We start from the raw sequence: 60,234 nt of genomic DNA on the forward strand, positions 1-60,234 counted from the left end.
GTGTGACCTGGAGGCGGCCGCAGAGGCGGCCCCGCGGCCTGCAGGACATTCAGCTCCACCGCTGCGCCCAAAACGTGCCCAAAACGCAACCAAACCGGCTCTGGTAACCTGAGGAGGGGGTTACACCCGGCAGCCCAGGGAAAGGCCATTCCACAGCAGTGGGAAGGACAGCTACCACCCTGCAGAGCCCTCCTAAGCTCAGCATCAAGAGTTAGACAACAAGCCTAGGAGCAGAGGGGAGAGCAGCCAGGTCTGCAAGAGCTACATCAGACACCTGCTAAACTGCTAGCATCTTCAAAAGTCACATGTGTCATTTAAGACATTTCAGAAGAAGCCTAAAATATGAGAGAGGGGCTTGAGTGCTGGTGAGAGCTACAGGAGCTTCATGGGCATTTAGTTGTGTCTTTGGAAAAGCCTTAATGTTGGGCTTTAGCCACAGTATAAAGCAGGTCCCTAAGAAGGCATCGGGTGGTGACTCATAGTGACAGAATGCAAGTTACAAGCACTAAAGGCAGAGCTTTCTTTCCAGCCTACACACTGCGGAAAAGTGCCTTGAAAATAAGAAGCTGAAGTTAAGGCAAGGAGAGTAAATTGCAAGAAAGTGAATTACCTAGGCAGAGGAGGAGATAGAGGAGGAAATCAGCTTGGATTACCTGATGAAGCATCTATAGGTTTGGTCAATGGGTTCCCTGCACCATCTTCCTCAAATACCAATTTAGGACTAGAAGGAATTGTAGCAGCATCATTCAAGTTTTGATTACAGTTATCAGCAGGGATGCTGTCCGAACTCAGCCTGGTTGACTTGGAATGCATTCCAACGTCAATAAACTCCTCAAAAGTCCATGAACTGGATTTTCCATTAAGATTCTGAATAAGTCCAACCGTATGAACAGCTTCATTAACATCCGACATTACTGAGTCATCAACAATCATTTCTTTTGCAGGATGGCTAGAAAGAGAATGGATAATTTTATTAAAATACCAGGATATTTAATCTTTAGACTCTTTAGAGCAGTTACATGAGATTTCCTCCCCAGGAGCCAGAGGGGAAGAACGACTCAACAACGCACTTTTTACTACATTAATAGCTCTCAAGCAAGAGCTCACTCCAGAAATTTGACACAAAAAAAACAACAAGTTTAAAGGTTATTAAATTCCTATTTTAATAGTGAACAACTGTTTTTCTGGTTAGACTTTTTTGAACCAAAATTGAGTCTCAGAATACAAGTTATACTTAAACATTCGCAATCCATATCCAAATCAATGGTCGGTTTTCATTCATTCTTAAGAAAATAATGGAAATGTCTTTGTATTCCATCACTAGAGGAATGACATTAATTTATCATCATTTTAAAAAAGAGTCCACACTGCCTCTTCTAAATCATTGGCATTTAGACGAGCAAACGGAATAAGCATGAGAAGACAATTTCTTCCAGTATTAGATGGAAAGGCTTTATGTCTAAAGAGATAAAATTTGAAATATTTTTTAAAAAAAGCCCATTAAGGGAAGCTTTTGTGTTGTATCTGGTGTTTCAGCACAACTGAAACTGTTCAAGAGCTTTCTGTAGATTATTCTTACTTTTCAGTTCTGTCCACCTCTCCTTTGTTTAACGTTCTCTTAGGAAATGAACTGCCAGGAGTTTCCAGGGAAAAGATTTCAAGTCACTGCCTGTTCTTTTTACAAGCAGTAACACTGGTGTGTTGCTGGATCTGCCTCATTTTTTAGCAAAGCCGCTATTATTAACAAGGTGCCATCTAAAGTTGGCACTAAGTATCCTGAACTAACTGCCTCTACATGAAGCAGTAAATGGACAGCATGCCTGGAGCAAGCCAGAGAAATACCCCTAGCTAGTAGGGTGCAAAACTTAATGCAATGCACAGTACTAAATTTTATAGAAGCACAGAGAGGGATTTCTTGCATGACAGATAATTGCTCCGAGAGCAAAACAACCATGTACACGGACTCACCTGGAATCCTTTAATTCAGTAACAAGCAGAGATCCCTCATCACTTTTCAAGTCACTTCCATTCATAAATACTTCACTGGGCTTCAATTCGAATCCATCTGGGACCTCAGATTCTGTAGAGGTCAAGCTGTATGCAATCTCTGAACAACTTTCTGACTCCTGCTTGACTTCCTGGGGCAAGCCAACACCATTTAGCTTTCCTGAAGGAAAAAGGAGGGATGATTTATACCACATTTGAACAGAGAGCCTCAGGGGAACTTCTGGACCTGTGTGCTCAGACTATTACAATACTCAGAGACACTTTCAACAATGATTAAACATCATTGAAACACCGACTACCACTCAGATCTGACTCAGCAAGGTTCCTTACCTGGTTCATCACTCTTCTCAAGACCCAACTCTTCCTCCTCTTCAATATCCTCTCCCTCGATGACTTCGGAGGCAGACTTCTCTTCATTCTGCAACTGAATTCCCCAAGTGTTATTCACAAAGTTCACTGCAGTTTAGCAGTTCAGAAATGGCTCAACTGCAGCTCCTGCAAAGGCTGTTTCATGACCAGCAGGAAGGCCACACTAGGCTACGGGCCACAACACTAGCTGGGACAGAACATCAACTAACAGGGCTGGCAAAGTCAATACTCCGTTCTCGGGTTGCCCCACAGCAAGTCCAGCTAAACCAGACCCGACATAACAGCTACTCCAGAGTTCTTTCTTTTTGCATCTCTCCAAGGTTGTTCTACATATTTACTGACTTTAAGCTATATGAAGACTTGGGTCTGCATTTTGAACAGACCTACAAGCCCAAGGAACATCTAGGATTTGCTTTAAGAAAATATATGACGCCAGGAATCTTTTAAGTTCTCAGAGGAAACAAATAACCAAAAGGAGAAGCAGAAAGGATACCACTTAAAAAAAAAAAAAAAAAAAAAAAAAAAAAAGGTTGTGGTGGGAAGATTCATGGCTAATGGAAAGCTACTGAAAATTACTGTACCAGACCCTTGCACTTCACATGGAAGTCATTTCATTTCATGGCAGAATGACAGAGGACAGCAAGACACACGGTATGGCCTTCTCTGGAAGGAAAGTGCATCACAGCTGTGGACCTCTACGAGCCCACTCTGTGTCACTAAATATAGCCAAACAAGCAAGTACCTTTGATTCATTTTGATCCGATTTTCGTGTTCTTTTCATTATTTCTTCAATTCGCTGTTAAAATGGAAAAAAATATTTGTGATATAGAACTTTGTATTTCAGCTTTCTGATTTAAATTTTCACCAAGTATCAAAAATATTTCATATTTCATAAATTTACTATTTTAGCAATTTTAAAGCTCATAGACCAGAATTGGCTTCCTTTTTCCTCCCCCAAAACATGTTGTTTCTACTCAGATACATCTGAGACAGCTTACCCATTCAGTTTATTTAGACCAGCTTGCTTTAATACTAACATCCCAACCATTATTTTAGGTCAAGAATATTTTTTTGCTTGCAATTCAGCACACCTTTTTTCTTTCAAGCCTTTCCTGCATGTTTTGCTGCATAATTCTCTCTCTTTCCAGCCGCTGTCTCTCAGCCTCTTCCTGGGCTTTTGCTTCGGCTTCTTCTCTCTGAAATAACACAGAGAACTGCATCAAGTGCACAACTCATTCTCAGGAATCAAAAGCAGAGCTGTTGCAAAGATCCTTGCTCAACACAGACAGGACTCTCAGACAATCTCTCCTTTAGTTTTACCAAACACTGCAGGTAAATGGCAGCTATCCTGTTACTGACATTAATTACCTATTACTAAAAGAAAATGTTTTGAAAGGAAACAGTGGAACTACTAAGCTTATGCAAATACTCTGGTTGTTGTTGAGCTATTCATGGTTCAAAGATCAAGATGAAGATTTGCCGAAGAAGGATATTTTATGAAGCAACAGGACAGCAATTATATGCTAAATGTGGCAAGGTTCATTTAAAAAGTCTTGGCAGTCAGATATTACTATCAACATACTTGGCAGTGAATATCTTACTCTTCTTTTCCAGGATGACTGGAAAGAAGAGAAGGAGATAGGGAATACTGTCTGAGTAATTTTTATAAGCATAAGCAAGCTTGTAAACAGAAGTTCAGACACACATGTGGATGCAATCCACAAGATACAGCTCTAAGTGGAAGTAATTTCACTGTAAAACTCCTTTGATTTTCAAAATTAATCTAATTCAAAAAAATCCACTTTAGAAAGCATAACTTCCTTCACTTTGCAGGGAATGGCTTTGCAAAGGTAAACAGATCTTAGTTGTGGAAGACTTTACATAGCAACTGGAACAGCAGACGTGGAAACACTACAGATCTTTAATTTAACAAAATCAGAGCAAGCTAGATTGCCTTTTCCAGAAAGACCCCTCTCTTATAAGTCAAAGCAGTAAGCTGGGAAAGCGAGAGCAGTGCAAAAGTGTTACAGGTCTCTGTGTCTCTTGTACGTAAAATAGGGTCACAGATGGATTTAAAAAAATCTGCTTCTGTCCAGTCCTGTATTTATCAAATATTGGGAAAAAAAATCACACAAAATAAGGCAAAGAAAGGGACTTCAAGACATTCTGTAATCAATCTCCCATCACTCACAGGATGAACTCTGCTCATATTGCTCCTGACAGAGGTTTGACAAAACTGTTCTATAGAACAAAAAGAAGATGAGCCCCTTGGAACCACGTCAGCAGTGTGCACAAGAAACACAGGGATGTCTACGATAGCAGACCTGCTGCTGAAGCTCTGCAAGCTTTTCCTGCTCCTCCTGCTCCCGGCGAACCCTCTCCTCCTCAGCCTGTCTCTGCTGCTCTTCATGAGCCAGTCTTCTTTCCTCCTCCAGTCTGCGAAGCTCCTCTTCCCGTCGTGCTTTTTCTTCAATTGCTCTCTTGGCCATTTCTTCTTCTCTGATTCTAGCGTTTCCAAAATACAGATTACTGACTGTTACTTACTTTCAAGTGTACATGCACATGTAACAGACGAGGAAGCAAGAAAGTCAAAGTTTAAAAGCATCAACATACGTTCTGGTGTGTATTTACAAATCTCACTATCTAGATCAGTCAAAGGGAGAAAAACAAGCAACTTGGAAGAAACTATCTCCAAGTGTTTAAATGCTCTTTGCTGTCAAGTCAAGTCCAATGCCAGCTGTTCCAAAAATGGAACATTTGACAGAGAACTGGATTACGAGACAACTATTTAAGAAATACTATCAGCATTCCTGAGATGAACAAACTTTTTAATCACTGTCAAACACAAAATTAGTCAGATTTTCTAAAAGACAGATTTTCTGTTTTTTTTCCATGGCCTTTGTTCCACAGATATCATACTGGAGGTTGCACTGTCAGATCAGACCTCATCCAGTATGGGCATGACAGCACATTTCTGACAAAACATCCATAGAAGATTATCTACAAGTTTATGATAGCTTTATACCAATGTCTGGAAAACAGACAGTATCTGATATTCCCTGATATTCAGAGCAGCACAGAAAAGTGATGCCTGAACTACAACAGAACACACAGTTAGGAAGTTAACTTATTTTTAATGACTTCTTATGTGGCAAACCAAAAGTTCTCTCGTTTATTGCTTTGAATTACTTGGCTGCTACATTTTCTGATCCAGATTTAGGATCCCTAAAGTCAGATATATTTTAACATAAAACCACTACCCGAGTTTGTCAAAGGATGATTTAAAATAGAATGTTTGAATACCTTAGGGCAACAAACCAAATACAAACGATGAAAAAAATGCACATTCTAGATTTGAAATGAAGCATCACTGTTTACCAGAAGGAAAAGGGAGCAGCTACTGGCACGGTGACCATGCATTATATACGCACTTAGATATATTATTAATTTTATACACAACAGCCTTTCCCATCTCAAATGACGCTGGTACCAGTCCGCCGTCTCAGGAACTGCAGTAACATCTACAGGATCTCGAGCTAATGCTTAGGGAATATATATGTATCTAAAGCCATGCCCCACCAGAAAAGGCACCATTTCTTTCTCCCAATTGTTACCTTTCCTCCTCCTGTCTCTGAATTCTTTCCTGGTCTTCACGCTCTCGTTGCTCCCGTGCTAGACGTCGTTTCTCTGCCAAGATTTTTGCAGCTTCTTCAGCTGTGGTGGTCCCTGCTATAGTTTTGCTACCTGATTCTGCAAAGTTTAAAAGAAACTGCTGTTAAAAAAAGCTCCAGCAATTTAAAATTTAAATGTGACACGACATCTTTCTTTTGGTCAAATGCCCCATCATCTTCCAGATCAGTACTGATCCCTCAGCAAGTGCACCCTGTATGCAAAGGCCCACAGGAGCAAAGGTGCAGCCCGGCAGAGATGAACACAAAGCCACCGCATCCCACTTTTCAGGCAATACAATTAAAGATGTTCTAAAATCACCATAACACATATTTCTAAGAAGACACTTTTACTCTAGAACACTTAAAAGGAATTAACATTGGAAAAAAAAGCTTCAGAAAATACTTTTTTTTTTTTTCCTTCTAATAAAAGTGAGCAAACACCCAGGAGCACAAAGAGAAAATAGGCTGGTTAAAATTTCTCCTCTAGTTTCACAACATTAACACCATGGCTTTTATATTTACAGGAAATCTTAGGGTGCCAATAATCACCATTTTGTCTGGCTGTGAAAGAACATTCTAATAAATTCAGCAATATCACATTTCCACATCAAACCCTTGATTTTTACAAGCTATTCCCACTCCCTGGAAGTGTAACTTGCTTAATGTGACTGGAGAACTGAGCACCTGAATATTCGGAGAATATATTAGAGAACTAGCTCTTGATACCAGCAGAGCAATAACACAAGAATGCTGGTGGGGACCTGCTTTCTTCTTTGTAATATTTCACAAATTGGCACATACCTCTTTGCATAGCATCTGTAAAGCCTTCAGGCAAGGTAATTTCACTGAACAATGACACCAGGGTTTGATCCACTGTTTAGCTTCTGACCTAAGGACGGTCACTCAGCACCCAGCGTTGTCCTTAGGTACGTTGATGTTGAACAGCAGACCCAGAACGGCTCCGTGCAGCCCAGGCTGCGGCGCCGCTGCCTGCAGCCCGTCCTGCAGCCCTGCACTAAGGGCTACGCTCACCCCGCGCTGGAACAGCGGCACTGCTCCACCACGAACGCTCCCACCGGGCCAAAAACACAGTCACGTTGCTACAAACAAAAATCCAGCCACTTCAAATTGAACTCGGTCACAACTAATCCTCCTTCTCCTCCCTGTGCAGGAAAATCCAGCCCTTTGCAGCTATGAGAACCCTAGCAGACCCTGCACAAGACTTGAGACTTGTGAAGAGGCAAAAACGTCCTCCTTTTCTTTCAAAAAGCTGTAATTTTTCCCAAGGCTTTAAAAAAATATTCCATGTTATCTGCTGTGCAAGAAGACAGTGCCAGTTCCTTCCTGGACTGTTATTTTTCACTCTGACCATAAAAACACAAGCAGGCTTGCATACAGTCGTCTCTCTGACAGTGAGAAGGTTCTAACTCATTTTAATGCAAGTCATATATGCACATTTACCTATTCCAAAGCCTTCTCTAGCTAGATACAAAAAAAAATGAGGCTCCAAGATAGATCTATGTTTATTACCTATCATCATGCATAAGGTGAGAGCTCATGAAGGAGCATTTCCTATGTTTTAAGTCAAAACAAGCCTTTTAACTCTCAGAGAAGCCACGAAAGGCTGCTGCCACAAATGACAACTGCTCCGAGCCACTGAAAAATACAAAATGTTTTACTGCAGAATGGCATATTTTTGTACAAAGACACACAAAAAACAAGACAAAGAGACTTGATTGCTGTCTGGCAGCAACTGGCAATCAAGTTGTTTGAGGAAAAAGAGATGATATGAAGATCTAAGTACACAAAGCTCCATACACTGAGCCTGCAAGACCTAACACCAATTCGCCATTTGCTGCCGTGCTTTGCTTTCAAGATATGGTACTGCACCAGCTCACAAGGTGAAATGCCTACAGATGTCCATCATTATTTCCTGCTCGTCGTGTGCCTTGAAAAATATATTAAACTTTTTAAGAACAGAAGTTTTGCTCTACATTCACATGTGAAACACTCAGCAATATTCCATTGTATTAAAATGCTCAGAGAGTTAAACCAAATCATCTCCAGGTTCAACAACAAGGCCACTATTTCTTTACCCTGTATATGCCAAAAGAAAAAGAGCTTCACCCAGCACCATTACAAACCACAAACAACTCAGACACCAGCAACAGAATAAAAAGGAAACAGATAAATTGGATTAATACAGTCCAGAAGTCAGTGTGGAGAAGAGCCAGGCAAGGCACCCAAGGAACACGGACATCTGTTCTAAAACAAGTGGAAGATACAGGAATAGGATAGATTGTTATGGCAGCTTTCACCAAGTGATGACACTGACTGTGACTGTGCCCTCCGAGGCATGCAAGACATTTATTGCAGTAATGTACACAGGGAGAGAAGGACGCTGGACTGCAGAGAAGAATGAGGACTGAAGATGGGTATGTGAGCTCACAGAAACACTGGCACGTGACTACACAGGTAGGCTGCCTTCCAGAGGAACACACGCTCCAGGAGCCGCACCACAAAGGGGCTCTTCAACAGACCAAAAGTGCTTCACAACAGACCAAAAGTGCTTCACAACAGACCAAAAGTGCTTCACAACAGACCAAAAGTGCTTCACAACAGACCAAAAGTGCTTCACAACAGACCAAAAGTGCTTCACAACAGACCAAAAGTGCTTCACAACAGACCAAAAGTGCTTCACAACAGACCAAAAGTGCTTCACAACAGACCAAAAGTGCTTCACAACAGACCAAAAGTGCTTCAATCCAACAGTGAGCAGTGTCTCGGGAGAGCCACAGCAGCCACACACGGCTGCACCAGCTGGGGAATGCACAAAAGGAACTGCACGTGCAGCAACACGCAGCGAGCACATGTTCGACCTACCTGCCCTCAGGACTGCCTGCAGTTTAAACTCCAGAGATCTCTCTTTCCTGCTAAGTTTCCCCTATATCTTCTCCACAGAGAAGTGCCTGCAAGGCCTCCCCAGAGGCCTCTCCCAGATGCTGTTCTGGAGGAGGCAGAGCGTGTTCCTCCAGCATGAGGGATGGGCACTGTGTTTACCTGGCTCCATGGAAAGGACCAGGAAACCAAGTGCTTCTCTGCTGCAGGGCTCCCCACACCCCACCACGGCCAGGCCTCGGCACGACCCGCGCACCGACCACCTCCTGAGGCACCAAACATCACACACTACCTGCAATGGAGACCCACGCAGACTGCTGGCTTCCTGAAAACTGGCTTTTAAGCTGTGTTGTATTATAGCTGACCTTTTCCTCCAAGCAAGTCTGTATAAAATTTTAAGAACTACCAACTGGAACAAAACTCTGTATATTTATTGGCTTTGCAAACCTGAGCTAGGACTCTCAGCTAGGATATCTAAAAGTCCAAAAGGAAAACAGGAAACTTCAGCAGTCCAAAAGGCAAAGAGGACTTCTACTTTCTTAAGCTACAGTGTAACTGCGCTAAAAAGCTAACTAACTAAAAGCTACTGACATAAATCTTGGATCTCCAAATGGAATAAACTCACTACTAACCTTCTCTCACTCATTTCAGTAAGAAATCAGCAACAAACAGCTTCTACCTTCAGACACCCTAAACTCTACTGGTCTGACTTCACCAGTCCTAGCATACACTGGAGAAGTCTTGGGTAGATCAGTCACTGAGAAACACTCACCTTCTTTGGTCTTTGCGGCAGGAGCTACTGCATCCTTGTCTGAGGCTGGTGAAGCACCTTGCTCTTGCCCTGCTCCTTCTGCGCTCTTATCCTTTGGTTTGTTCTCTGCTTCAGTTTTCTTTTTGGTAAAGTTTATTACACCTGGCGTGAGAGGTGGGCGCTGGATGGGCGCTGGCTTGGAGACTGGAGTGGGAGATGGTGGCCTCTGCTTTGATATGCTAGGTGAAAGCGGGCGAGTCTTCTGATTTTGTCTGCTGAAATAAAGAATATTCTTCAGGGATAACACTGCAAATCTCAAACAACAACCTTCAGACAGTGGTCAACTTTGGTCAGTTTGTATTATGTATCTTACTTAAAAATAAGGCCACAAATGTGCAAATTCCTTCCTCACAGCACAGGACTTCAAAATACTCTGGGCACCTGGACTAAGTCCTTGGGGGGGGCTAACTTTAAAACCGGTCTGCTAGCACAGACCTCCCTTTATTCCACATCAAGAACAAACAGTTTGGTTCCAACCCAAGTAGCTTCCTAAACTGATGCATTTTGATTGACTTAAGTGAAATCTTGCACAATCCTACTTCAATGTACAGACCATATGAAAATAACAGGATATATTTTGTCTGCACCGAAGAGATGAAGGCCCAAGAGCTGTGTCCCTAGTATGGAAGAGAAATTGGACAAAGTGTAGTCCTTACGTACATGAATGCAGCCTTGGGTACATTGTCTGAGTTCTAACAGCACAGTTGTCCGAGACAGAAAGTAACCTTCATTTTAGCTAGATAAGCTAAAAAATACGTAACCACGACGCATACCTAGCTGTGGAAGGCGATGGAGGACGCTTCACCAAATTAGCAGGAGAAGGGGATCTTCTACGGGCAGACACAGATGGTGATGGAGGACGTCTCACCCTAGAACCTGGGGACAGCTTTTCTGCCTCTGACTTCTAAGAAAATCCATTAAAAAAAGACAATAATACTCACTTTCTTGGATACATTAAATACAGAAAACAGGTGAGGTATTAGCACAACAAACACACAACTTCTCTATATGACACATACATTTTCTTTGTGTTCTAAAACACAGACCCAGTAAATATGTTTGAATAATTGAAAATTCAAGAGTTGTAACTGGGAAGCAACACGTCTTTAAGATATTAGAGATCAAGGATCACATTATTCAAACCCAATTTTAGTACTATTTTTTTTTCAAACAACTGCTCTAGGATATCTCAGTAAGAAAACAGAGCAGGACCACACCCTGAGCTGTTCCAAACGCCCAGGTTAATACAAAACTAAATCTCGTGGATTTTCAACAAACCTGTGTTGAATCAGGTGAGCTTGCATCAGATGAGGATACAGTGGACTTCAATCTGTCGATGCTACGGCTGCGCACGGGCACCTTGGGAGTTGGGACTGGGGAATTGATGGAACTGGCTGAAGCTGAACGAGGACAGAGGTAAGATTCTATAAAAGTTAGGAATTTGACAAGACAAAACGAGAACCAAGTGCACAGCATAAGAATAGGAAAAAAGGAAAGGGGAAAAAGAGAGAAAGATTGTGTGTGTTAGAAATCGTACAGAGAAACACCACAGGAAGTGCACATTGCAATGGGTCATGGACACAGACACCACCACCACCACACAATTAGTTCTCTGGAAGCAACAGCACCAAGAATAAAACCACTCTGAAAGCAGCAGTTTGGAGTATATAAAAATAAAATGCTTTTCCAAACAATCTCCAAGTTTGCTTGTCACTTTAGTCAAGCTGCATCTAGTCACCAATACTTCAGAACAGCTTTAATGGCCTAGCAACCTTCATTACAAGTTCTTCATGTTAAAGGGATTCGTTTAACAATGTTCCCCCCACGTTCAGGGGGGAAAATTCCTTCCTTTCGAGGGCTGGTTACAAGGCAGCACTACAACAGGAATCTGAGAATTACTTTACACGCTCTTCCTGTGGAATGAGCCTTTATGCAACAATATTTTATTCTATTTTTCCTCCCTGATCCCTTTATTACTAGGTATTTGTGGCTTTTATTCACATTAACAAATCAAAATAGAAGCTGTGTGAGAAAGTGATCATCAGAAAAGAATTAACTGTCAAACTAAAATACCTCTGCTATCTTAAGCATCAGTCTCTCACATATAGTAAGATACTGTAAGAGATTATATTTTCTTAAGATAATCATAGATGGATATATATATTTGTAAAAACCTACTTCTCTAACCAGGTGCTTGGTTTTTGATAGTCTGACAGATGAACTGTGACAGATGCTAGCACTCAATTTCTGCACTCTTATGGAAAATACATTTTATTTTTATACTTACAGCATTTGCTTAAGGAGAACTGCATTGTTTGTGCTAAAGCACAGGTTGCTGTCTACTGAAATGAAGAAAGTACCTCTAAATAAACTGGTACAAATGTAAAAGTTATCTTTAACTCAGCAATAGTGAATAAATCACATGCTGTCAGTAACAGTGAAAAAGATGGTATTTCCCCCACATGACATTAATTAAAATATTTATGGTAAAATAAAAGCAGCACAGAGATAGATGTTGAAAAAGACACAACTACTGACTACAAACCAAAAATGTAAAGGATTGGCTACACAAGGGTAGCAGTGTAGAAATGTTACTGCTACCAAGAAGGACCAAGGTAAGTGGCATAACATAAAAAATAAAGATGAAGGAATATACTTAAGAGCAAATAAGAAAAACTGGGAATGCAGGTTGAAAGGCAAAAGAGGAGGAGAAAGGACTCCACAGTGGTGCCAGACACATATTTACTGGAGCACTGCTGCAGTCACCCATTACCTCTGCTGGGGTTTGCAATGGGATACGCAGTGGAGATCCCTGTGCTGGTACCAACACGAGCTGCTGCAGGCACCTACCAGCTCAGCGTGGAGCACTACAACAACGCAGGGGCAGCTCTGCTTCCTCTACAGGGGGTTGTCTCCCCTCTGCGTCCACACGCAGCCTGGAGGAAGCTGCCTCAGAGCTCCGTGCACTTCTTTAAAGCAGCCCCTTTGCCACGTGCCTGCAGGAGCTTCTCCCCATAAAGAAATCTGGGCCTGGCACTTATTTCTTTTGGCCTCCTTTGAAGTCATATGTTTGGCTTTTTTTTCCCTCCCCATTTCCTACAACTGCTCTCTGATAAATAAACCTCAGATTCATTTGAGGCTATGCTCAAATGCAGATCTCTAAGTCAGTTGAGGAAACAAAACAAAACACCAGCATTCAGCCATCTGCAAAGCAGGCAAACTGACACTGGAGTTTAAAAGTCAGTATTATTCTACAGACTTGGAAAGTAAACATGCAACACAGCATACGAATTGGTTACTGCTGACCAAAGAAAATATTACATAAATAATACACAAGCATATATTAACTGTCCAATCCCCACCGAAGAGCAGCACAGTTAGTGACTAGCACGTGAGCTCCCTGCTTGAAGAGCGACTGAACAGAACTGCAGGCTCTGCTGTGCTCCTGTTACCTGAGGGGTCTTGTCCATCAGCCGACAACGTGGCCGCGCTTTTGCTCCTAGCTAGGGAGGCCTGTGTGGGGGCGAGGAGGCGACTGATTACGCTACTGTCCAGAGGACTGACCGGGGCGCGACGAGCTAAACCATGGGAACAAAGCAAAAAGGAGCCAACGTGAAATCATGTCATGGCAGAGACGAGCAGCAAAAAGCAAAGGAGGTTTGTGAGCGTTGTTGCAAATCATAACATTTTAGGAGAAAAATACTGAGGTCATGGAAAGGGGAAATCCAAGCTACTAACACAGAAGAATTAATCTCTGCAATCTCTAATGTTGTGCTGGTTGTCTGTTGGTTGCTGATCGCTTCAGTGAGGAAGGACTGACACACACACAACAGATTTATGCTGAAGTTGGTCAAAATACCAAACATTTTTGACCCAGCTCTGCAGAGCTTTCTTCTCTAGATAGCATGAAAGGCTCTGTAATAAAGAGGCCTCATATCAAAACAGATGGTTATGATCAGGTGTCATCTGAACATACAAATTCACATGGACAGCACCATCATTGTCCCACACAGCAAAGGTTCAGAAGCAGAATGCTGTAGTTTCGAGTGTTCAGAAGAGCTGCTGAAAAGGAAAGTTTCAGAATGGTTAACTCAAAGGGAAAAACGTATTAGAAAGGTTGCTAGACTCCAACTTTAAGAAGCGTTACTAGAAAAGAGATACTTGTGATCCAGAGGGGAATACAAAGAATGGAGAATAGACTGAAGTGGGAACAGGTTTCCTCCTTCATTTGCATGCACAAAGTTAAGGCCAGCAGCAGGAACAGAGAAGTGGCTTTTAAACTGAATGATAAAACAGCTTAAAAAGCAAAAGTGTAAGGTTTACCTAAGTGAATAAAACAGTGACATTTTTACTACAGCTATATACAGGTCTATCAACTTTTAAATATACTTCTCTTTAGTTTGAGCAGAGAGACATTTTGCTATCTACTTACAGCACAATTCAATTCAAGGTTCTTCTTTAAGGAATTTTTGTTCAAACAAGGAATTTAATCTTTACCATTTACAATTCTGTCTTTACCACTAGATAACTAATAGTCCTTACAAAGTTTTAGAAACTGGAGAACCAAAGAAAACTAGTGCAAGTTAGCCTACCCAAACTTTACCGTGAATGGCTTTTAAGAGAAATATTTAGCTTTATAGAACAACACCTGTTTTTTCGTCCTTTTTCACTTTTTCTAGTTCAGGAGTGGAAGGGGGTTTACTACTCATTCTATTCAAAGATGTGCTCCTCTTCTTTTCTGTTCCTCCTAGAGACCAAGCGTAAGGGAGATTATTTTTAACAAGATATTTATATATATGATTTTCTGAATTGTTATCCTCATGCTTTTCTTTTGTCAAAAAAATCATCTACAACTCCTGATCTTTTATTATGAAGTACTAATTTCTCACCAGCTAAACAGTTTAGTTTTCCTCTCTCCTCCCACCCTTCCACTTTACAGAGGAAAAAGCTTGTTTATAGAAACTGAGTTATTGAGTATCTGATACTGGAATGTGCATAACAATATTTATGTCAAAGTGCCTGGACCACAAGCACAGCAGTAAAATCTGCATGAAAACATTTATATCAAAACTGGGACATGGTTTAAAGTCAGCTTCAAATATCCCCTTTACGGCCTCCCAATTCTCAAAACAAGCTGGTTTCTAGCACCTTTCTGTTCCACCTGCGACCCTTTGGGTGCTGACTGCTGAGACTGTAGAGGAACCTTGTTATTCAGTCTGTTTAATGAGGCACTTCTCTTTGTGGTACCTGGAAACGAAAGTGCAGGGATTAATTTTATGCAAAATCCTAGAGAGTCCCTTCTCACACCAGCCCCACTTGTCCAAGATACATCTAAGCCAGCACATGGATTTATGAAGCCGTCCAAAGCAGGATACCTGTATCAGGGAAGAATCACTCCCTATATGCACTGTTTCTTATATTCCTTCCTCACATACGTTACTGATCACTGAGACAGGATGCTGCTGCTCTTGACAGACTGTGTTTGACCTCCTGAGGCCATCTTTTAATGTCCTTTTAAATACATGTAGTAATTAAAAAGGTCATTGCTCACATTCTGTACAAGAAAAAGCAATAAGCAAAGTAGTCATCTGAGAACTGCCACAGATCACAGCTGAAGAAATACTCTACTGACCTGAGGACAAGCATATCTCTCATTTCCAAATTCTGTGCCTCTGCTTCCCCAGACATACATGCAGCAAAAGGAATTTGATTAATCCTGCAGTAGTGTTTTCCCTATAGTTTGAATTTAGCCATCATTTACCAACCAGCCAGTTTCTTCTTGAGCACCAGGTCAAGAGCACAGAATCGCTCTAACTGGTGTTGATGATCTACATCAGGCAGCCAGACAACCTCTAAATTCCGACCACTTGATCAGCTGCAGTCCTGTCCAAACATCTTCTCCTTCTGGCCATTCGACATTTTTTTCTCCAATGTGACTAAAGATTCACAAAGGAATTTGAAGGTAGACAGTAAGTTTGGAAGCAATCCCAATTAGTTGATAATCAAAGACTTATTTCTCTGTTAGTGGCTTAATTTGTTCTTTATAGCCCTATCTCTGGCCCATACCCTGCAGCTCAGCCCTGCAGACACATTATATATAAAAATCATGCAAGATCACAGGAAGTCTCCAGGGAGTCAGAGAGCCTGGCCCCGCAGCTACGGCAGTATGGACACACGCTCCCTGAACACCCTACCAGACACACCGGGCACGAGTCCGCGATATTTACAGGGCAGCAAATGTGATCAGAGGTTGCAGACTGACACGACACTGCAGCAGAGCCCTGGCTGAACTCGTTTCAAATAAAACAGCTCTTAGTTTATCAGTGCTTTTCATCCTTGGGGTAAAAACAAAACCCAAACCCTTCTGGGATATGGGCAAGCTCCTAAAACACTGGAGAAATTTTAACACAGGGAAATCCCAGGATAAAATTAAAGTGATCTATGATAATTCAAATCATTTCAAGTTTCTTAACAAGTAGATTAGTGCAATTCCTTGTTTCTGTAATTTTTTGGATTTAGAAACGGCATATCGCCAGGATTTACAGAATAACTTGGATGTAGCATCCTACAAGCTTTGTTTCACATTTCCTCTCTTTAGGAAGAGAAGCTGTGTACAAATGGGGGGCAGGGAGAGCAGAGGAGGAAGAGTGGACAAGCACATGGATAGATTTACCAGGGAGAGGGAAGGGCAGAGATTCTCCCCATCTCTCTAGATCTTTGTTGGAACTATTTGGGTGGTGCACACTTTATATGACACAATGCAGTCAGGAGCATCCTGAGTTCATCCACCCTGAAGCTGTAATTCAAAACAAGACTAGAAGCCACAAAATATTGACAGAGAAATTTTGGCTTGAAAACACTATCAGAAGCCCATTAAAAAAAAGGTCAAAAGGAATAGCTGGATTCAAGGCTATTTCTATTCCTTGACATCCACTGGCAGAGTAAAATACACCTCAGAATGTCTGGAAGCAGCAGCATGTACTAACAGCTTAAGAAATGCTGATTTGTCCATCAGTGTCAAGTTCTTACAATACACAACCCTAGGAAATTACCCCAGAGCAGCACTCTATGGCTATAATCACGCTGTGATTCCAGCTCAAGGCAAAACAATCTCCACACACCCAATGTTAGAGATTTTCATGCATTCTTTTGTGGCTGAATTCTAATATTAGAGAGGAGGTGTGTGTCTACAGAGTACAGGACCTGCCTAATGGAAAGATGTCGCAACTAAGCTGATTTCCCTCCACCAAGACAATCAAAGATTTGAAATTCTACAACAGAATAAGTCAATTTTGAATATTTTGGACTATTTTTAGCTTGCTGGAATTTTAGGGTGTGATTTAAGGCATGCAACCCCCTGAGGTTTATGTGAAATGATTTTGAATCAATCAGTCAGTAAGATTTGGCTTTAGCAAAACAACTACAGAAATAAAAAGAAGAAAAAAAAGAACGACAATCATTACCGTTACTCTTCTCCTCTAACAGAGATCACATCAACTGGGTCAAAGCCCTGAACAGTCAAGCTGGATTAACAAATTGCATGAAATGCATTTGAGATCAACATATGAAGTGAAAGATACAGCTAGGGAGGAAGAGGAGCATCCTTCCTCCTCCCCAAACAACAGGTTGAGCAGTTCACCTGCTACCAGCAAACACACAAGCACTTACTTCGATCAGAAGTGTTCAGAAGTGCTGCAGACGATGACAAACGTTTGCTCACAACAGCTTCTGCCTGTTTGAGGTTTGCTGTGGACGTGGACCGCTTGCTGGCTGCGTGAAGAAGCGCCTGCTTTAGAACTCACCTTCGTACCCGAGGAAGCATCTTCCACACATCCCGCTGAGACAGCTTGGAAAGGATTTACATCCTGAAAGCTACTTCCAGTTTGGCTTAATGAGAATACAGATTTGTTTTTCAACTCACTTGACCCAATCAGAACAAGTTATAAACTGCACAGAAATGGTATGCTAATTTTACTGGACTTAAGTCCAGTTTACCTCAAGCCAGATGAAGATTTGCTTTTTAATTTCAGAAACGGTCTTTCAGGATGTATGCTATTCCAAAGTGGGAAAGCCTTGGAAAAGCATGTATCTGTTACTATGGAAACTCAACAAGCAGAGAAGGGCAGTGCACACAAAGCAGTGGAGACTAGCACAATAAACAAAAGAAACTATATATCAAACACAAGTAATTGATTTTGTTGGCATACTGGACAGCAAAGGTGATTAATGTGAACTCGTTAGTGCATAAGTCATGCCAAAGGAAAAGGCAGCATTACTCACCACGGAGGCAGCTGCTTTTCCTTTGGCTGGCATGCCGGAGCGGCTCTTTGTGGAAGCAGCCAGGACACACGGATCCATAGGGACAGGCCTGCCCTCGCACCCTGCTTTTGATGCACATTCCCAGCCCAGCCCCCTGCACCACCAGGGGACACGGGCTCCCTCAAAACAGCAAAGCCATGGGACGTGGGGACCGGATTGTGGGGCTGAGGCCAAGGAAGCGGGAGGCTCTTGGTGTGGTGAAGGAGGAGAACGGCCCCCACGGGGGAAGAACGGGGCCCCTGTTGGAGCTGCCTAAGACATGGAGAGCTGAATTTGCAGGTATTTTTCAAAGGTAAGGGAAAAAAAAAAAAAAAAAAAAGGATGTTTTGTGAATGAAGACAACGAGCCGAAACATCAAGAAACTGGTAAGTCTTGGATCTGGTGTTTTCAAAGGGCAATTCTACCCTCTAGTGGCTGCTCTTAGCAGAAAGCTTCCCTGCTGCAGCAACACCAACTGCGCAGGAATCCAACATCACGAGGTATCTTAAAACAAAATTCTCTTTTTTCAAACTAGGATTTTGACATTTCCATGAAATCTGAAACTTGGTCTACCACTTGCTGAGATCCAAAGGACAAAAACTTAAATCTTGCCTTGAGAAAGATTACAGTAAGCAAAGCATTTTTTAGTAAACTTAAAAGTTCTTGAGGTGGGCTGTGTTATTTAGTCAAAAGACTACAAGTTACAAAACTTCCATTGGAAGACTCAGAAGATGTTAGTAGACTCAAGAAAAAAAAACTGAAAAGACCGATCAGAGAGAAAAAGGAATACCAGTGTCTATTTTTAATGGGGGAACAGGGCAAGGTGGCAAGAGCACAGGCTAAAATTGATGCCTTTGACTGAAAAATATAATTTATACTATGTGTTACCATTCCAGAAGAAAGTATATTCATGCAGCTATTTGAACTTTTTCCAGAAAATTTTAGTTTGAATTAATTGCCTAGAGAACTTACAAAGTCAAAGCCTTCTGATCAAAGTATCTGTAAATGTAAGACGGCCTCAACTTTTTCCCTATTCCAGTCATGAAAAAGCTTCTGCAAACTTGAAAGTTTTGGACAATTCATGAGGAAAAATGCTTCAGAAAACAGGCTATTCCTGAAGAAGTTAGTTTGGTTACAAAGGTAACAGACTCTTCTGGATTGTGGGGGGAAGTTAAATTTAGATTACTTCTATGCAAAGAAACTGCACTGGAGGAAGCACATAGCATAAGCCCATATGGTAGCAAATATTGTTTGTTTGTTTTTAATAAAGAGAACACAAAATGCCGCTCACCCTCGCTCTCACGGAGGAGGCTTTATTGGACACCGGCCATTTCACCTGAGTTCCCTGGCAGACCCAGACCCTTCACGTTTCACCTTAGTGCTGGCAGCAGCAGCGTTAATGTAACGTTCGACTCTGGGACTTTCACCAATCTTTACGTTTCAGACCATGATTCAGGTGCTTGGGGCAGTCTGAATCCCATGCTGTAAATCATGCAGAATGTCTGATGGTTGTTGAAATGTTTACATACACAGGGGTTTACTGTACAGAACATTTTACTTCCATCACTGATAAATCCTGTTCTACCAGTCAACATCCCTAGATGTGACTGTCGACGTGGTCAGTCCACAGTTCTTGTTGTCTTATTTGGGGTTTTTTTGCACAACAATACAATAGACAAGAAAGGCTCTTCAGTAGTATGTGGAAGAGCTTTGAAATAACATACAGAAACCCAAAACTCTCTCTCCCTCACTCCAAGTGTTCTACCTTTTAAGAAACGAAGCCTCTAAATCAAGATCTGCCATAGAGACGGATGGCGGAGAAAAAAATATTACACTGAAATTTGCTCTAAACATGCTGTTAGAGAAGGTGCAGTACTCAGCAACAACGACATAATGCACCATAATTCATAAGCTGCCATTTTTCAAAAAAAATCCCAATAATTGTTTTCATTTCAACAATTAGACAAATATAAGGAGGAAGGATATAAAATATCCTTCCAAATAAGGATCTTTTCTAAAAAAATATGGATAGATTTATGCATATTGTAGAGTATGGATAGATTATTAATGGCCTCTCAGAAAATTAAAGCTAATGATAATCCTGATGTGGGAAGAAATATGAAAAGCATGAATCCAACCACATTTCCTACTGCCCTGCCCAGGTAAGGTGACTACACATTTAGAATGGTTCAGCTCTCCCTCCATGGTCAAAAGACAAGAAAAGACACATCTCCTAGCATAAAGTAGGAGACAGCAAAGGGTATATTTTGCATTTGTAATTAAGTTTAACATTAGGGAATATGGAAAAGAACAGAGGAGGAAAAAATGGTGTTTTCCTTTATAAAATAAGAAAAATTTGATATACTAGTTTCCAAGCAAAATGACACTTGGTAATGTGGAAAACAGCAGGGTTATATACATACCTAAGGAACACATGTTTAACAGGTAAACCAATCCAGTCAAACCGGCTGATTTGGGAGAAGAATGGGGGTTCATGCAGAGCAGAGAAGGGGAAGAGGGATGCTAAATAAAACACACATGCTTCGCTGTGCTGCCACAATGAGCCAGAGCAGTTAAATCATACCCAGTCAGACTCTCATTGCATTTTCGAGTCTCACATCGTCAGCATTATGGGGCAGCTGTACTGAATTAGTAATGCTGAGAGCACACAAAGATTTGGAGAATTTAGGCTATCATCTTAAACTAGTTCCAAAAAAATAATTTCCCATACTAAACGTACAGACTTGATGAATTTATCAGTAATCCAGAGAATTTCTACAACTATCCATCTTTGCACTGGAAAGTGCTAGAAATCCAGTGAAAGGTATTTAATAAACAGAATTATGTTGAAATAAATGGCCTGGTATGGTTTTGCAGAGCCCTTCATGGAAAAAGTATCAAACTGCACATGGAAGCCATTCCCTTTAAGAAAGATTTACCAAAGTATCATCTGATTTTATAAATGCTACTTCATTTGCTGGTAAAACAAAACAAAACCACCCCTGCCAAGTATCTTCAGCAGCCTAGGAAACAACAAAAGGGTTCAAAGATGGAATTCTTTTTTAAACTTGATCACAAGGACAAAATATATACAGCTAGGAATATCTCTTCTCCTCTCTTATGCTGAGTCCAGTCATATTTAAAAACTCAAATGTATACATCCCTTCTCTCTAAATTCCCTCAGGATGCCATGACTTAATCTGTAGCCTAATTAGCTAGGAGGGATAGTTAAAGACATAGGGGACTGCTTTCCACTTAGGAATCACATTTGCTGCACAGCTGGCCTAAATCCAGGAAGAGATGTATGTGAGGATAGTTTTCCTTAGTTTCAGAGAAACAGGAACGGGAGTTTAAAGGGTTAGTAGTGAGTGTAAAACAACAGAAAAAGAACATTTTGGAAATCAATACCGGCAGCTTCACCTTCATCTGCAGTCTGCGGTTCTGTGGAAGAGGAAGGTTGGTAAGCTAAGGCAGCAGGTCACAGAGCAATCAGCACCACGTTACCAAACCACAGGGAGGCTACATATCGCATTTATATCACGAGCAAATGTTACACGTGCTGCATCTGAAGGAATCAGAACTATCTTGATATTCTAAACTCCATCTGCCCTTCTGTGCTGGTCTGGGGCAGGCAGTGCAATGCTGCCACATGTCCTATCTGCCTAGCACGTCCCAAAGCCAAAGCAGCCGGGTCTGCGCAGCACCTCGGAGCGCGCACAGGTACGGGCCTTGCCCAGCACCTCCCTGCAGCCCCTGGGACAGGAGCAGAGCGGTGAGGGACGCTGGGGTCCCCGTACCGGCGTTCACCCCGCGCTGTGCTCAGCCCTGCGCTCACCTGCTCTGCCCTCCGAGTCCGGGGTCACGGAGCCTCCCCACGACCACCTCTTCTGCCGCGTCTCCAGGCGCTGGCTCCGCTCCAGGCTCCGGTGCAGGACGGCTTCATAGCGCTCCTGTCACACACAACACCCCTGCTGGGACCCGACACTCACTGCCCAGCACAGCCATGCAGAACACAAGCTATGCATTTCATTTCAGGAAGATATAACACGCTTTACCTGCATTGCTTGTGTTGTAAAAGCACCATGTTGACAACAAGTAATGGTTTCAAAACACTGCAAATGTGATTAGGCTGATCTAAAGCACAGATAATCTGTTCAATTCTTTACTTTAAATAGCTACATTTGGTATGTTAACAGATTCCCTACACATTTTCTAAATAGGGATGAACCCCAAACTGAGTAAAAATAACTGTTTACAATTGGGATTGTTTATATTCTGAAGTTATTTCTACAAGCTGCTTAAAAATCTCCACTGTAAAACACTGAGTATAAGGTTATTTGTATTTGCAGAGGACCATGAGCCCTGACCCAACTCCTGAGAGATTCATTAACAGAAACGCAATGAGTCCAGAAACAGCAAGACGTGAAGACAGAAGTGCAGAAGGAGCTCTGAGCTCCACATTCAGCTACCACTGCTGCAGGATACAATAGGAAGGTGGCTTTCTCTTCTGCTTCCAGACATCAGACTATTTCTTCTCCATCATCAGCCAGGTTTCAATACATGTATCAACAACAGATTTGTTTTCTGGAATAGTCACATCCCAAATGATCTTTTGAAGCAGTACTTGCTGCTGATGTGCTACAGTAAGATGCCTAGGGGACTCATTATCCAAACAGTTCTCCCTCTTGAGGACAGAAGGATTTACCTTCTTTCAACAGCATTTCAAAATGTGGACTGAAAACGTCCCTGTGTAAAACAGACAAAGCAAACTTGGGAAGAAAGAAGCAATCCATATCCTGTGAAAAGCTGAAATTAAAATGCTTTGTTTGAAATATAAAGCTTAGCTCTTTTACTTTTTTTCCCTTAAACGAAGTCCAGCTAGATTTTACCTAAGATATCAAACCATCCAGACATTATGTAATCTGCAGGTGACATTTCTGTGAAGATATGTGCAGTGTGGTAACTCCTGGACGTTGTAATTAAAGACACAGATCTCCCTCCAGGAACAACATAAAACACAATCAGCTGCAGAGATGTACAGAATAGCAGGATAATTGCAAGTGGACAGACACCTCAACCTTGGCCATAGCTAGCTGCCTTCCAGGCTTAGACAGAGAACTGCTTATATTTTCCCACATTTTTCACAACTGTAATTCTTACCCTACATTATTTAAGGAAGGTGATTAACTGAAAGTGAATTAGCTAATGCACCATACAAGACTCTGGGAGACCGTGATTTTTTTCATGCACTTAAACCTGCTAAATTTACAAGCATAGATGGTATCTTGTTGGCAAAGACAGCTTCTTTAAAAGCAACCGTTCTCTAATGGCACAGCCTGAAAACCAAGACCTGCTTTCTCTCCCGGTTAAAAGCCAGGTTTACAGGTCAAGTGCACACTGCGTGTCCTACCTGAGAGGTTCTTTGTGCACAACACTGTGTACAAGCATGAGCTTCCCCTAGGAACCGGGGACAGGCAAAGCTAACACCACCAAAGGCTCCCTGGCTAGTCCTTGTTTATCTTGATGGTGTGAGATGGTGGCTAAAAAAGCCCCCAGATGGTGACTATAAAGCATATCTACCATCTTCAAAATTGCACAAACAATGTACTGTAGCCTTAAAGTTACTACATCTCTTGAAGCACAAGGGCTGGTTTTGCTCAAAGCAGTTATTTAAGGAGACGATAACGCGCCAGACAACACTCGAGGCCCACCCAAGCATTTCTGCTTTTTCTTCAGCAATGTGAGCTATTCTGTGAAGTTCAGACTTCACACTGGGCACACCCTGACTTGCAGATGACTGAACTGGTGCATATGCAGAATACAGCCAAACAGGGCATAAAAAACCCCGTGCTTTTCCAGAAAAGCGTAACAATAGCTGGGCTCCAAGGGAAGATCCAACCAGGCCCACATCTCTTCAGCAATAACCCACAGCAAGTGCTTATACCAAGCTCATGAAAGCAAGTGTGCACGGGTGCCTTTACTGCTGGCACACTGCTTCCAGGAATCAACTCTTGCAGAATCTGCATCCAGCTTAACACCCACTAGCAGACTTATTCACCAAAGGGGATGACAAGTTCACGTATTTATTTCAACTTACAGCTTCTGTGAACCTTGGAACAACAAGTTCTGTAACTCGAATAATGCTTTGTTGGTCAATGTGCAGTCAGAAGAAAGGTGAAGCGACAGCCAGGTAAAAACAGTCAATACACCAGGAGCAGTGAATCAGCAAAACTGAAACATGAGGCTCTTTGGCCACCACTGGGTTCTTAGGAAGCAAGACACAGGGAATATTTAAGCCCACTCACCCATGCTAATTTACAGACTCTATAGAGCAGCATCACTGAAAGGAAAACAGAAATCTAGGAATGAGGGGTTTCCCCCCCCACTACTCATGTTAAAAGTTATCAAAGGCCAAACAGTAGCTAAAGCTCCTAAAATCCAGAGTGCTTCTAGTACAGGTAAAACTAGGACTGTGATGGGGAAAGAGGACACAGATCTATAAAGCCCACTATAGAGTTGTGTAAAACATCTTTATGCTCTGACATACAGAATTCCTGCAACTTTCCAAGCAAACTAAAACAGGATGGATGAATGCAATCATCCTATTTTTCCTCACTTCAGAATATGGTAAGACACAGTGCAGAACAGCTATAAAACTACATGTCTTTGACACACATTACCTTTTCCTCCTCTATTTTTTGTTTTCTCTTTTCTTCTACTGCAGCTCTCCGTTGTTCCTCCTTCTGCTTCTGCTCTTTTAGCTTTCTCTGCCTTTCTTCCAGCTGTTTTTCATATTGAAGTTTTGCCTTTCTTTCCTTTTCAAGGATCTGTGTCTCTTTGGCAGCTGCAAATTTTTAAGAGAAATTAAAAATCAAACTTAACTTTTCATCAGTATTACAAAGTAGCATATAAGAGACTTCCAAGCTTAACTATCACTACTTAAAGGTAGCACATATAGCAAAAATTGTTTGCAGTCTTGAATGACATTGCATTTGACTACAGAGTTGCCTTTATTTCTGTTCCTCGGATAGGCACGAATTTGAAACTCCTCTACTGTTAAACTTTACTGACTAGACAGGAATGTCAAGATAGGCAGACGTGCTTTATTACACACACACTTTTCCTGCCATCATAATAGTAAAATCTTAATAGTAAATTGAGTATCAAAGGGCAGAATTTTCCGTATTCTCATTTTTTAAAAATAAGATATAATAAAAAGATGTAAAGTACTGAGTAAGAAGATGGAATAACATAGCAGTTATCACATCTGAGTTCAGGTGGCAGAGACCTGTTCTGTGGCTAGACAGAATAAATGCGATGAGGACTAGATTATTACATTCGCATGCATAGGCACTATCTCTACAGAAGACCTAAAAGTGCTTCTAAATCCAGGTATGCCCACGTTGTGTCCTCTGTCCACCTTCACCCCACGTCGTGTCCTCTCTCCACCCTCACCCCTTCCTGCGTGGCCCTGCACACCCCTTAGCAGACCCAGCCGTGCTGGGCAGACGGAGACCCTGGTCCCCCTCGCAGGTGGGACACCAGCCCCAGGGCTGCAGGGCACACGATGGCCCTTGCTGCACACGTGCACAAACGGCACAGGCCACGCAGGACTGCCACGCTCCTGTCGGGGTCGTTGATTCTCAGCTCAGAAGTATTATTACTTCAGAAGTGTTTTTGTAAGTGCAGTCAGTGAGAGATTGGACAAATTTACTTGGCAGCCTCTAAGAGATGGAAGATAGCAACGTTTAGATTCAAGAAAGCAAGCAGCTCTGGAATATCTTCCTCTCAAACCTAATACTTCCCCATCCAGGTTCACGGATAGTCACTAAAGACAGACAAATAGCAGATCTTATTGTTTGCCCAATCAGGTTGAAAAAAATGACAGAGCAGGGATTAAGAGAATAAAGCCAATAAAGTATTTTAGGAAATTATAATACAAAATGAAACTACCATTTTGCTTTTCCCGTTCTTCTCTGCGCTCCCTCGCTAGTCTTTGTCTTTCTTCTGTTCTTAGAATGGAACCATCTATCACTGTAAAAAAAAAAAAGACAGGTAATTGTCAGTTATTTTAAACATTCAAACTTAAATAAATTAAGTAGTTGTAAATCTAAACTATTGAAAGGATTGTGGAACATCCTGAGAGAGATACATACCATGGAAGTGCTGCATACTTTATACAGCATTTTATACATCCATAACATCTGGAAGGGGCTGACTGCTCTTTCTTCCCCTCTCCATTCCCTCACAACAAACAATCTAGTATCTTTAATAAGAGCAATAGAAATTAGACACAAGATTAAAAGGCTCAATGTATGCACCAAAAAAAAAAAAAAAAAAGATCAGAAGTCAGTCATGTTGGACTCGATCCTGAAGGTCTTTTCCAACCATGATGATTCTATGATTCTTTGTTGCAGTTATTCCAACTTCAGTTCTGGTCCTTATTCTTGTGTACATTAACTGCTACGATCAAGAAAGATAGGAATCCAGGAAAACGAAATCTGGAACAGATAGTTTACCTGTCAGGACAAATTTAGGTGCTTTAGGATAGGCTACTCTGCTAACTAAGGAGAACCAAAAATTCTTGAGCCTCCGTAGTTACAAAAACTTGAATTTCGAGCAGAAACAAACCGGTAACTAGCACAGAACACACACAGGAATTACCTTCATTGCTCTGCCCCACTGAAAAGACAGGCAACTTCAGCAAATGAATCTGAGCGAGTCAAGGCCACAACCTGGATCACAACTAGACCTCTAATGAATCTATGAAGCACCCCAAGTGCCCTACACCCTGATCCTGCCTGAAGAAAGAGCACGAAACTTCTTTTAAAAGATGTTTTATTCATCCCCACCAACTCTCCCTAGTGAACCCAGTACTTCATTACAAACAATGACCAATAATTATACCTGGTTTCGTTGCTGTCTTTATGTTTATTGAGGTCTGGACGGCAACAGGGCTGACACCACTTTGGCTTCTTCTTTCTTCTGCAATGGCTTGGGCTGCAGCAACTGTGAGAAAGAGGTATTCCACATTGAGAAAAATGATCTGCAACTAAATCTCATGAAAGGAAGATGGGAAATCTACTTAGGACTGAAGAACCTTTTATTATGTGACTAAATTTAGTGCTACTTGTCTTACGAACAAGGAAACAAAACTTTAGGAACTGCAGTTTGTTTGCACTGCATTTCAAACACTGATCTTCCTTCCTAACAGAGAGGCAAAACTTGTCCAACATGATTTCAGATCTGGCACAGCTTTTTTTTCATGAGAATGACAAAAAGAAAAAAAACGTTTTGAAACATGGAGGCAAGGACTATATAGATTAAAAAAAAAAAACCCTAACTTGTTTAATAATAAACTTTTGCAAGAAGAGAAGCAACATTTAGTACTTAGAGTCTGACTTATACCGAATACTAAAGACTCCCTGCTACCACATTGATATCTGCACACTTAACACATATATAATAGAGTCCTGGTAGAATAAAATTCTCAGGAGACCGAAGCAGGAAAAGTTTTCTGAAGATCTTCCATCACCTCATGACATGGAACACAAAGTGGAGTAGCTGTACAAAGCAAACCATTAGGGAATGCTTAGAAAGTATTTCTAAAGTTGGACCGGTAGGAATGAATCATAACTATAAATTAGGCTCCAAAATGGTAATTTACACATTTCCACCTGACTGAGGGGAGGGCAGGAGCTCAGTGCAGACACCCCATCCTGGCAGCGCCCATCCCATAATGAACAAACCCATTAAACAGTCAGGAAGACAGTTTAAAAAACTCTTAAGAAAGCTGAACTTTGGGGAGAAAAAAAAACAAACAGGAAAACGGAACAGACCGGACGGCGCGACACCAAGCAGCACGGCCACATTTGCAACAAACTACAGTATTGTAATTAAAAAAACTGTTAACAACCATTTTACACAGAAAAGGCAATCCTCAAAAGTAACATATAGTGTTCTGTGATTTTAAGCGTAACACAGGGGATGAATAGTAGAATTTGGTGTTACATTTAAGCAAAAGATGAGAGCTTTGTCGGGGTCTCAGGATTTCCTTCACTGGAGCAGCACCGAATGCAAAGGAGGAAGGAAGAGTCTCCCTCCTCTTCATGTATTTCCATGACAACTAGTTCTGTCACGGCAATAATCCTCCCCCAGGCTGTGCCCAGCACAGTCCCCTCCAAGTGTTTAATCCCACGTGATGGCAGTGATAAATGCTGATTACAATACTTATTCAGCAACTCTGAATTGCAGCTGCTGCCATGTCTTGAATTCATTTTTTACTGCAGCCCCAAACAGAAGTTTTCCTCAGTGCTCTCCATTGCATCTCCAGGCTCTTTGCAAACAAGGAAGAGAGCAGATACGCTGCGACGGGGTGAGATTACCAAGAGAAAGGAGGGCGCGTGACAACCTCACTGCACACACAAAACGTCAACCAAAGAGCTGATGTTGTAGGTGCCACATGGCCAAAACACGACCCGGGCTCAGGGAACCAACAGAGAGCAGTTTGCACAGTCAGGTACCCCGAAGCCACCCGGCTTGAAGGCCCTGCAGTAATAAACACTGCCCATGGGGGCGTTTCTGAGAACACATCACCAGGGCATTTAGGTCCAAGGGCGCCTTTGCAGAGCAAAAGCACTAAAAGAATATAAGCAACTTCAAATACAGTTTAAAATCAGGGCAAATGCAGAAATGCAATTGCATTTTTTCAGTCCCCGTGAGAGTGTGGGCGAGAAAGGGCTGGAAAGGGCAGGGAGATGGAGCCAGCTCAGAGCCCATACTATTCGATACTATACTATTCGATAAAACACTGCATTTTATAGAAATAATACGATAGAAATCTTGAGGAATAAGCCAGTTGCCATGGATTTATGGTACTAGGTATTTATTCCTTTAAAAAGAAAAAAGAAACCAAGGCTTGGATAATGTTCATGATGAGAAAGTGTCAATTTAATAAATGTGTCACACCTGCAAGGCAATTAGCTCATCTTAAAAATATAACTTAGGTTGAGAAAAATTACTTGAGATACTATAGAAAATCAGCAATGTAGGTCAGAGAAACACGACAACTTGCAAAGGACATAGAGGGGAAAAAAGTCTTCAGATAGTTAGCAAAAGAATTCTGCCTGTCAGTTCCAATATTTCTGTTCACTGCTTTGGTGAACCCGGACAGACGCAACGTGCGTCTCCGCGCTGCATGGAAGCGATCCATCTAATCCCACCACGTGGGAGAGCGGCAGTAAAGGTGAACCAGGGGTTCCAGCCAAGGGCTGCTAGCAGGGGAACACCATCCCGTTGATGCGTTCCCGGGATGTGTGACTGGGCTTCACGAGGTCCCAGGTCAACAGGGAAGTTCAACAACCTTCCTGGAGCCTCGGCGGAATTTAAAACAGCAATTTGTGACCGTTCAAAACCAACAATCTGCTGCTTCAAGAGAAAGTGAATCACATGGTATTGTACTGTGCAACCTTTACAAAATACCCCGGCTTTATTTTGCTGTAATATAAGAAATTTTTAACTTTCACTATTTTTAAATACTCTTTGACATAGGATATTTACAGTTTTTGGTAACAAACGCTATCACCTGCTATGGAATGAAGCTTCACTGAAAAGAATTTTACATAAGAGTGATCTACCTCTAAAATGAGCCTAATACTTCTCTAATTAATAACAATATTAACAATAAAACCGATAACAGCCATTTCAGTGCAACCCATTACGTTCGCCCCATGTCTGGGAAGGCACCACAGAGATACCCAGGCATCTTCCCAGGGAAGTTAAAGGCTTCTCGGGGATAAATTAATTTTCCTTTGTGCTCTGAGCTTCCCCCCTGCAGCACTCCGAGGCTGCAAAGCTGTCATTGTGATCAGCCCAATGCACGTGCCTGTTGTGCAGTTAGTCTACGTTTAAACACCTCGGCCAAAGTCACCAACAGCACAGGCCAACAGCAACGTTTGCACTACAAAATAGGGCTGTTTGGACCACGAAACGACCAGACGATCTCAGCAGCAGTTTTCCTACTGAACATTCATGGCCATTTAACACCAGGTATCTGCTCAGGTAGATCATGAACAAACCAAACCAACCAAAGCACCAGCTACTGCAGGCAAGATGCCAGATCAAACGAACCATCCCATCTCTCAAATGGGATGTTAGCCTGTAATGCAGCCAGCAACACCAACATGATGCTTCCTTTGCACCATGACGGCACTTCCCTCCACTGAGCAGGTTTCCAATATGCCCCGACGAGACCGGAGCTAAAAATAAAAGCTAATTTCTATTTCTGTCCTTGCCCTGAGGTAATACCCTTGGCCCTGCCAGGAAAGGCTGCCCAAGGACCCGCACAGTTCTCAGCAAAGCTGGACTGGCTCTGTCTCCAGCGAGATTTAGGAGGCTCCCGCTGCACCGTTTGCAGGGCACCTTTGGGCTGGCTAGACATTCTTCTACTCCTCCTTTCCCATATTGAGCCAGGAAGCAAACAGAACACACCAATTCTAGCAGCAACCCACCGGTTCTTATGATTTAATGACTCGTTATGAAAACAAACAAACAAAAATCCCAGCCCAAGTCCTTGACACTAGGGTTAGGAGAGGTGAATGACAAGGATTGTTATCTAAACATTATCTGAACCTAAATGTTTCCAAAAAGACTTAGAGCAGGTATTCAGAAGTCCATAAGCTCTGCAGAAAACAATCATGAATTCTATCCTCCTTAACAGGCCTATCTGCTTCTAAAGTGAACAGTGTCAAATCTGCAATATGCTGCTTGTATCTTGCTTCACTACAGCACTTACTATCTGCCTAGCTGCTAGCAAGCTCCGTCTGTAACACATTGCAGAGCCTATTTCTTCTAATAATTTTTTGCACATGCAAGCAGAAGGCAGGATTCTAGCTGGAGATGTCTGTGTATTGTCTTTTATGCTCATTTTCAGGTCAGACAAGCGGATGCAGGATGCCGTGGTTCAGCCAAGTGCTGCTTCTACCCGGGGACCCCGAGCAGGCTGCGCCCCGACGTTACCGCGTCCCCGGCGCCGCACGAAGGAGCCTCCTCGTCCTCCTCTCCGTCCGTCCCCTCCGCTCCCGTGGGGCTGCCAGGCTCCCCCAGCGCCGGCCGGAGCTCCGCGCGGAGCAGCTGGAAGGCAGATGGTTCTCCCGTTGTGTCTGCTCACCACCAGATGGGAGGCCCAGGACCTCCCTGGAGCAGCGCGCGCCGGCTCCCGGCTTCGGCAGCCTGGAAGAGCCTCGTGTTGTCTCATCCTTACACTTTATCTGCACGTTTTCATTTTGTAGCTATTCCCTACATGTGCAACTTACTTTATTGCATGACTGTACGTTTCCCTCCCACAGCATTTGCCATGGTAATATTCAAGTCCACCTCTGCAGCTTCTGAAACAACGTGGTTTCCTTCTCAGGGTTCAACGCAGCTTAGGATGGTTTTGTCAACTCACCACAAACAGATTCCGCTGCAAAACTGCTCAGCACAAACATTTCTTGGTAGTGCATGAACTAGCATGTCCACAAATAAGAACTTGGGACATTTTTCCCCAAATTTAAGTTATTACTTACCCTTATACATCCATACTCAGATTAGGAGCTGGCAACAACAAAAAACCCCACATAATTAACAAAACACCACTTATTTTTTAATAAGGCAATCTACAAAGATACGGCAGAAGCAACCTCCAAGACACGTTACCATACTCATTCAGCCCAAGGCAGCTCAGAGAGGCACCAGAAAGGTTTCTGGTTAGGATAATTTGTGGGTTGATCTTTTCCCAAGGGGAAGAACACAGGCTAAGCCAAACCTGAAGGTACCAAGAGCACAGACCAAGGCATCCACATTTGTCCTTCAACAGAAAACGTCTCCAGGAGTTTCCAAGGCCGGCGGCAGCAGCGCAGCGTGTCCCATGGCAGGAGCCGTTCCCGTGCCCGCCGGGTGTCCCTGCTCACGCTGCTCTGCCCGGAGCCGGGCTCCTCCGAGCTCCGCGCCGGGAGGAGGAGGAGGCGCCCGCGGCTCCCGCAGGAGCCCTGCAGGGCTGGGGAAGCTGCACGGACCCGCAGTGTGTGCTGGGCCCCACAGCCGGGGCCGCGGCACGAGGAGCGTTCGACGCCACCCGCAACACGAGCACCACAAAACCCGCCTGCGGCCGGCGCTGCTGCAGGGACCCGCTGCCTCCTTCCTCTGCTTCCCCTCGGCCACTGCTTCCCCCCACGGTTCTTCCCCACCTTTGCAAAGTCAGGTGAAAAACCTCTGCATGTAGCATGAGACAGTTTTCTCCAGGCCTTTTTTTAGAAAGGGCTCCTTCGCCAGTCACTTTTGATATGATAAGACAATTTGTACAGAAAGACATTTCCAAAGGGACCATTCTCCAGTATTCCCCACTCTCTGCGAGGTTTAATGTAACTCCGATTTCCCTGCTCTCCCTGGCATTAGTTATTAATCTGTTTATTGCACTGTGCTTACAAGCTTATCTGCACAGTGACCTCTCTTTACACTGGTGCTTCCTATAGAAAGGATATAGGAGCCCAACACACCCAGCCGTGCTCCTCAGCAAACGGCCCCGCGTTGCTGTTGTTCCTTTGCTGTTTGGAAGCACAGCACTATTAAGACACAGCTCCAGGGAAGCCAGAGATTTGGAAAGATTGGAAAGCTCATTGTGTTGCTCAGTGAAAGAGCAAGTCACCAAGACATTTGTACTTCATGTAAAGTTCACCACCAGAATACATTAAGGTTGCATTTTTGATCTAAAGAGAATATTTCTGCACAAAGTTTCTGTGGGCTGGCAACCACAACTGTTCTTGCCAACTGCAAAACAAACAGAAATTGCTTTCATCCACCTTGAATGATTTCTTTTAAAGAAATATTAGACACTGACTTTCATGCTGATGCAATAAACTACAACTAAAAGTACTGTAAGTATTTACCTATTCCTGCATAGTGGAATATTCCTAATACATTGGCCTGACATGAAAAAAAGGTAATAAATATCCTCCTACATTACCTCATGCGGATTCACAGTGAAACCTAAGAATCCTGCCCCATAAGCTATTCACTTACGTATAGATGGATACAGATCAAACACTCCAAAGAGAATTAGACACAGCTTTAATGGCTACACAGGGAACAAAGAAGGTAAATAGCAGAGGTTTAAATGCAGAGTAGAGGACTATTTGTACCTTCTCTGCTGTACACATCATTTTCTTTCACTGCTAATGCTTCCCAGTGCATTAAACTACTGCAGGAAACTTGGAAAAAAATGTAGCATATTCCATAACCCAATCCACATCGCACTGGATTGGGTTAATTCGTGTGAGAGCAACCCCAGGCCTGACCTGCAGAGCAGTTTAGTTCCCACCGGGATGCGGAGCTCAAGCGTCAGGAACAGCTACACGGAGGCACAAATCAGGGGCTGCAATTTAGTGCTGTGGCTGTGGAGGAGGTCCTAAACTCACTTGTGTTCACACACCTGCACCTTAGACAAAAAACAAAACAAAACAAAACAAAAACAAAACAAACAAAAAAAGTAACTTCTGGTTCTCTCTCACATCTGTCTTCGCTGCTGTATTACTTCTTTTACATTGCATTATTTGTGGCACTGGAAACTCGCCCAGGCTCTCCCACCCCTTAGCTCCCCCTCTCCCGAGCAGCCCTGCTTATTCCAGCGTTTTTCCGTGATCTTTTGTCCTCTGCTCGCAGGGTGGCCATTGTGCAGCACCCCCAGCACAAACAAGGCACCCAGTGACACGGCCCCGCGCTGCAAGTCACAGCCAGCTGAGACAAACCCGGTGACAGCACCAGCACCACGGGAGCTGTTGTTACGAGGAGGGATAACAGCCCCTTTGCGTTATGGCAGTGAAACCTATTGCTCGTGGCAGCTGCGGAACTCACCGCACGCCGTTCCTGCTCCTGAGCAAGGGGCTGCGCCGGCGTCACCTGCGCGGGAGCAGCTCCCAGGCTGACGGCGCTCGGACACATCACCACGCTGCTGGACCACGGCTAACGGAGCGCTTTAATGCTGCAAAAAGAGAGGCTACAACAAAAACGGCCAACTGTACAACACGGAAATGGAACTAAACTGTAAATTTTCTTAAAACTGAATGCTTAATCTAAACAATTAAAAACTGAAGTTCTGGTAAGATGCATTGTCTAATCATCTTGACAAAACTGAGAAGATAAACTTCAAATTTAACAGAACACATTTATTCATTTCTGTTCTTTAAATACAATATCAATTCCTATTCTCGTAACCAACCTCTCTCTAGCTTTGGAGCGGGATATTAACACCTAGAAGCCTCAAAGCACTCGCTCAGAAGAGGTGGTTCAAAGGCCAATATCTCTGCTGACAACAAATGAAAATTATTTAGAGGGAAACAAATGCCAACCACGGAGGCCAGGCTTCCTTAAAGAGCAATAGGTAGCGTTCACTGCTGTGCGCTGCGAACACACATGCATACTGCAGATTACTGAGACATTACACACGACAGCTAACGGCGCTCCCCTTCAAATTAAAACACATGGAACAACATTTGATTTGCCTCCACTAATCCCACACTCCTAACAAGCTCATCACTAACATCTAGAACAGATTTAATTATTGGACAGGCATGTGCAAACATATCAAAAGCATATCATCAATTAAGAACTACCTGGTTGTAGGCTGTATAATTAGAAGTTAAATGGTTCTAATTCATTTGCGGTAGACCAGGAATTTGAAGTCTCTAGTTTGTTTTTAAAACATCACAAGTCATCTGATAAGTCATATTCAGATAAGTCACTTAACTTGCATGCTCAGAATTACAATCATCAGGGTATCCTCTCGCAATATGACTCTAAGAGAAATGAATTTAATTAAAGATGTAAGTATTTGGAGGTACTTCTGTAATTATGACTATCTCGGTATTTTTGCCACTCTCTCACAGTATCCCAGCACGTTTCCTGCAAAATCTCTCCGTACTTTCAACAACTGAGAATTACTAACAGCATCTGTAGTTTTCAGTGAGAGCAGAGGGGCACGTTTCCAGGAAAGCACATGAGGACCAGGCAGTCTCCAATGCAAGTCACATTTGAAGGCTTTGTACAGTGAGGACAGAACCAGCTTCAACACATCGGGGCTTCTGCCGCTGCACTAGCGATCCTTGCAAGACTTGATTCACCTCAACTGAGGCACGAAAGCCAAACGTAGGTGCCACAATTCTAACACATAAAGGAATATGTACAGAACGCAGTATTCTATATGAGAAGTTTCCAAAAATACGTAGCCTGTGCATGTGGTATTACTTGAGATTTTATTTATGCTTGACAGCAAGGAGGAGATTTTTCTTGAATGCATTTGGAGGAATTCGAAGAACTTAAAAAGCTTTAAATTAGAATAAAACCCTTTTTTATAAACCACTTGCAACTGGAAGCCATTTTCAAAATGCACCTAATGTGTAGCACACATCTTTGTGAATCACCGTGAAATTATTTCTACTTTGTACTACTGTAATTTCATTCTCTTCTCGTTGGTGGAAATAAGACTAACAGCCGTTACTATTGCGTTCTCAGCCCTACCTGGGAACGTTCTCTCATCACTGGGGCCTGTGCATCAGCCAGTTTCTGCACAGTTTATGCATTTGCCACCTCAGCGCTCTGTGAAGGAGGATTACTACTACTTCCTTGCGGGGAAAAGAAAAGCTGAAGCACAGAGAGATCTTAAAGAACTTCTCAGAACTTCTCAGAAGTGTGACAAAACAAGAAACAGAACTCGAACCCATGAATGACAGTGCCAGCCCAGCCACGAGGGCTCTGTCCTGCGCAGAGCGAAGCAGATGAGTCACTCGTGCAATAGCGAGGCAGAACCAGCGCGCGCTGAAGGGGTTTTCACTGCGGCGGAACCACCAGGAACCTGCCGAAGGAAGGACCTCCTCGTCTTGCAGCTCCGGGGCAAATTCTGAACCCCCTCAGGCCACAATCACTCTGGAAAGGCCAGAGGCTTCTGAGAATCCAAATTAAAAAGCGGGTTCTTTGTTCTAGGAAGGAATTCTGATGCAGAGGGTAACAGATCAGTTAATTCCTCAGCTGGATCCCAACGCACGCTCCTTCCACACCACTCACCCTCCAGTTCACCAGGTCCTGCTGCCGACGGTCACCAAGCTCCTGCCAAGGAGCTCTCCGGTACCTCCATTTTTGCTATTATCTTGTGCTTTTAAGTCAGACTTAGATTATCAGACGATTCCTACCTAGAGACCACACAAACCAGCACACCCTCCTCACTACTTGCTTGGGCAATAAAGTTTCCCTGTTGGTTATTCAGCCTTCTCTTACTGCTAATTCTGTACAAATGAAACAGTAAAGAAGTGGCAGGAACTGTGCCCTGGGCAAAATGGACAAACCCAGACAGTGTCACTTATACAGGGAAGAACAATTAGACTGCCTGAAGCTGTTGCTTTTAGTAAACACGGTCCAACCAAACCAGGCCTGGCTATGGAAGCAGTGGTGATTATGCCTGCAGCTAGACCTGCTGAAACGGGCCACAGAAAGAAGGCACTTTATTTTACCTCCATGTCCCAAGATTGCACAGATTTCCTAAAGGATTGTGTAGGTCTCAGGAAGGAAAAAATATATATACTCTTTCAATATTTTTTCAACAAATTTCCCAACAGTGATTCAATATACCTGTGGAAAATCTAGCAATGGAATAAGAAACTGCCACTTATGTGCTGCTGTTTCACAGCACCCTATCACCCCCACATCTAGTTGAAGCTTCCTGTTCACGCCCCACGGATCCAGGTGCCTGACTGCACCAACCTTCTGCTTTCTGCTGCTACCCAGGATCGGACACACGCGCAAGGACAGAAAACTAATGCCAAGGAAATGGAGAACTTACACTGCAAGTATGCGGAATCCTAACTAGAGCTGATATCCAAAGAAAGAATCCCCTCAAAATTAGCTTGAATTGGCAGGAAAAGGTGGCATTATGGGGTTCTATGTTTTCAAGGCCTAAAACAACTAACAAGTTCAATCAGATGGAGACTCAACTAGTATCAAACGGTTGCTGACAGCGGGTGGAAGCAGGGAGCGAGAATGCAGCAGTTTTGTACTGAGGACCTAGAAAAGGAACACGTATCTCCAAGCCTGACTAGCAGAAGGGTTCATGGCTTCTCAGCAAGATGCTGCCCGTCCTTCCTCCTTGTCCTGACACAGGAAATTCCCAGCAGGAGGTCAGGGCCACGGGACTGATGCTGCTTGTGGCACTACATTCTGCTCTCCGTAGACGCTTGTTCTCCAGATTGGTGAGGACTGCAAAGCACACAGCTGCCCGCAGAACAACAGAAATGGAGGATAAGCATTCTAGCTAGCAGAAATTTTACACATTAGAAGTTGCCCCTCAGTCAACAGAGCTCAGAAAAAGCTATGTCCTTCTGCCCACGCTTCCAAACCCCTCAGAAAGCAGCAGCGTGGGACAGAGCGAGGTTCCTTGTGTCATCTTTTCACAGAACTTCTCCAAACAGCTGCAGTATCAGCCTTGGTTGCTGTTCACAACTTTGCCAAACAGCAGCAAATACAGTGGCAATTATCTTGCAAATTCTACTGCCAACCACCGGATTGCACGGGATTTCTAAACAGCGCTCGCTTTCTCCAGATACGGGGGAACGCTGCTGACGAGAGGGCAGAGCGGCAGCGCGGCGGCCCGGCAGCCGAGAGCTCATCTCCTAACACGTACCCGCTGGAAACGCACCAGGTAAACCGAGGCTTGGCTTCCGGATCAGCCACCTCTATCCCCTCGGGGGGAAAAAATCCCGGTCTGTCACTGCTAGGATCTAGACAGGGTTTCTGTAGCATATTGGAGCGTGTGTGTTCCCGAGCGTTTCCAAGGATGGTGCCGCCTGGGCCGGGGCACCGCTCACCCCGGCTGCTGGGCTGGGCGTTGAGCGTGGCCCGCGCGCGGGCACCATCCGCACGACACATCCAGCATCTCCGGGGAACACAACGTGCAGAGCGACCGCGGGCACCTTCCACACGACACCGCGGGCACCATCCACACGACACCGCGGGCACCTCCACACGACACCGCGGGCACCCTCCGCACGACACCTCCAGCATCTCCAGGGCACACAGCGTGCAGAGCGACCGCGGGCGCCCTCCACGCGATGCCCTCAGCATCTCCGGGGAACACAGCGTGCAGAGCGACCGCGGGCACCTCCACACGACACCGCGGGCACCCTCTGCACGACACATCCAGCATCTCCAGGGCACACAGCGTGCAGAGCGACCGCGGGCGCCCTCCACGCGATGCCCTCAGCATCTCCGGGGAACACAGCGTGCAGAGCGACATCCAGCAGCCCGTGCAGCAAGGACAGCGACCAAACACACGGTCTGCGCAGGTGGGAAGCACCTTCCGGCAGGTTGTTATCCTTCCCAAGCACTTAACACTATATTCACTTTGAAAGGGGGGGGCGGGGAGGGAATGAAAGAATTAAAGAATATTTCTGACGTGGTGCACTGAGGAAGAAAACCTGCCAGATACAAGCGGCTGATTCAGGACCTTTTGCCAGCACTCTTCTCTAACTGATTGCACGGACGTTTTGGAAAACGCCAGACGAGATGTTTGCCAGGGTTGGTTTTGTACATAGTCTGGGTCAGGTATCTTAGCCCAAACTACCAAATCAAAAATCACGGCGCGCTGCCTTATTTCCCCAAGTCTGCGGTAGGAAACTGCTTATCCTTCACCCAAAAGTGCTGCGCTCAGCTGTGCCCTGACACCACCTCATACCTGCAGGACGCTCCCTTCGCCAGCACAACGTTATTAAGGACCTTAAGTATAAATAGGCACCGCACGCGCTCGAGGACAAGACCACGGCAGCGCAGGGCTCTATTTAAGTTTCTTTAACCCTCTTACGACACCGTTTCAGAAAGAGGAGGGGGATATGGACGGGGAAGGGGGCTGTTTCGCGTAGGAAGGAGCGACCCGGCCTGCGCCTCCGGGGACGCCCCTGGGACCGCGGGAAGGAAGTTTGGAGCGCGCAGGAGAGCGGCGGCCGGGCCGGGCCGGGCCGGGGGCTCGGGCGGCCGCGGGAGGAAGGCGCCGCTCCTCATCCTCCCCGGCTCCAAGGCCCGGCCAAGGCGCCGTGCCGCGGGTCCCCCCGCCTCGTGCCCCGCTCCTCGCGTTGCCCTCGGCCGCGCTGCCGGCTCTCACCCATCTGCTCCCGCAGCCCCTTCAGGGAGGAGGAGGAGGAGGAGGAGGAGGAAGGGGGGGCCGCGCCGCCGCCCTCCGCCATCTTCAGCGCCGGCCCGCGCGACTCGCGGCCGGGCGGGAGGGAGGGCGGGAGGGAGGGGGGCGCGGGCGCCGCAGTGCGCAGGCTCCGCTCGGCCCCGCGCCGCTCCGCCCCGCCCGCCAGCGCCGCCGCGGGGCCACGGCCCGGGGGGGCGGCACCGGGAGGCGGCACCGGGAGGCGGAACCGGGAGGCGGCGCCAGCGCCGCGGGGCGGGCGGCACCGGGACGGGCCCGCGCGGGGAGCCTGGGAGGTACCGGGACGGGCCCGCGCGGGGAGCCCGGGGGGAACTGGGACAGGTCCGCGTGGGGAGCCCGGGCGGCACCGGGACGGGCCCGCGCGGGGAGCCCGGGCGGCACCGGGACAGGTCCGCGTGGGGAGCCCGGGGCGGGCGGCACCGGGACAGGTCCGCGTGGGGAGCCCGGGCGGCACCGGGACGGGCCCGCATGGGGAGCCCGGGGCGGGAGGTGCCGGGACGGGCGCGCGTGGGGAGCCCGGGCGGTACCAGGACAGGTCCGCGTGGGGATCCCGGGAGGTACCGGGACAGGTCCGCGTGGGGATCCCGGGCGGTACCGGGATGGGCCCGCGTGGGGATCCCGGGAGGTACCGGGACAGGTCCGCGTGGGGAGCCCGGGCGGTACCGGGACGGGCGCGCGTGGGGATCCCGGGAGGTACCGGGACGGGTTTGCGTGGGGAGCCCGGGGGACACCGGGACAGGTCCGCGTGGGGAGCCCGGGCGGTACCGGGACGGGCCCGCGCGGGGATCCCGGGCGGTACCGGGACGGGTCCGCGTGGGGATCCCGGGAGGTACCGGGACGGGCCCGCGCGGGGAGCCCGGGGGGAACCGGGATGGGCCCGCACGGGGAGCCCGGGCGGTACCAGGACAGGTCCGCGTGGGGATCCCGGGCGGTACCGGGACGGGCCCGCGCGGGGAGCCCAGGGCGGCTGGCGCTGCCGGCCCGCGGCGAGGGCAGCGCCACGACCCGGCAGAGCGGGGCGCTCCACAGCGTGGGATTCCACGCGCGTTCCTGCGCCGCGGCGCGTGGGCTTGGTCCCTTTGCCTATAGGTGACTTCTTTAACGGCCTCTTCCCTTTTTTCCCCTAGATTTGTGCTCCGGGAAGCGCGAGGCTAAAGCAGCACCTTTGATAAATGCTTTGGGCCTGGTGTGGAAAACTCCCTTGGAAATCCCAATGGGATGTTTGCCTGTCTGAGGAACTCAGAGCTGTCCCATAAGTGGGAATAACGTGGAATAACAGCTCAGGTAACATTTCACAGGAATGTGAAGGAAGTTCTGGAGCAGGGCTCCGTTTTAGCTCGCAAACCGGCCATGGCCGTGCGCTGTTCATTCCTTTTGCTTCTTTGCAAAGCACCCCCAAACAGACTCCTAATTCTATATCATTTTATTTTTTTACACTGCTGTTTACCAACAACCATTTTGAAATGTGTCATTTTGAAACATTTTGAAATGTTTTTTATTGGTGCAATACAACAGAAAATGCTATAGATATGGCTATAAATGGTTATAGATATGGTCAGGCTCCATGATAAAATACATTTTTTATGTTTTTGCAAGATCCATGCACAATATCTTGTTATGAGACTATACTTTCCACGCGCCTATAGATGTACTTGTGAAGGCCTTTGAATATGATTAGGTTACATATATGTCTCTTTCAGGTAAGGAATTTCTTCAACTCACTGTGCAATGAAATGGGGGCAACGTCCATTTATCCTTTTTTTTTTTTTTTTTTTTCCCTCTGGGAAAATTTGCCTGGAAGGAATCCCTTTGCTGAAAGGAATGCTTGCAAATGGCATGGTCAGACAAATGAATTTTCAAATAAGATGGTACTTTACGTTATTTCCATATCAGTAGACATACATATAAGGGGCCTCAGTGCTTGCAGTTTAACATGTCTGATTTCCTGCATGTGCAAAACTTCAGAGTAGAAGGTACGAATTTCAAAGAGGGGAATAAATGGAGTGTTCCACATGTTCAGCTTTATGTTTGGAGGCTGCATACTTAAAACAAAAAGGCCAAGCACATGGAAATTCATGAGTGAGAAAAGGACTCGAGGTAAAAGAGGGGCATTATCCCTCTATGCTCTTTCTCTCTATATATATGCTGCTTGGAATGCATAATTTTCATCTTTAGTATACAGGACTTTAGCTGCCCCAAGGAAGAAAATATCCTTTCTCTGATGAGAAGTTTAGGAATGTTAGAGCTAATATTTCAACAATTATACTGTAGCTTCCATCTTATTTTCCAGATCTTATTTCTCAGATTTTCAGTTCATTTCATTCAGTTCAGTTACTACTTAGGCATTTTTAGTAGAGCTTCATTAAAATTTTGGCCTTGTATGGCTTCAGCAGCACTGGCAATCGTCGTTCAATTTTGCTGCATTTGCGGATTTGATTGCAATAACTGATTTATTCTAATCCTTTAAAGACTGTCTTTTTTTTGGTTGTCCCTGGAGAAAAATGAGTAATTTAATTTTGCAGGCACTTTTTCTGTCGTTTTAGCTTTCATGTGGTATTTTTTGACAAATTTTCCAAAATGTTTTGGGACAGATCACTAATTGGTGCATGTTGTCATTATGAGATGAAAATCAATAGAGCCATGGCACTTTGTGTAATTTGAGACTCCAGGTTTTTATACTGTGCAGTTTTGGGCTAAGAAATATCAAAATATTCTGGTGATTCAGCAAACAAATATAGCTATGTTAAGGATAATCCAGGTGCAAAAAATGCCAGCTCAGAAAATATGCAAGACACTGGTATATCTGAGGAGAGTATTGCTATAGAAAGAAACACCCGTGATCTTTTTTTCTTACCCCTTACCCCAAAGTATTTAATGCTGTTAGTTTCTATGCTGACTGGACCTCAGTTTGTGATTTGGTGTAGCAGTTTTTATATTCTGTTTTTTTTTTTTTTTTTTTTTAAAAAAAAGCTCCCAAATTTTTGGAGAATTTTTGGACCTTAACTGTTTTGATCTCTGAAGTACCTGTCAATAAAAAGCTTGTGTGTTTTCTGCTTCATTTATGTGGGAATCTTAATGCTTTACAGTTAAAATAAGAAACCAGGGAAATTACATGCATCACATATCTGTACAGAGGACTTTGGAAAATTAAACACGTGGATTTCAAAATGATCTAAATCCAAAAGCACGGACGTATATTGTGACAGCCTATAGTGGGTTTCCTGTGGTGAATGTAGCTGCCGTGGCTGATGGAAAGAAAATTGGTGGCATGGAAATTGCTGTAGCCATCCAACCTTCTTCCCAAGTGGACTTAAACTGCACATTCTTGTTTATTATTCTCCTGCTGGGACAAGCACCAGCAACAGTCTGTGTTACTAATACACCTGTGCTCTAAGGACCTGTTTTTTCTATTTTGGCTTAAATTGCCTTTTATTTATCTGGATGAATAATTCCTTAGATGCAAAGTTATCAAACATTATTCCTTAATGCAAGAGATGCAGAATCAAGCCCTTAGTTTGTCCTTGGTCTAGTGCTCTTATTAATTAAGAATGTAATGGGGGAATGGAAAAGCATTCTATTCAATTTGTAAGCACTGCTGATATGTTGGAGGACAAGCATAGAATTCAAAATGATCTTGACAAAATAGAGTTATAGCCCTTAAAAAAGAATAAATGAGGACAAATAGGGACTAGTGCAAGGTAAAATGTTTAGAGAGGATAATTAGCTGCAGAAGCACAGGACAGAACAGCTTGCTGAGTAGCAGGTACAGCAGAAAAATGATCCGGGGTGTTAAAAGCTGAGCAAGGGTCAGCAGTGTCACCGTATCCTGAGGAGGGAAGGGGCCTTCCTGGAAGCGTGAACGGACGGGGAGCCCCTTAGACGTGGGACATCTGGAGATAGGAACCAGTTGGAGAAGGGTCTAAAAGAAATCAACAGGAAGAATGAGGAGGTTCGTGAGGAAAGATGAAGAACTGGGTTGTTTAGTTTTAAGAAGACACGACCCAAGGGTGGTAATGAGCCCGAGACCTCTGGAACACGGGGAATACATGGCGGGCTCGAGTGTCTCATCACGGATCAGACCCCCTGAAGTCTCTTCCAGCTCTGTGTTGATGCGATTCCACAAATCTTGCTGGTGGTTTTTGGAACTGTTGGCCAAAACGTATTATTCAGTGCAAGGACTGCAAGATTGCCTTCTAAGTTTAGCTGGAGCATCGTAAGCAGTGTCAAAGACAGACGAGGTTGGGGGAAGGCAGCGCGTGACCTTGGGCAGCTGGCAGGAAAGATTTGCTGCTTCGTGTGCGACGCCGGTGCCGAATCCTTGTTCCTGCCTTGCTGTGTAATGGTTTTTGTAAGGACAGATGTCCAATCTGCATGAAAGGGGAAGAGTCACAACAAGCAATCGCAAACGCTGGGTGTGCGGTACGTGCATCGTAGCGTAATCCCTGTGGAAAAAAAATCAACTGCTTTCCTGTCTGGAATCCTTTGCATGGAAAGCCCCACCTGTTCTCATTTAGTAGAATAATGTCTGTGTTTTACCTTACTGGGCATATTCTCCATATTTTTAGTTATTACTAGGAGCAAAAATAGAGAGATAAAAGTCTGTTCTCACCGTATGTCCTCTTTTCAGTGTTTATGTATCTACTTTTTTTCTACAGCTTTCCTTCGTATAAGCAGAAGCTCTTTGACGTTGAAACCGTGACTGTATTTATGTGTGTCTGGAACACTGAGCACACTGGAGGTGGTAAAGGAGTAATGGTAAATAATAAAAATTAAACTCTTTGGCCAAATTTGCAAAGGTGACTGCTTGAATAGCGTGTGTGAAAGCTGCATCTGTGTGTCCAGACTGAGGTGCTTTGTGTTTAGGTGCTCCCTGCCTGATGTTGTCCTCACTAGTTCTGTGTGGTACTGCAGCGCCCGGTGGCTAACAGAGGCAACAGTAAGTTCTTCCCAGGCTCAGAGCGCCTGATGGAGGCCAAAATTAGTCGTGGGATTCGTAGAGTGGGTTGCTAATTTTGAGCGTATTTTTCTAATATTTGTTTCTGTCTGATCTTGCTCAGAGGTGGTGTAGGGCATCTCCCCCTGCCCCTGCCCCTGCCCCCAAAAAGATGAAGGTGGATCAGCGGAATCAGCTTTGGCAGGTACAAACCCCATCACACTGAGTCATTGCAGGAGCGCAGCGGCGGCTGCTTGGATTCCAGCATTTCCCTTTGCATTACAGCACAATCCGGGGATTATTATTGAATCATTGCTGAATTATCCAGAATTTTGAAGTGATTACTGTCAATGGCAGCAACAAGCTAAACACTGATACAGTAATCCTTATCACTGCTAATACCAAACAGTTTAATCTTATCTTCGTGTACTGATGAGATAATATATCCAGCAGTGGCTTTTTTTGAATATTGTATTGTTCCAAGTGGTATTGAGATAAAACAGCATTGTGGCGAGATACAGTAGGAATACTAACAGTGCTGGGCGTATGACTAAAGGGACATTTTTGATGACTCTTTTCTGATTAGGATATAACTTTACTCAAATCTATGCAATGATCTGAACATTTTTGCATTGCGCCCTGCCTGAAGTGAGTATTTATAGGAAGCTGGAGAAGGCAGAATAATTTTTCAGTTATCTGAGCATGAAAATAGTATTTCTCAGTAACTTGATGCTGCTCAGACATTTTTCCTTTTCACAGCTCAAAGGTGGCTTCTTTTGGAGATGCGTTTTCAAAGAAGTCTCCTTGGAGGAAGGAGAGCAGTTGTGTTATGTGCAAAGCAGAGGAGAGACCCCAGTAACAGCCTTACTGCCCTTGGAGAAGCTGCAGAAATAAAAGCATGTTGTAGGGAGAATGAGGAAGGATCTTAGTGCAAGAATAGAGGTCGTGACTGAAATCTTTGCTTTCCTAAATTGGTTTAAGATGGTTGCTGGGAGGTCAGATACTCTTTGTCTGTTCCAAGAACAAGATCCGCTAGGAGCAGCTGCTTTCCAAGCACCATGTAGGCCGTTTGCCTCGTGTTGCCACCACCTTCTCCAAGATTTCCTGGCACACTTACACTTATTAACGCTGTTGTGTTGTGCTTATGCCCTGTGCAGCTTCTGTGCATGCCATGTGCAGCCTTTTGCCTGGCCATTCCCATGGACTCCAGCTGCCCCACTGACAAAGGTGAAAAACAGGAAATCAGCATTTTTTTTTTCAGCAGCAGCAATTAGCACTTAAAAGTGCAATAATGATTTTATTAATGCAGTTAACAGCTGGAATCACTTTAATCCAAATTTCAACTTCCTGCAGCTTGCAGAGACCCTTCCACTCAGCTGAGAGTTGGCACTAGCAGGATGTTGTGAGGATGCCTGCAGAAGTATCCAGTTTCCTGTACTTTTGTCGGAGCGGGGATGCTCCTGGTGGGATATGGGTGCCGCTGGGTCCACATAACAAGACCACGTGTGTGTCCGGCTGTGTTCGCAGGGTTGGGGAGCTCTGGTCCCTTTCTCGTATGGGAGCTGCAATCTGTTTATCCTGTTGCTGAACCCGGTTCTTCCTGTTCAATTAACCCAACCTCGATAGGAGCTGTGGTCCTCTTTGGCTGTATCAAGAAATAATTTATCTTGTAGGTCCCTTCAGTGAGATTTTAAAAGAGGAATTTCATACTGAAATAACACTCGGGTGAACCTGGAGGAGTTCCTCTTCATAAGAAAGGCATTTAGAGAAGAAGCTCAAGTGCTTTAGCTGTTGCTGAAATCCGCAGTGTTCCTTCCTGTTCTGGCTTGGAGTTTGCTGCTTTGGCAACTCCCAACAGCCCCTCACATGGTTTGGAAGGACCCAGGTCTCCTGGGCTGCTTTTCCATAGACGCTACCTTGTCCTCGCGTGAAACGGGCCTGGGCTCCCCGCAGCTGAAGTGGGATCCTCTGCGCAGGTCCAGGCTGCAGCACTGTGGAGCTCCTGTTTGCAGCACAGAAGGAGGGCAAGGAGATAAATGACTCCAGTGTTTGTTTGTTTTGCCTAAAGAAGCGTCTTTGTGAGCGTATTCTGCACAAGTATTCTTTTCTCTACGTAAAATAGATCCCTTGTGTTTGAATTTAAGTCTCTCTGTATTGTTGCTTGTGCGATAGTTTAGGAATACTTTGGAGGCATTATAGCTTTTATAAACTTCTATCACATGTTTCCCGTGGCTCCCTGCACCCACACATCCATGCACACAAAGTGAGAGATGAAGGGTCAGATTCTGACAGATTCTGTGCTCATATTAGCAAACAAAACTCATTTTTTATGCATTCTTTTAGCTCAGAAGTCAGATTTTTAGGATCCATCCTACAGCAGTTAGCACATGCCGTAGCCCAGCTGTGCTGCTGAGGTCAGGATCCCAGATCCCGGAGCGGTGAGCGGCTGGATGCGGAGCCGGGGACCCTCGGAACAGGAGCATGGGCCCGTGCGAGCCCCGTCTCGCTGCCTGCCCACACTGCGGTGACGATTCCCTGCTGCGCTGTCACGCCAGGGCCATCTGCTCCTCAGACTGGGCTGCGCGGCAGGGCAGCCACAGGAACCACTCACAACCATTGCGGGCAGGTTTCGTGCCTTCCCGCTCGGATTACCCCTCGCTTCAGGGTCTGGGTGCTGGTAGGAGCTGGAGGAGAAGGGCCAGATGTTGAGCATTTTCCAGTTGTCTTTCATCAGCAGGTGAGCCATCCCGTGATTCCTCTGGCTTCACACATGGTTTGAACTTCAGTTTTGGGAAGTCTTCGAGATTAAAATGTAAAGATGTTAAAAAAAAATTAGGCTTCAAAGCAGCAATAGCAGAGAGTGCTGCACTGCTTGGCTGAGGAATTGCTGTGCTCTGGGGCAGGTGAATGCAGGATTTTCCCAGCATTTTCATTTTCAACATAGAATTTTGCTACAGAGTTGCAGGCTTTCCACCACAGGGAGAGGATGCATGATTCACCAAGAAAAAAAAAGGAAATTCATTGGTCAGTGAAGGAGGGGAACAGAGGTTTGACAATGTGTGAGTATTGTCCTTCACCCGGCTGGCCGCGCTCCGTGGGATCCCCCCAGGCGCTGCAAGGGCTCCTATCGCGGGATCAAAGCGGGCAGGAGCCCTTGGAAGCTGACTCCGCCGCAGGAAATGCGGAAGAAAGAAGTGCCGGGTGCTCCGGCCGGTCCTGGTGCATGGGGTGTTTGCTGCACCAGCCCTGGTGCCTATTTGCACGGGAACAGCCCAGCTCCAGCCCCAGGTTTCCAGCGCCGCTCCAGGGCGATCCTGACTTCCATTTCAGCCGGCGTGTCACCGGCACAAGGCTGCCCAGGGACAGGGACAGGGACAGGGGCTGGGACGTGTCCTGCAGCAGCAGCGCTTCGGCAGGGCAACTTCTGTGGGTGGAACGGTGCAGGGGCGCAGGGGGTTTCCATTGAGACACTGTCCTTTAGCAGTTACTGCTGCACAGCGACATCTGAGCAAACTCCATTATTTTTGCGAGCCCACACCTGGAAAAACAGATACCGTAGTTCAGACCTCAGGGTAATAAATGTTGGCTGCTGTTTGCTTTTTAGTGGTAATTCCTTATCTGCTTAAAAACTGTGCTGTGAACCTCAATTATTTAGTGGCTATACAGTGCTTTGAATTTACAAAACACTGTCTAACTTACAAGTATCATAATATTTCTATTATATATTATAATTAATGTGTGCTTCAGTAAACACCAGAACACTCAGCCATAGACCAGAAATGCTACAGAAGTGGAAAAAGAAAACCCAGAACATTATGCCCACAGATCTAAGGAAAATCTTGATTTATTCTAAACTTATTTTGAAAACCCCAGGTGATGAATGCACGCTGAGCACATGGTTAGCTCAGCTAGGAAAGTCAAGCATAGCCCAAATTGCTTTCAGATGTGACAGCGATTTGTACAAGAACCCATACACAAACGGGTCAAACAGCAAGTGCTCTGCTGGAGGGGGGCCAGGAGGAAGAGGGGGCAGGAACAGCACCATTTATTTGCATTTATTTCCAGTGCCGGTGTTTATGGCTTCGCTTAGCATGACTCTGCATTACTTCTATTTACGGATTTGTTCCCTTTATTTTGAAACGCGGGAGTCAGGGATGAATCCTGCTTCCTTACTGCCCTCTTTGGCCGGTGCTGCCGGCAGGGGATGAAGTGCGTTGCTAAATAAACAAGCGCGGACGTTTTGGGGCCCAGGCCTCGTCCCTCTGTCCTTTGCACGGGAGATCTGTTTGCCCGGGGATAGGGTGACCGCTCGGGAAGGCTGCGCGGAAACGTAATCCCGGCCGTGACGCAGTGCGGAGAGCCAGGCCATCCGGGAAGCAGCGCCCAAAAGGGAGCTGGCAAAGGCCGAGAATCCTGGGTTGAGCCTGGGAATCTCAGAGCCCGCGGGTTAACGGTGGGAGAGCTTGGAAACGCGAGCGGTGGGACCGCGGGTACCGCATGTTCCGGAGCGGGAGCGCTCTGCTCCTGGGTCTCGCTGATCCCTGGGATACACGGGGTAGCGCGGAGCGGTGACGGAGCCGGACAGCCGCAGCGGCTCCGGAAGGACACGCGGGCCCGGCCGCCTCCTGCCGCTGCTCCGGCCGCTGCGTTGCGGTCCCCGTGGGGAGATGGACGGAGCCGGCGGCAGGAGCGTCCCGCGGCCCCGCAGGGTCCCGCCAGCAGCCAGGGCCGGAGCGCGCGGAGCAGCGGGACTGGGCTCCTGCAGCCGGGAATCAAGCCCGGGGCCGGAGAGAGGCCGCGTGGAGGCGGCACGGAGCAGAGACGGGAGCCCCTTCCTCCCGCTGCCACCACGGCAAAACCTGCGGATGGACCCTCCGGAGGGCTCCACCTGGGAAAGGGAGCAGGGGCGGAGAGACGGGCCCGGCTGCCGGCCCCGGCAAAAAGGAGGAAACTCCCAAGCACCGGAGCAGCCGGCTGAGCCGGGAGCTCTGCTGCGCGCAAGGCGGAAGGAGACGGTTCATTTCCCCCAGCAGGAGTATTTGAGTGAATATGTATTTGCAACCTTCCCTTAAAACACATATTTGAGGATCTTTAGCCAAGTTTACCTATTTACTGTTCCCGAGCGAAGGACAGGAAGCTCCTGGAGATGTTATTGGTGGTACCTAGATGTGGTGGAAGACGCGTTAACCAGCAGCTCATGGCACCTCTGCAGGGATCAAAACGGAGCCGGTTGCTTTACCTATGTGCCGTTCTACTGTATGGACAGGGCCAGCAGAACAGCATGGAGAACAGCTTCTAGTCATTCAAAATAGCTTTAAAAATATATGTATTTCTCAGAACTAAATGCTTGGTGCCACCTGCAGAAATAAAGAGAGAATTGCTCATACTCTGGTGGCTTGAGGCAAATAGCCAATTCCACAGAGAAGTGGTACAAGCACAAAGCCCTCTTCTGCATTCAGATTTCATCCTGCTCCCAGGGGACAATTTTCCCGAAGAACCTTTGAGGTAGTTGAGCCTGTTAACATACTACTCACTTGAACGCACTGCATGATTTGACACTAAAAGCGAGGGAAGACACGTGTGTGTGGAGTGACCAGATGTAGGACACGGTGCAGAAAGGTGCTTCGGAGCAGCTGATTTTATCTCCACTCCAGCAAGCCGTGGCAGAACAGAATAATTGGGGAATTAGGGATGCTCCCTGGGATGGAAGGTGCATCCATCACAGATGTGGTTAGGCTGATGGGTCACGGCCTGCTGCTTTTGGTCCTGGAACCGAAACTGAAAACGCAGTTCCAAGCTATTTCTGTAATGACAGCTGAGAGCCCGTGTTTCTCTTTGGTTTCCCAGCAGAGCAATGGGCTGCACGTCAAAACTTGCACCTGCAAACGCAAAGATGAGAGGATTCGTGTCAGGGAGAGCAGCCGTCATCTAATGGGCTCATGAAACAACAGCACAGGCTGCCCTGGGATGGGCCCTGCCGTGGTGGGATGAGGCATCACGGGGCACACGCTGCCCTGGGAACAGAAAATGGGGGAAACTTGCTGCATTATTTTCTATCTTATTGAAAATGTCTGACTTATATTTTTGGTCTCCTTTCCTGGGAATGGGAATGGGTGGGAATGATGCAGCAAGGCCCTAGTTATTAGCTATAATAAACCAGCTCAATCTATGTGCTTCTGACTCAAGCAGTGTCTCTACCCATTCAATTATGACTCCTTCTAATGTAAAAATGTTAAAGCAAATTGAATTAGCAATGAGCTGGGAGAGCACAGTTAAAAGCAGCTCCAGCTCCCAGATTCCCGGAATGCCGGAGGCGTAATGCCCTGGGCTTGCTTTTGCCTTGTGAAGATAAATCCATTCAGCACAAGCCAAACCTGGGTTTAAATTCAAGTACCCGCTGGGCGTTGGGTCTGGGGTGCGTTTTGGCAGCACCAGGCTTTGCACACGCGGGAGGGCGGGCGCGAGCTGGGGACACAGCGGGATTCTGCCGGCACCAGCCCTGGGGCCTCCCTGCCGTGCAGGGCACGACTCCGTCCCGGCGCGGGAAGCGCCTTCCCCGGGGCTTCAGCAGGTCTCGGGGTGAAGGCGCCTTCGGGAACGCGATGAGCTCTGCTCTGCGCAGCGGGGCCGCGCGCGGCGCGAGGCTGCAGCGTCCTGCCTGCCCGCTCACAGGTCCGGGGAATGGGGACAGAATGGTGACAAAAATCACGATTTTCAGTAGGTTTTTGTTTGTTTGCTTTCTGAGCAAAACCAGCGATAATATTTTGCTGAAATGATCTGGGTTGCCGCACTACAGTGTGTTCCACTGAGCTGTTACAGGGGATTTGGCTTTAACATATTTGAACACAGTTAGTTCTCCATTAGGACACTTCTGGGTGATAATAATGTAAACTAATACAGATGACTGCATTAAAAAACAACATATCCTCTAGCTATCCAGTGCTTTTGTCCCTAAAATGTGTTTTTACTATTCTGGTGAGACTGTTAATATCAGTAATATTTCAGAAATATTTCACATCTATCTGAATTATATTGAAGTTTACATGTCAATAAAGAAGAAAAAAAAAAAAGGAGCTACTTTCTCTTGCCTCAAGACTTAATAGTAATGATACAACTGGAAATGGAATGATTCTGAGCACGAGCGTGAGCAGGTTTCCGGATTGATTTGGATTGATTTGACGGACACGCTGCCGTCCCGGCGCTATTTTTAACTCTCCACTGAAAAAAGGAAAAACAGCAGCAGAAAACGTGAAGAGGAAGCGGCCCCGGGACGGCCGGGGAGGAAGTGACTCAGGCGGTTGCTCAGTGCAGGCAGCCCCTGTTGAGGGAGGAATCACAAGAGCCAAAGGGACGGCTTAGGAAATTCCCAGCCCAGGTTTTCCACACAGAGCGGGACCGGCACGAGGTTGCCCTCAGAACAACCGTGTCTATCCCGACCGCGGGGCTGCCCCAGGTTTGCCCAGCGCAAGCAGAGATCGAAGCAGCCGACCACGGCCAAGGACAGGAGGCAGCAGCCGCGGGGTGAATCCCGGTGGGACCCTCAGCTCCTCGTCCAGCGCTCGTCAAGGTATTTGTTAGGAACAACCGGCCCCTCTGGCCGTCTCCATCCACCCTGGGACGGGCACTGTCCTCCTTCCCTCTCCTGGCAAGTTGCTTTTCACCCTGGAGGGACTTTTCTTGGGAGAAACAGGCACGGCCTGTTCCTTCAGCGGCCGGAACGGGGAGACCCCAGAGCCCGACAGCGGCTGCTCCTTCTCCTCTCCTCGCCAGGTCCAGGCACTTCCAGCACCCACAATAAATGGGTAAAACACATTTCCACTGGGTAAACAAGAGACTAAGTAAAAAGCCTCCTGGCAGTGCTCAATAAACACAGGCTGTAAGAAATGGCTTCTGCAGCAAAAAGACTTTTCAATACATCCAGACAGCAGAACGGGAGGCCATGGTAGCCTGGATGCTGGAGTCACGCAGCCGCGGCCCTGCTGCCGAAGGGCTTTTGCCCCAGGGCATGGGCAGGCCAAAGGCCCATGGTGGCTGGTGATAAGTCCCTACATTTTGGGCCCCCGACCACACAACCAGGGCTAAATTCTGGTGTAGTGTAAGCAGAGGAAGAAACTGATACCCACGTACAAGGGAAGTGAACATGGCTCTGTTACATTTAACTCCAGAGCTGTTATAGGCTCTGGTGAAAATGTTATTACCCCTTTAAGAAATTCCTCAGCCAAAGGAATGAGAAAAGCAGCAGTGATATGACACGTTGAATTCAGGCTTTGGAAAAAATCTTGGCTATGGCACTTGTGTGTTTGAGTGTGTGTGTCATCTGTGCTCTCCTTTGCAGAATAGCTCACATGCTTCAGGCAGCTCCGACTTCCCAGCTGGAAACGGCGGCTCCGGAGGAATCCTGCCCGCGCTCCGAGGCTGCTCGTGTTATTCCTGATGGGCTCCCTCGTGCGGACCCGCGGCCAGGCGTCTCCTGGGCTGTTTTGGAGCTGATTGTTCCTACTGTGTTTGCCTGTTTCTGACTCCAAGACATTTAGGCCTTTGTGCCCCTTGAGATGCCCAAGTTTGGTGGCTCACAGGAAAACTGGAACTCTCATATTCTTAACCAGCATCATCATAAGCACACAGAAATCCTAGAGTTTCCAGCCTGCTCACAGTTAACAAGAAGAGCAAGACTGTAGGTAAATTCTTGTAGATGTAGATGTATCTACCAGGACACATGCAACTGGGCTTTTCTAAGATGAACTAATCTAAGATAAACTACAATTTTACTACTTTTTCAAGAGAGTTATTCTTCTTGTGGGCATTCTTCTGGTTTTATTCCTGTAACATTCCCTTGTCTGGGCTGTGTGTGGGAGCATGTTTAAAACGGTGCAAGCCCCGTGGCGATGAGGGAAGCTGCGGGGGCCGCTCAGCAGCCCCGTCCTGCGGAGGGGTCCCGGCGAGCGGCGCTCCAGCCCTCCCCATCGCTCGGGTGTGTGCGGACGCGCTGCGCTGCGCTGCGCACAGGGATGCGCCTTGGCTCGTCCCGTCGGGGCGTCAGGGCTGCCTGGGCGGATCCGCCGCTGCCGTCGTCCCAGGACGCTCCGGCCGGCAGCGACGAGCTCCAAGGAAAACGTGCTCCCTGCTTCTTGCAGGCCTGCTTTCCATTCAAACGCTGCTGTCGCAAAATAAGCAGCTGGCTTCTCCTTTTTGTGCTGCTTTTCCTCCTTCATTTTCTTTGCAAGAGCCACCTGCCATGTGCCCAGTGAAAGGCCCAGCCACGAAACTTGCATGTGGCAACAGTGACATCCAGCGGTCCCAAGCCAGCCGGTGCTGCACAAGCACGTGGATCCTGCTCATATAGATACATATATATATATAATAACAGTCGTGTTCCCTTCAGGTCACTGCCGAGACCAGGCTGTGGGTTTGTGTCCCTTCCCGGGGACAGCAGGGAACTGCCATAGCGAAGCTGGCAGCCCAAGGGCCGCTCAGCGTGGCCGAGCTCCTCGTGGTGGTGAACGCTGCTGTGGAAAGGGCGGTGAGATCCGATGAGAGCAACGGTGTCCCGGTGAGGGACCCACACGGGGCTTCTGGATACGCTTGGAGGTCTTCGTCTGTTTGGGGCACCAGCAAATCAGCTTGTGCAGAGCATTTGAGCTGAGGCTTTCCAAAAAACCCGTGGGTCTTTAGTGGACGGTGTTACGGAGCAAGCCGGGCTTGAAGAGGGTGGTTGAGCAGGTGATCTTTCATTTCACCCCAGTCTTGCTACAGCTCCATTTCTAAGGCCTCCTAAATCCCATCACCACCACTCTTGGCTACCTTCGGGGAGAGGAAAAAAAGGGGGAAAAAAAAGCATATTACAACAAATTATTTTGATTCCCTCAAAATGTTTATTCCAATTGTGGATTTTAGAAGTGTAATAAAGTGTAATTTAAAAAAAATTGTTAATAATGAATGTAAAAAATGTAATTTTTTTCTTCTGAAAATACATGCTTGGGATACTTTACAATATCAAAAACATGTGTTATCCTAAAATGAGTCTGTAATGAATGACCCAAATCAATCTGAAGGTTTAGTTGTATTTTTAAATTGTGTTCATAGAACGTTCATAGAACCTCAGAAGGATTTTATCCAGATCTCTAAAACACCTGCTGCAGCATTCAAAAACTCTTAGCCAAAAATTTTAGCGCTGAAATGAAAACAAAAAGAGAAAAATCATTTCTATGGAGTAGCTGTTAACTGTCTCCAAGAAACACTGGCAATCTTTACATCCTTGGGGGTTTTGAAAGGGAAGACGATCACACTGCTGATCTTTTCGTGCCTCGGCCCCACACTTTATTTAGGGAACTCTCCGATCGGGTGCAATAGGAGCGGGAGGATTGCGGTTTATGACGGCGCGTGATTTACAGCCGTGTTTCTGCGGCCGCGAGCGCGTTCCAGGTCGGTGTTCAGAGGTCGGCTCCAGCCCCGCTCCGTGCCCGGCCGCATCCCGCGCGGTGCGGAGCCGCTTCGGCAAACGCGGGCGCTCCGCGGCCCCGGGACAGAGATCTTTGCTCTGGAAGGAGCATTCCCTGCGGTTGAACTGCTTCTCCCAGGGCCGTCGATCGCCCCGCTGGAAGACACGTTCCTGCAAAACAAGTGTTCCGAAGCTCTCCGGTACCTGGGAATTCCCAACTCTAGGAATGCCGGAGCAGCGGATGGCTGGGCTCACAGTGACCATCAGCTCCTAAGCTCTGACTCGTTTGAGCCGGGCCCTTTTCCTAGGCATTGCCTGGAGCAGCAGAGGATCCCAACTGGGAGCCGGAGCCGGAGGGTGAGTGACCGTGCGGGGACACGGAGCAGCCTCGGTCCTCGTGTGTGACCACGCAGTCCCTTCCTAAGACAAGCAGCATTAATAACAACTGTTGATGCTTAACACCAAATCTCCTTTCTGCTAATATTTTCTTGTGCTTATTTGAATGACAAATTCTAAGTGTTTCTGATTTAAGGGATTTTCTACTTTAACTTTTGTTAAATGACACATTTTCTTAAGGGAACTGGGAGTAACTGCGTAGGTCAGACTGGGCAATACGGAGAATATTTGCACAGGCTCTGGGCTCCCAGCACTCGATCAGTGACAATGGAAGTAAATAACAAAAGAGGAGGAAGTGTGAAAATACTTTTCCCATCATTATGCGCATTTTAGTTTAAGCTTCTAGTCCAACTGGAAGCTAAATATCCTAATAACTGTAGCCAATGCAGAATGAAGGACCAGGGTATTTTAAGAGGTGAACCTTTTAGTTAAAAACCCTTTAAAAACAACTTGGGAAGGTGACAGTCAATGAGGCCAGAAGGTCTAAAAGGCACCGTAAGCAGCTGTTAAGGGAGACACAAGTATATGAATCTTTTTATTTTGCATTTTAATAAAAATGGCAGGCTGAAAAACACCCTGAAGACTCAGCCACCCACATTCCTCATCCAAAGAATCAAAGATTCCCAGCTCACAGTCTTGAAGATGTAATTACAGTACACAGAGATTTGGAAGAGCTGAAAAGTCACCATAGCAACCTCCTGGCAAAAATCTTTGCACATCCAAAGAAAAGCAAAATTCCTTTTTATCTGAGGGCCCCAGTGAGTCTGAACGTGTTTGTGCTCATGGCCATTTTCTCTTCATTTCACTGTACTCTTTAATTACTTTTTTTCTTTTTCTACGCTCTACGGCTGAGTCTTCAGCCTCTTCTTCTACAATTTATGAAGAAATTTGCAGCTAGAAAACTAAGATTTTGCATTAGCATTAAAAGAGAGTGCCCTCACTTGGCATTCAGGATCCTCTGCAACAGTCCCTAGCAAAGTCAATAAATAAACCATTCAGGCAGGATATTTTAAAAAGCTAAACTAAACTAGAGACAGGAAAATAGAGTAAGACAGAGGAAGCAGAGAAAGGGAGCAGTTGGCATTCTCAAAAACTGCTCTGGCACCTCAGCAAAGCTCCTTCCATGCCATGATGCCATAGGAGTAGATTGACAAATGCAAAAAATAGGTGACTTCTAAACCACTGACTCTTGCAAAGCCCAGGTTGGTCCCTTGAAGAAAGCCACGCACAGACTCTCCGCAAAGGAGGAGATGGGAATTTCTTGAAACTTGTGGGCCTGAAGAAATAAAGGGCTTTGCTAGAACTTGTGGTGAAAATGCTGTGTCCAAGGTGGAGCAGGAGCAAAGCCCGGGCTGAGCGGGGGGTGAGCGCGGAGGTACCGGGTCCGGCGGGTCCGTCCTGGTGCCGGAGCACACGGGGAGCCTGGGCCTGGCTGCAGCCAAGAGCCGCGGACGGATGGGTCAGGAAAAGGTGCAGATGGTTGACTGGATTATTGGGAGAGGGGAAGAGGAAATCCTCTCGGTCTCGCTTAGGAACCAGTGGGTCTGCTTTGACGAGGACATCTGCAGCGTTCGGCAGCCTCGTGAGGTTCAAGCTCCCTCCAGTTTCTCCAGGCAGATTCAATTAAGGGTCTGGACTGCTGGGAGCTGCTGCCAAAACACTCCGGGTTGTGGATACTCCTGCAGGAGACAGACAGGACCCCCCAGGCCCTGCGCAAACCGTTTCCTTCCTCCAGAACTTGGAAAATTCAGGACCTAACCCCCAGATCACCAGGGTGACAGACACCCAGACCTATCCTCGTGGTGCCTCTCGCTCCTTGGTCTCAACAGACTAGGTCTTTCTCAGCAGCTGGCACTATTTAGTATTTTTAGAACTAGGCAGTGAAGAGGGAAGAAAGCTCCAGGATCATCTCTCCATTATACAATTATCTGCCACAAACAGAGGCTAGAGAGCTGCTGTGGGAAAATTAAAACTAATGTTTGTTACTGCACTCCTGAAACAGGAACAAGGAGAGCAACTCAGTTGTTTTTTTCTAATTTATGTTTTATAATGCTAAATGTTCTGGACTTTGCTCTGGATAAAACTTAATACAGCCCCATGACGTACCACAGGCTGCAAACATAATGATTTGTTTCTTAAATGTTATTGCAAAAGTCAACAAATCATTGCAGGAGTAATAAAGGAGAAGGTTGGGAGGGGAGATTTGTTGTTTTCCAATAGCTAAGGAGGGAGACCTCGGAATGGAAATCCCCTCTCGTTACCTGTCCCACTAAAACATCACAACGTCCCCCCCGGTTTTCTCTTCGTCTCCAGGAGCTGTTTCACCATCTGACAGCAGGAACAGTCTGCAGCACACAGCAAAAACCTGCCTCGACCTCTGGCTGCCCGGGGAGGTGAGTTTCTGAGCAGCACCTTTAGTGACTATAGGATTTTTAGAAGCGGGTACGAATCACCTGACATGCACAAAAATTCCTATTTAAGTAAGGCAGCAAATGGAAATTGGATGAAGTTTCCTAAGTTTTTAATGAAGTTTGTAAAGTGCAGTTTTGAAAGGAAATGGAGAAAGTCTCTACTAGCTCTATAGCTTTATAGCTCTTACACTTCTGTAACGTTTGTTTTGTATGGACACAAAGGGACAATTTCCATCTCGTAGTAGTAACCTGCAGTGGAGAGTCCCAGGCAGAGGGGGCTCCCCTGAAGGGGCTTGGCCACCTTCAACAATTTGGGGCTCTCATCTGTCCCATGCTGTCATTCTAAATACATTGTTATTAATTGAAGACTCAATTTGGTGCAGTCCTAGACCCAGATATGCCCATGTATGTGATTCCCCGTGAAGTGAGCAGTGAAAGCCATCTCAGGGAATGAGTAGGACTAAGTCCTGGACTCTTGGGAATCTGTTTGACATCTCATTTACCTTTGTTTAACCACAGTCATCTTCAAAAGTAATTTGGTAGAAGTGAGGCACAAAACTGGATGAACTTCTGCCAAACTAGGGGTATTCAGTTTTTGCTTTAAGTGTTGAATGTATATTTATACCCCAGAACTGTCTGTTCTCCCATTAAATACACAGCCCCGGGGCTTAATTAAACTGATGAAAGTCTGTGTGTAGGGAGAGCCCAATAGTGAGAAGAAGTATTTTGTTTGCCTGTGAACCACGGGACTGAGGCAGCTTCTCCTTGTGCCTCCTGCAGGGTTTTCTCTTTCTGGCTCTTTGTTTTTCCTGCATTTGTAGGAACTCCACTACTTCAAACATTGGCTCCTTTGCCAAAATTGGTTGAAGTTTGCTAACAGGTTTGAGGTTTGGTGACAGGTGAACGTGCACAGCATGGTCATATAAACCTCATCTCTTTCACAGACGACGCCAAAAAGCCTTCAAAAAGACTGCGTATTTTTTTATCTCTGTAGAGACTGGTGGGATCTAGTGACATTACTCAAGGAAACAGGGAGGGAAGGCTCCCGGGTGCCATGTCAGGAATCTCTCCCTCATGTTTCTTGAAGTGAATGGAAGGCGGCCGTTCCCCCCAGCAAATCATCAGTTTATTTTGTTCAGCTGAGTGTGTGGCAAACAGGTGATCCTCCTCACCTCTCTTTTCTTTTTAAGAACATGCCTAGAGAATGAAGAGGTCCATGTGGGGCTCACAGCAGCGCTCTTCTGACAAGGCTCTCTGCATCCTCATGGCTGCTGCTGGCCTTTTCCTCCTCGCAGGTACAGTAATACAGTAATTCCCCTCAGGAATAACCCTGGGGTGATGCTGTCGGGTGTCCCTGGCTGCCAATGGGCAATGGAAGTATTCTCATTCTATTCTGTTTATGTTGTGAGCAGGAAGTTGCACTAGGATAGCTATATATCACTTCTAAAGACCTGCAGAGAATTGGACTCTATAGATGGATTATTTCCTGCTTGCCACTGCTTTGAAGTATATGAAGCAGAAGGGAAGTGTCTGACAGTTTTGCAGTCCATGACATGCATAACCTTTATCAGAAGTGCAAATAGGCACTGGTGATATATAGGTCAAGTTGGACTTGAGGGATATATAATGTCTGAATTACGTGGCTGGCAATCAGGTTTTGGAATAACTAACTTCATTTGAGGAAAAGCCTGTAAAAACAGCCCCAAGATACAGTTATAAAGTGCTCAACATAATGGCAGTTCTTATCTAGAAGCAATATATCCTGAGTTAGAGAAGTACATGCAAGCATGTGACCTGAGCGGAAAGTTAAAAAATGCAAATCTCCAGTGCAAGAGCAGCCTGGTCTGGCTAAATATCCCCATCCCAGGAGGGCATGTGCAGCCACCTGCCCCAGAGAGAAACATTTTGCAGGGAGCAGATGGAGCAAGAGGGAAAACTTGGCTCCTGCCTTCTCTTGGGAGACACAAGGAGACAGAAAGTAGTGGCTGTGCTGCTGCCGGGACGTGTTGCCCATGGACTGGCTCCCTTGGAGCAGATTCATGGAGGTCCAGGCCTGGTGAAGGAACGCGGCTGTGGCTGCTTGGGACTGCGGAGAGGCTCCCTGCGAATGTCACCAAGGTGGATCCAGAGGCCAGAGTGAGATACGTGTCCTTGCACTGTATGGGGCTGTACATACGGTGGGTGATCAGCATGGAGTGCCATACCCAGAGGAGCAGAGGGAAGAGCCGAGATCCCAGGTGCCCAGTCTGCTCCAGGGACCAGGGCTCGTTGGTTTGCAGCTGGTGTCTGCAGCTGCTGCTCTGCACGCAGATCTGTGTCACTAAAGCTGTCACGTATGGGCAGGTTACTGCCCGTGGGCAGTGTTTGTCAGTGGCGTTCTGGCCTCTGCCAGAAAAACCTGTGTGAGGAAAAATAGTGAGGTGGTGTGTGTGTGTGTGTGTGTTTGTTTTTAAAAACGAAAAAAACAAAGATGCTCTAGAGCCCTGAGAAAGGGACTGTCCTTGTGATACCTGTTACCAACAAAACCTTGACCTGTATGTGCTGAAGGTGAGGACGCAGTGATGTGTCACACAGGTGCCGAGGCTGCAAACGGTCCCTTCTCCGAGGGGCTGAGCCAGGAGCCTGCAGTGATCACGGTGATCTCCCACGGCGGTGCTGAGCCCTGCAGACCCGGCCTGGATTCCGTGAGGTTTCCCCTTTGGGAAGTCTTCAGGCCTTCAAGTTTTCCTTTGCACAAAGAAACTTATCTGGCCCTTAATAGGAGTGTAGGAGG

The 60,234-nt window shown here is 45.8% G+C and overlaps 1 protein-coding gene across 1 annotated transcript; it reads right to left on the reverse strand.

Annotated features, from left to right (window-relative positions):
• Window positions 1–360: 360 nt before the first annotated feature.
• Window positions 361–39,352, reverse strand: MAP7D3 (MAP7 domain containing 3). Its single transcript, XM_088524908.1, has 20 exons — window positions 39,230–39,352; window positions 26,962–27,063; window positions 26,008–26,088; window positions 24,735–24,898; window positions 21,890–22,004; window positions 21,463–21,495; window positions 17,425–17,526; window positions 14,905–15,003; window positions 14,405–14,503; window positions 13,209–13,334; window positions 11,035–11,180; window positions 10,530–10,660; window positions 9,718–9,968; window positions 5,991–6,126; window positions 4,701–4,881; window positions 3,468–3,572; window positions 3,119–3,172; window positions 2,338–2,431; window positions 1,969–2,167; window positions 361–949 (listed from the first exon to the last, which is right to left on the reverse strand). Exons 1-20 carry the CDS (start codon window positions 39,309–39,311, stop codon window positions 640–642), a joined length of 2,610 nt encoding a protein of 869 aa, XP_088381034.1. The 5' UTR covers window positions 39,312–39,352; the 3' UTR covers window positions 361–639.
• Window positions 39,353–60,234: the final 20,882 nt, after the last annotated feature.

The sequence above is a fragment of the Tinamus guttatus genome, unplaced genomic scaffold (genome assembly GCF_059628265.1).
Source record: "Tinamus guttatus ecotype Peru unplaced genomic scaffold, ASM5962826v1 Tinamus_guttatus_pri_ptg000217l, whole genome shotgun sequence".
In the NCBI taxonomy this organism is placed as follows: Eukaryota; Metazoa; Chordata; class Aves; order Tinamiformes; family Tinamidae; genus Tinamus; species Tinamus guttatus.

What these genes read in the sequence shown, in the direction of transcription:
- MAP7D3 (XM_088524908.1), bottom strand. Translation starts at nt 39,311, where the DNA reads ATGGCGGAGGGCGGCGGCGCGGCCCCCCCTTCCTCCTCCTCCTCCTCC. An exon ending in GGGGCTGCGGGAGCAGATGG is followed by an intron (nt 27,064 to 39,229) that starts GTGAGAGCCGGC and finishes TCTTTCTCACAG; the next exon opens with TTGCTGCAGCCCAAGCCATT. An exon ending in AAAGGCTTGAAAGAAAAAAG is followed by an intron (nt 3,173 to 3,467) that starts GTGTGCTGAATT and finishes CCATTTTAACAG; the next exon opens with CGAATTGAAGAAATAATGAA.